Source organism: Ammospiza nelsoni, chromosome 1 (assembly GCF_027579445.1).
Source record: "Ammospiza nelsoni isolate bAmmNel1 chromosome 1, bAmmNel1.pri, whole genome shotgun sequence".
Lineage (NCBI taxonomy): Eukaryota > Metazoa > Chordata > Aves > Passeriformes > Passerellidae > Ammospiza > Ammospiza nelsoni.
The window spans coordinates 47,397,704-47,469,792 of record NC_080633.1 but is presented as its reverse complement, the minus strand read 5'-3'; the positions used below and the strand labels follow the sequence as shown (position 1 = coordinate 47,469,792).

General features: G+C 41.9%; 1 protein-coding gene across 2 annotated transcripts; it reads left to right on the top strand.

The window, feature by feature from the left end:
• The first annotated feature begins 17,275 nt into the window (after nt 1–17,275).
• TBX20 (T-box transcription factor 20) lies at nt 17,276–56,895 on the top strand. 2 transcript variants are annotated; one of them, XM_059485572.1, is made up of 8 exons: nt 17,276–17,485; nt 19,528–19,762; nt 21,058–21,222; nt 26,517–26,625; nt 32,118–32,276; nt 35,756–35,832; nt 46,794–46,903; nt 51,187–56,895. In XM_059485572.1, the coding sequence occupies exons 1-8, from the start codon at nt 17,359–17,361 to the stop codon at nt 51,525–51,527; spliced, it is 1,323 nt and encodes a 440-aa protein (XP_059341555.1). In that variant the 5' UTR covers nt 17,276–17,358; the 3' UTR covers nt 51,528–56,895. The 2 variants fall into 2 exon arrangements, with proteins under 2 accessions (XP_059341555.1, XP_059341564.1); XM_059485581.1 differs by lacking the exon at nt 51,187–56,895 and adding an exon at nt 47,251–47,335.
• The last annotated feature ends 15,194 nt before the right edge of the window (nt 56,896–72,089 follow it).

Here is a 72,089-nt window from a genome sequence, read left to right as displayed (position 1 = left end):
TTGCTTTTAGAAGCTTGTATTTGAATAGACACTTGGTGGCACACTTTCTCTGGGCAGTGCTGTGGGAATACTTAGCTCTTGTGCTAGAGACCCTTTTTGTTATCCTTCCTTGTCCTTGGCATGGTGTGTTCATACAGGCTGCCAGCCTTGTCCTCTGACTTTTGCAGCTTACCTGGAGAGGATGAGCAGGTGCTTTTACAAAACAAACAAACAAACCATTTCCCCCAGGTCCCTTTCCAGTTACCCAGAAAAAGAAGAATATTGACAGACAGAGTTTTCTGCAAGTTTTGATAACCACCTATGTGGTTCCAGCTCAGCTGAATTTCACTGTAGTCTGTGAGTGGTGGAAACACAAAGTCCTGCTCTCATGGATTTCCTGGACATTCCTTCCTGCTCCTGCATTGCTGCTTTCTAGAGGGTACAGTACTCTTCAGTATTTGCATTTACTCAACAAAACAGCAGTGTTTGCTTTAGCTAGTCTTAGAGACACATATTTCTGTCACACTCACACATAAGGAGGAATCTCACTGTATCAAAAAAGAAAAAGTATTTGTACAAGTAGTAGGAAGATAAGTGCTTTTTGATTTTTCCTCATAAATAGTATTTACCCTGCTGCCTATCTTATATGAGTACTTGCCTAATACTGTTGCTCAGCCATAAAGCTGACTTTTGCTTCCAGCAGAGTTCAGTGGTGTGAACTGGCTAATACAGGTGTCATCTCTCTGTGAATAAGCATTACTGGATCACTAAAATAAGAATTGTGTGTACATTGCCCTGAAATTTTAGTTTTACATGATGCACTGTTGCCTTCCTGTGCTTGCTGAAACATTGGTTGAAATGTGGAAAAATATAGGCAATTCAATGTCTGTTGAACTTACAGCTCTGATCATCTTTCCTTCAGGCTGTTTCTGCTTCAGGGATGCAATGGACTGCACAGAGCTGGCTGTGATGAACCAGCAGTAAAGGACTCTGGCAAAATCCACTGCCATTAGAGTACAAATGTGGAGAAATGGCCATATTGTAGTGTTTCATATGTTTACCCATAGACAAGAACAGAAGGAGAAGGGAAAGAACAGAGGGACAGTAGTATGTTATATATCAAAGATGTCTGTCACATGATGAATGGGTAACTAGTTCCCTGGTGTTTTATCTGCAGTTTCCCCAGCCCTGCAAGTAGTATTTTAATTAACAGGGTAGTTGTCCAAAACAGTCTTTGCTTATCTGCTCACTCTCCTTACTCAGCGTATTACAGCATTTACTGCTCTGCAAAGCTCTGAGGACTTCTGTGAGGAGGAAAAGAAACAGCAGGTTTGGTTCCCAAATGCTCTAAAGCTCCATTTAAAACCGGAGAGTGAGTAAAGGCTTCCCATCACTCACATGGGAAGGTTTCAGATGATATAATAGTGTCTTTTTCATCCTGTACAGCTCTGGTTCAGGTCTGTTAGCCATTTCAGCAGTGCCCCTCTGAGGGACCATTAGCAATTCTGCTGCTGCTGACTCACAAAAGGCTCCACTTCCTTGACACATCACAGTGACTGCAAAGAAAGCCCTTCTCCATGTGAGCCATGCAGCAGCCCAGCCTGGTTCTTGTTATGTTCCTCTCCATCCCACTGTACTTCTGCATAGATGCAGTACCCACCCAACTGGGGTCACGTCTGCTGCTAGCAATCTGCCGACATATTAGATAATTTATATGGGTTTCTTCACTGCTGCCAAGGGCAAAATATTCCCACATATACCGGGTTTTGTTATCTTTTTTTTTTTCTTTTAAACCAGATGTGGGTCAAGCTGCAAAAGCAGGGAAAGTTCCTGAAATATTGTGTGTTTAACACTGCCTGGTCTGCTCCCCAGAAGTGTAGGATATGAAACAATGGGGAAGGAACAGTCAGGATTTTCCCCCTTGGCATATCCAATGGGTCTTTCACTTCTTTGCTTCTTCCTATTCTCACCTGATGTAGATGCTGCGCAATTTACTGTCGCTCTCTTTTAATTGAGGGAGGTCTAATCTAATGATTCACCTGCAGGACCTTCACCTTCAAGACTGAACACATGGACAGTTTGCAAGATGTCTTTACGTCTCTCACAGAGCTTTTATCCCCAAAGCACTGTCTTTGTTTATGGAACACAAAACAGATATGGGTCGTTGTTTGATATTACCATGAGGGAGGTATGTTTGTTTCCTATTTCTCAAAACCATTCTCCTTAAGGAAACAAGACTGAAACAATTCTTCCCATCCCACCCTTTCTCCAACAAAACTTCTGAACTACTTGGGTAATTTCAATTCAATTTGGAAACAAGGACAGGATGTCAACAAATTTCAATATCTACTTGTTTTGTGACTATAGACAGACTGATATATGAGGCCAGAATTCTCTTCATACTTCCATTCATGGAAGAATTACAGCACGGCTTGATTCTCATATTAGAAAATTATTGACATAGCAAACTTTATCACAAGACATACATAAATTCATGGGTGACCAGCCTTCATAGGTTCTACTGCTTTCTACTACTAATCAAAACACTTCTTTATGTCCCCTCCAATATATGCAATAGAGAAACTGTACCTAAATTTGCACATACTGCTGCTCCACCACATCCCAGAGGAATTGCCTGGTTCCCTGCAAACAGAGCATGGGGTAGATGTACCAGCAATCTTGCTCCTTGAGCCTCAGCAACTGGTCTGGTTTCCCAACACATGGAGTTTTGCAAGCTCTGATATGTTCTTCCTTGCTTTGATTACACAGGTTTCATTTGTTATAAGCTCCTGTTAATAAAAGCAAACCAACCAACAAAAACCCAAGCCAACCAATCAAAAAAAAAAAAAAGGTAAATTCAAATGACACCAGAGAAGGCAAAATTAACTTTAGTTGTTTTGTGTATGCTACTATCTCATATCTAATAGTTGTACCTTTTCCAGTCCCTAGCATGTGGATGACTAAATGAGCTTGTTAGGAGCTTCACTGTAAGCTGTCAAAAAGGACCTCACCTAGACATGTCTTAAGTTATTTGGTATCAGTGGGGCACATGAATATCAAATCTGCTGAACAGATAGTAAATCTGTTTTCTGTCTTTTGTCTTAAGAAGGGAACCCAGCTTTTGTAAAATCTGGGTTCCATATGCAGAGCCAGCTATGAAGTCTTTCCTTTCACAGGAAAAGCCTGCACCAGTGTCCTCAAAGTCTCATCAGCTCTGTTATGCCTCTCATGTCCCTTCCTTCCCCCCCCCAGGAGATTCAAAGTACCAGTGCTTTGGTCAGGCATGCTTTTTCTTTACTAGAGACAGATTGTGATAAGTAGGTTTCACATCCCCACTACCTGTTAATAAAGAATCACATCGAAGGACCAAGGTGAAGAGCCCAGCAAGGAACTGCAGCTTCTGGTGTCAGTTGTATGAGACAACAAAGATGATGTGAACAGGTTATAAACAGACTATTAATATCATTCACTCGTAGTTTGGCTGCAAAAGTTTGTTACAAGCCTTCCCCCCTGATTTATGGCTTTGAGGGGAGGTTATTTTAAGATATCAAGAACTAAGTTCAGGAATATGGTGAACTGATGAAATTACCCTGTCTTTGCTAGATGGTGCATGGCATGTTTCCTGTGGATAGCTGGGCCAAGTTCACCAGCAACTGTGGGTTAGCAAAGATCCATCTAAATAGTAGCTTAAGAAAGTATAACAGTGACACACCAAAGGAGGAACACTGCAGAATGATCTCTGTTTATTAACTCCTCTGGGTCTGGGGCTGAATGTGACAACGTTTCAGCTGTATGTCAACATTTATGTGCTTTGAAAAAGAGCTGGCATTTCACAGCAGAAACTGCTTTTCTTTAAAATAATAATAAAAAAATCTAAAGTAAAATGAGAACCAAAGTGAGTTACAGATGTCAAGGACTGTAGGCTGCCAGTGATGACATGAGATAGCATTCAGATGACTTAGGCAGCGAGTGAATAAACTGAAAATTCTTTTGTTGAAAAAAAGACAGGAAAAAGAAAAGATGGTTTTCACTTCCTCTCTTTCTCTAATGCACAACCTTCCTTCTCTACCTCTGAGCTCATGCATCTCTCCCTTACATGTTTCTGAGGCACTCAAAAGTTGGTTATTTTGGGTTCTTGATTTTCTATGAAAGCCCTCTCATTTCCATGACAGCTGATTCTCTTGAATTTCAATATGGTGCATCCTGAAGAATGCACATTTGTGTTAACAGAACAAAACCAGGATAAGGGACATGGGTACATTTGAGATCCCACTCTGTGCTAAGTAGCTGCATCTCCAGTCCCACCATTGCTACCATCTACACCACCATTGGTGGGAAAAGTGCATGCTCCTCCTTCCACCATCAACACCATGTAAAGCACAACAGACACAAATTTTAAGGCAAAAGAGCAAGGTTCAGAAATAGATAATAAATAACAAGGTTAAAATGTTATTCAAAACTGTATATCACAATTTTTAGTGGAAAAGACCAGCAAAGTAATGGTGACCATTGTGTTGTGCTTGTGACTGGTCTGCACCCATTCAGTTCTCCAGTGCTCAGGTCACACATTAGAAAAGGATCAGTCACTGTAGATTAGCAGATGTCATCCATTTTAGTGACAGCAGAACTAAGTAATACTCCTTTTTCTGCAGCAGTCAGTAGTATCTCTAAAGACATTTCCAAATTCAATTGCTGATGGGTTAATTCCTCTTCTCTTATATCATGCTGCAGACTGGACAGCTGCCTCAGCTGGTGTCTGAATCCTCAACAAAGAAGAGGTCAGCAAAACTATTTTTCAACATTTAGCAGAAATCTACTGAATCTGTCAATTTTAGAAAGCTGATGGCAAGTTGTTTGACAGATGCCAAGTGGTAAGAGCCCAAATATACTATTGGGAATGTTTATTTGTGGGCATAATCTCCCCTGTCAAACTGAAGAAACGGAAACCATGCAGGTTTCAGATATTAAGTGACAGATTTCATGCAGTCTTTCTTTCACTGGAAACATGAGTGCATGTTAAACATAGAAGTGCTCTTCCCAATCCCTAGGAACGCGTCAGTGCAAAAGGCACACAACCCTTTGAAATTGAACTGAGGAAGTAAAGGGTTTAAATATTGGTTGTTTTGCTAACAAAAATATTTTAAAACCTCTCTGAAAACTGACTTCATTGAATATTATTGTATCATTACCTATTGGTGGGTAGGAAGGTCAGGTTTAAAAATAGACTCTGTTTTCTTTGTGGAAGCTCAGAGAGAGTCTACAAATCAAGGTGCCTTCCCAAGTGCCCAGTTTTATAGGTAATGCTGACACCATCTCTCTAGGTGGTGCTTTTAATCAGCGGACTCTGATGCTTTTTCTGCAGCAGGTTGGTATAACTCCACTTGGGTTTGGGCAAAGCAAAGCAGGAATGCAGAGAGTTGCAGCTCTGGGCTAGAGTCTAAGTAAGACTAGTTAATTCTGACCTTGTGTTCTAGTTACCACATGGTACTGATCAAGGTCACTTGTGGCATTGCCAAGGAAGGGTGGAGGCATCACCTGAGGTACAAAGCTGTCATTACAGCTGTAAAAGTTTAGCTGTGCTTAAGCCACTCTTTCTTCTAAGCATTTCCATCCCTGGAACTTTGCACTACATTTTTTCTCTCTCACTCTTAAATCTTTGGTCTTAGGTTTTTTTCCAGTACCAAATATCCGATATGTCTATACGTCTGTTTATTTTGCCAGAATTAACCTTGGGTTTCCCTTTCTGACATAAAACACCTGTTATAAAGCACTCACTAAATTATGTCCCAACTTTCCCCCTCTTATCCCTCCTATAGCCTTACTGTACACCATTATCTTTCTTTTATGATGCCAGCCTCGGTTTTACGATCTGCTTAGTAAATCCACATAATTTATTCTAGTAGGATAAAGGGAATTTTCTCTTCAATTCTCATTTATTCTAGGCCTTGTTAGGGGATCCATGCTAATCACAGTTAATAGTTTTAGTATTTTGCACACACTATAATGGTGAATATCACTTTCCACATGATCACTTACATCCAAGCGTTTCAAACCTGAGGGACAAGGTTTGTCTTGGCACTGGCACCCAAAGCATTCCTGGTGTTAGAAAGAAAAAAACATTAAAATTCTTGTACTGTTCTTTAGTTGCTGTCTTTGAAGTTAAAAGATGCGGGATTCTGTATTCCATACTTGCTCAAGAGTTTCAGTAACCAAAAGAGGGGTGTGAACTCAGGTGTATGAAAAGGGGTGCTGCCACAGACTTTTAGAGAGAACGCATTCATTTCAGCTTCTGCAAGACCTAAGCTCTTGATCAAATCCTTAATTTTCCAAAAAGTGACGATGTAAAATACATTCCTTAACTGGAGATATACTATTTTAACCTGTTTAAAATAATAATTTCCATTGTTGGAAAAATGTTTCAGTTAATGAAATGGGGTTTTTTATTTGATTTTTTTTTTTCCTTTGAAATCCATGTACAGATGGAATTAAAGCATATGACTTCAGCTGATTTTCATCACAAAAATATCTCTTAAAGAGAAAAAGACAAAATATTTAACCTTAAATTTAGGAGACGACCATGGAGGCAAAATAAGTTGCCGCCAGTCCTCAGCAGTGGTTATGGGGGAACACAAGGAGGCTAATCAACCTCTAGTGTAATACAGGGCTACCTTGGCTACTAATCATCAACTATGTTGTGGCAGGACTTGGGTACACTGGGTAACTATAGACAGAGAGAAAGGCCAAATCCTGGTCCAAAGTCCTTGCAGTATCCTAGCAGGCAGAATCAGGGCAGGGGTGAATGGAGGAGGAGCGAGCTTTTTCCACTGATGGTCACCTTGCACAAGAGGAATCTCTCCTGCCCAGCAGTCACTGGTGGGGTTCCCTAAAGCCCAATATTGGGGACAGTTGTGCTTAATATCTCTGTTGATGATCTGGACAAGGGTTTGAGTGCACCCTCAGTAAATTCAAAGTTGGGCTGGAGAGTTGACCTGCTGGAGGGTAGGAAGGTTCTGCAGAGGGATCTAAACAGACTGGATCAGTGGGATGAGGCTAAATAAATACAGTGCTGGCTCCTGTGCTTGGTTCACAACAAAAACCCATGCAGCACTACAAACCTGGGAAGGAGCAGCTGGAAAGCTGCCCAGCAGAAAAGGAACAGGGGGTGCTGGTCAACAGCCAGCAAAGTGCCCAGTTATCCTGGCTTGTATAAAAAATGGTGTGACCATCAGGACCAGAGAAGTGATTTTCCCTCTGTACTCACCACTGGTGAGGCCACAACTTGAGTATTGTGTCCAGTTCTGGGCGCTTCACTACTACAAGGAAAACGTTGGAATGCTGAAGCATATCCAGAGAAGGGCAACAAAGCTGGTGCAGATTCTACAGAGAGTAAATCACATGAGACAAGCGGAGGCTCAGGGTGACTTTACCACTCTCTCCAACTGCCTGACAGGAGGTTGTAGCAAGGTCCCTCTTCCCCAGGCAGCCGGTGACAGGACAAGAGGACATAGCATCAAGATGCACCAGAAGTTTAGTTTGGGCATTGGGAGGAATTTTTTTCATGGAAGGGGTTGTCAAGCATTGGAATGCACTGCAAGGTAGTGGAGTCACCATTCCTGAAAGTGTTTAAGAAATGACTGGAAATGGGACATAGTGCTATGGTTTAGGTGACAAGGTGGTGATCAGTCAAAGGCTGGACTTGATGATTTTGGAGGTCTTTTCCAACCTAAATGATTGTATTTTTTTTTTTTCTGAAGCTTCCCATTTATGTCCCTAATGCTGGGACAAAAGAGGACTGGAATGCAAATGTAGTTCAGTCCTGATCTAACCAAAGATCACCTAACTAAAAGCCCAGGAAACCTGATTTTTCTGCTATGGAAAAAAAGAAGATGCATGATAGATAATAAATGTTGTCTCATTTTTGTTGGAAAGGAGCTGTTCTCACACTTTTAAAATTCCCCTTGTTTTTATCCCTGAGATATCCAATGTACATGACTTATACCCATTTATGAACTATATCTGTGATTGTATTTCTTCAGCACAAGCAGCAAAGTATTACCTGATTAGTTAAGTTTCATTTGTGTTTCATAGTAACAGCAGAAACAATTCTGTCAAACTTTGTTAACCTTTCTCATATCTTGAAAAATCCAGCCCAACCTGGTACCCTGCAAGAATGCTTGAGGTTAGCACATGACTTACTCTTGTCTAGCTATATTTTACACTGCCAGATTTGAGCACTACAAGACCATAAAGATTCTTCATTAGCAAAAACTACACACTCACTTATATTTAATATAAGCTGTTACAATCTCATGGCTATCATAAAGCAATATTAATTTCTATGTCCCCCAGAAACCTAATTGATTTGTATTTTCATTACTGCACTTATTATTGGTGAAGGTATTAAGATCAACCATGAATACTGTACTATGGTCAACAATAAGTTAAGCTCTAAAACCGGCCAAAAATTCCTGCTCAGGTTGAGCTGAAATATTGGTTCAAGCTCTTCTCTGATCCTCTGATCCATGCTAAATGAACTGTTAACTTTAAAGAGGCCATAATTTCACCTCTGATCACCTGAAAGCTGATGGCAACCTACTTGGCCTGTAGCCACTTTTCATGGTGCAAATTCCAGGTTGATTGGTTTCCTCACTTTGATATGACTAATGGAAGCAAGCTGGCTTCTCCTGCAAACCCGTGCAGGCAGGCCAGGAAGTGCTTACCTCGTAGGGTTGTCTTCATGCTGCCGAAATGAAAACCCCCTCGGTGTCAGCCTTCCAGCAAAGTGTATGCTGGGAGTTACACAAACTTGTGAACTGTTTTCCCCCAGTGTTATTTACGACCACATTATTTCAAATAAGCTTAGTTTTGCTCTGTGAGCTTAGCTGTTGCCAGATAAATCAGTGGTATGTTATGGGTACTGAAATATGTTATTCAAGCCCTAATCCCGAATGCTTTCGAAACTGCAAGCTTTAAAAAAAAATCCTTTTTATGCCAGAACACCCCCAGTTCTGTTCCCCATACTCTTAAAATAAGCAAAAGCAATGCCTTTCACCATGCCACAGTGTGGGAATACTTCTCCCTCCATCCTTACCATGTAGACATAAGCCAGAAATATCTGCTGTTTGTGGTGCCTGGTGGGTCCAGCAGCAGGATCCTCTCTTCACCCGCTGGGTTTCTGTGATCATGGCTGTGGGACTTCAGGGAGCAGAAGGCTGCTGGAGCAGCCCTTCAGTGACAGCAGTGCTGCTCGCAGACCATATCACACGCTCTGTTACAAGCTCTGCATGAGCTGGGAGAGCTGTAAACCACAGCGCTTCTTCTCACTTTGAAAGCTCACCAGGCCAGAAATGAAACCTCCTTTTTCTATGTTCACCTTACTTCTCCTTGTTTTCCATCTCTTTTCTTTTTCTTTTCCTTTATTCTTTTATAACTACCTTTTTTTCTTTACGCCTACCAGGAGAGGTGGACAAAAATTACAGATACATCACTGAGCAACAATGGAAAAAGCACCACTACTGAAGTTTTTGGGAAGTGGCTGATAGCCTTCTTTTAATGCTTTCTACCTCTGGCCTTCAAAGCAAAACCCGTTTTCTTTACTCGTTGTCTTAGGGCGTATACTACTGCTCTATGTTCACAGAGGGAAAATATGCAGAGATCAGCAGTTTCAAAGGCAGTCTCTAATTTTAGGTCCTTAGCTTTGGATATTTTGGGACAGAACTTTGGACACAACAAAAAATTGCAAGGAACTATAAATCTAGATGAAGTAAGTAACACCCAAGATATCTCGAACTGAGGACCCCAAACCAGACTCTTCTATTAAAAAAAAAAAAAAAAAAGAAAAAAAAAAAAAAGAAAAAAGAAAAAGTTTTAACATTTACCAGAAAGTTTTTTTCTTAGTTGTTGAGGTTTCTATTCTTCCCAGCACTTCCCACTATTCCTATTTTCATATTGCCATTACAGGCGACTCTGAAACTCTCCTACCAATCCAAGGGCTGCAAAAGTCAAGAGAAAAATTTGCCCTTTCTCATAAATGTGAACATGATCATTTTTAGGGCTGTGTAAAGTCTGATGATTTTTTTAACCAAAAAATGCTCCTTGAGACTTTTTTTACTTAGCTGAAATTGTTCTAAATACTTCTAAATTGCCAATTTATTGTTTATTAGTATTCCTTAAACAGGCAATTTTCAGCATACAGCAAATAAATCAGCTATTTAAATCTCACTTGCTTAATAAAGCTCAAAAGTTCTGATCCATTACTTTTTAATAAAAATTAAATATGAAATGAGAAAAAAGACAAAAAAGCCTGAAAGAAAATGAAAGGAAAAAAAAGAGATGTTCACTTAAAATATCTTTCACAGATACAAGAAAAAGAGAAGAACTAAATATTGTTTTAGGAGCTTGAGGAACATTTTCCAAGCTGTTCAACTGCACAATCAGGTCACACACTGGCCAGAGATTTACTTTAACCAACAAACAATGTGAGTGACAGCTTTCCTGAAGACTGCAAGCCCAAAATTTTGGGTGGATCACTGTACCTGATCAAAGGAGAGTGAGCCATCACATCCTTGCAGCCTGCCAGGAACCATCAAGGTGAAAGTCAAGAAGAAGCTCCATCCTATCTCAAGGACAGACAAATAGAAAGTCATACATATGCCTGCCAGGATATCTCAAGTCCAGTGAGACTCCAAAAGTCAGGAACTAGAAAAGATTTTTCCAATGCTCCAGCAAACTGCTTCCATATCACTGGCATGAATTTTTTGTCTTTAAAATGAGCACTGAAATAAAGAAGTCTTGTTTTCCACTAAAGTTTTAGTCCAAAGCAGTGGTTTCAGCTTACAGTAAATCTTGTGCTGTGGCAGACCATGGGTTTCTTGTATTGTTTCATGGAAGGCAACTAAGAAAAGCACCACTGGGCAAGTTTAAGTGTATGGTACTGCAGATGTATGTATGTGTATAGAAAAGTGTACACACAAGCACATTTTGTTCATCTTCAATAACATTCCCATGTGCTAAGTAAACAACTCACATTTTATGATTTATAAAATTTTGAAGCGTTCTGAAATGCTTTGTGAGTAAAGAAATTAATAATAGTTTTCGTGTAAAGAAACCAGACAAACACATTCTGTTCCAAGCCATTGAAATGTAGTTCTCTCCAATGAAAAAGTTGGACAGACAATTCTGTGTTCTCTGTTGTCTTTCTTAAGACCTGTGAAGGAGCTTTTCTAAATTTATCTTTCCTCTCTAACATGCCAGCCTTTCTGCTTAATTCTGCCAGTTAATTAATATTTCCTCTAACTCTGCAAAACAGGTGGATGGGCTCCTAAGGACTTTGATCTGAAATTGAGCATAAAATGGTTGTATAAAAATAGAGCATTAAAGATGTGGCTTTTCATCACACTTCTGACTGGATTTAAGCCCCAAAATCCAAAGCTGGTGCTTGGTCCCTTCAAGCCCGGTGTGCATTGCATAGGTCCTGGCAATTCTGGCTGTCTGGGGGGATGACTATTTTGCTTTAGTTTTCTATTAAGTGATGTTGGGAAAGACGAGCAAGACAAACTTGTGTGTTAATTATTTATATGTGTACACCTTTAAAAAACCACAGAGGCTCATGATTTTTGGTAGGTGTGACATGAAAGGAGGGAGAGGTTGATGAATGGATGAATAGAGTCAGGAAGGCCCTGCTGCCTCTGCTTAGCCCATCCCGCCGTGGAGAGCTCAGCCTTGCTCTCCACCGTCCTCTGGTCCAGGACAGCCTCTTTTGGGGCAGGATGTGCTGCTGGCCGGCCGCCGTGGAGCATCGCCTTCCCGGGGCTGCAAGAGCCTGTCCCCGCCGTGGGGAGCGAGGCTCACAGTCCCCACGCCCCCGGGACAGGCACGGCACCGGCGGCTGCGAACCCACTCACCCCATGACAAAGATTTTGCAATACTGGAATTAAATTATCACATAGGAAGTCGTGTATTGCTTGGTGGTTCTTCAAATTATAGCTGCAGAGTTCAAGCCCTTAGTGAAAATTTCGTCAGCTTTCAGTGACAGTTTTAAACCGAAAAAAATAATCTGTTGAGTACCCAAACTCGGATTTTTTTTTTTTTTAGTAAAAATGTCATCGCTGTCATTAAATATAAACTTTAGGTTTATACGGAAAATAGTGTATTTTCTGCACGTGAAGGGACATTAAATTCTTAATGTGTCCAGCTGATGCGGCGATATGTAAGAACTAGACGATCTTCCAAGCTATGCTTTACACACACAGCATGGCACATTGGAATAGGTGCCTCTGGATGCGCTTATCCTGGCGCCTCTGCCGCGGCTGTGCGTGCGCTCGTCAGCTTGTACCACACACAGATTTGCCACTCGGCTCCGGGTCGGGAAGGATGTGTTTAATGATCCTCCTGGCTGCGAGACCTCCTGCGTGTGCATCTGTCCGTGCGTCCGTGTGTCTGTGTTGAGTTGCGCCCGGCTGTTCGCGCTCTCCGCGGACAAAGACGTCTCCCGTTCAGGAGCGCGGCAGCTCGCAAAGTGTGAATAATTTTCAGCGAGGAGTTACACTAAATGGGAAAGCTTTTAGCACATTATCCGCTGGCAATTGGACTATAATCTAATTGTCAGCCCTCGGGTCTTAATAAAGCCTTTCTCTTTCCAGCGTCCGATTTGCATCTGGGAGATCCCTAATAGGTTTAAAATGCCTCGCATTTTGCTCCAATAAGCCACCTTCTCGCTGTAGGTGACATTGAGATGTTTTTGTTGTGAAATTGGATCTCAGGTACCCGGGCTTCTGCCTTGCTGGCGCGGCTCTTTCCGCGGAGGGGAGAGCATGGAGCGGCGGCAGGGGAGCGATGTCCCCGCCGGGAGCGGGGGCTGCTCCGAAATCGGGGAGCGCAAAGAGAGGGGGAATCCGGCGGACACAGCAGTAGAATTACGTGCAGCGGAGGACAAAAATCTCTTGAAAGAAGGCTGATAATCTCGTGAGGTTGCAGGGGAGCAGAGCCAGAGCCGCGTAGCGCTGTAGCCATGGTTTTGTAAAGTAGCGGTGCTCTCGCAAGGCACGAACGGGCGAGCCGGAGACCTTGCCCGAGCGAATAAACACCTTTGTTTGTGCTGGAGAAACTGTTTTTATCTACAGGGGTGAAAAATAAGAAAGAGCAAAATATTTTAACTCTTCCCTCCCGAGGCAGGAGTAAACTCAACGCCAAAGCAGTGCTGTAGGTTACCTTGGAGAGGGGCTGCGGGCTGCAGGGTCAGACACACGCCCGGGCAGCAGCGGGCCAGCAGCGCTCGGGGTGGGACGGCGGCACGGAGGGTCTCGGCAGCGGCACCCCGCACCCGTAGGCTCCCAATTAAAGGGAATCGCGGTCCTTGCCCTCCGCACAGGCTGCGGATCCGGAGGGGAGACGGGGAACTAACGGAGGAGGAGGGATGGAGGCAAATGCCAGGTTATCCCAAGGGACAGCGTGAGAAGAGCAGGTGTCAGCTGGGCTCGGTGCCGGGCCCGTTTTCGGGGCGCAGCCCCGCACAGGTTTGTCTCTGCCGCGTGAAGTGTGCGGCGTGGGCGCTTTTGCGGGAACAGAAAAAGAGTAAAAGGGCAACGGCCCCTCATCACTACGCGAAAGAGTTGCTTTAATCCTGAGCGCGGTTCCCTGCCCGGTGCGCCCCTCTCCGCACACCCCGCCCGCCCGCGGGCCTGCGCGGCCGCGCAGCGCCGGAGCTCTTGTCGCACAGGCGAAGGCGCACCTGAAAGCATCCCTCTGTACCTAGGCTGCTCGGCGGGTTTCTGCGGGTTTTCTGTCCCTCGTGTGTCGTTCCCGTCGTGATTTGTGTAGGTGAGGAAAGGGCCGGGAAGAAGCGGCGCTCATGGTTTTCACGGGATCGAGCTTTCTCCCTGGTTTGTCAGGGATCAGAGAGGGGTTTTGGAAGCGGGTTGCAAGCTCCCTGTTTGAAACCTGACGGCGAAACTGAGACCTAATCCTGATTAAAGCTGGGAACCGAACGAGCGAGATGAGGTGTGTAGCGATTACCGCACTCTGCTTCTTGCTGGTGCGCAAGAGAGTAAGGAGCTTTTTGAGCAAAGTAAAATGGGGGGGGGGGGGGGGGGTGGGGGGAAGTATTTTGAAAGAATTATGAAGCCTAATGAATGTCTCTGCCACAGCAGGCTGACACCAGCGACAAACACATGGATTTGCTAGATTAAAAACAAATCTGCAGTGTAGATTGCATGTCCTTCATATACGGGTAAACAATAACGAAGGATTTAATTGAAACGGGTTCAAGCGAGGCAACCGCCCTGCTGGGGAGCAGCAGCGTTGGTAACTCTGCTCTCGGGAGGGGTCGGTGCAGCGGTGACAGCCGCTCTGTGCCTGGGCGCGGCGGGGACTGGCAGCTCCGGTTCGCATCCCCTGGGAAGAGCGCGCGAACGTTTCTAAACACATCCACTTGGTTGGGAAAGCAGAGAGGCATCAAGAGCTTTGGGGTGGTAATGTATTCCCCTGCCACCCCTTGGTCTCTGGAAGCCGGCCCGTCGCCGGAGAGGGCCGGGGCAGGGACGGCAAAGCAGCCCGGGGAAGCCGCGCTCGGGCTGCCTGATCCCTGTGTCTCCCCAGTTCGGCCCCGGCGGGGGAGGGAGCCGTAGCGAGGATTAGACGGCCGGAGTTGAGACCCATTCCCTGCCCACGGGGAAGGAGGGGGTCCTCTGGGCGTCTAGACAAGGCTCATTTCCTTATCGGAGGCGGAGCGAGGGAAAAAATACCTAAAAAAATACAGATTCTCGTCGGATAGAGCGAAAAATTGCATGGCATAACCAAGTAAAAGAAAAGCCATCCCATGTGGACGGACCCTTTTAAAATAAAATAAAATAAAACGAAGCTCCTGGTTTCTTTCCACCCCGTTTTTTTTTTACCTCCAAGGTACAAGCAGAGAGCTGCAAGTCCCCAAAGCCCGTTCCTCTCCCCGGGGTAACCTCCTGCCCGGAGGTGACCGGCAGCCCCGTCCCAGCTCCACGGCCGCGCCGCGGCCTCGGTTGCCCCTCGCCCTCCGCGCCCGGGCGCGCCGTGCCCCGCTCACCGCGCAGCGCTTCCCCCGCCGCGGCCGCGTCCTCCTCCCCCGGGACTGGAAATCCCGCGGCCAGGGAGAGCAGAAATCGGTCCGAGCTGCCTCAGCTGCCGAGGCGGTGTTTCTCAGACGGATGCACAGAAATATCCACAGGCACCCACCGCCCCTCTCCTCTCAGCCCTGATGCACCGGGGGCAGCCCCTGCTAGGGACAGGTATGTTACGACCTCACTGCCGAGGGACGGAAATAAGCAAAGGAAAAAGAAAGGTTGTTTTGGAGGTTTTGGTTGTTTGGGGTTTTTTCGGTTTTGTTTTGTTGGGTTTTTTTTTTTTTTTTTTTTTTTTTGTTTTTTTTTTTTAATAGGATCTGCCATTACTTTGATAGGTTTTACTATCCTTACTTGCGCGGCGCGCACAGTAGGTAGGAAACCAAAGGAGACTTTAGCATCCCTGTTGCCAGAAGTGAAAAGGCGAAGAGGATAACTTCCCCGGCTGTTTGTACCCTCCTTTGCCTGTCTTTTCAGGCAGGCCGGACCCTGATTTTCAGGTAGGGCCAAGGGAGCGCAGGGCCGAGGGCTCGGCACCCCCGTCCCGCCGCCCCTCGCACGCCCGGAGGGGTCCCAGGAGCGCGCAGGGAAACCGGACCCGTATTTGGCGGGATGTCCCTCGGGATACAGTGGTAAAGTGTTGAGGGGACTTTTTGTTTGTTGTTGGTTTTTTTGGGTATTTTTTTTAAGATTGGTGTCGGCAGAACCTCTCGTCTCTGCTTCCCTGTGTCAAGCAAGAGGCGATGCTTGGTGAGCTGACCCTCCCGGCTCGCCGGCCGCGGGGCTGGCTGGGCTCTCCCCTTTCGCCCTTCTCCTCTCGCTGATGCCTGAGGCGAGACCCCAGACCGCTGTGGGCCACGCCGAAATCCTCTGCCAGACGCTTTAGGCTCTTCTAAATAGGCGCGTCCCATTTGCGATAGATATTCTATCTATTAGCAAATCCAGGTAACAAAAGGGCAAACTGCAGCTGGCTCTCGCTGATCTCAAAGCGATAAAGAACTGTTTCGTCCTCCCCACTCCACTGGCCGGGCAGGGTGACCCAAATAATTCTTTCTCCATAACAATTAATTAAGTGTAGTAGGAGTGGGATTGACACCGGGTATGTATGGCTCTTGGCACGAGTCTGCATAATAAGAGTGCTTGGATTCTGTTCTAGATTTAGAAGGTGGAACTTCATTGATAAAGTTACACGTCCTCTTGTGAGTTCTAGAAAGTAAATATCTTCAGTGATATTTTTATTTAAATTTAAACGCACCGCTTTTCTTTATTTAATTTATTAATGAGAATATGTTTACATGGTATGTGTGAAGGAGCACTGGTGAGAAACTTACTTAAATCACTGCCTTGGAATAAGCTATCGTTGGTACCATCAGCCCGTCCCGACTTTCTCTGTTTTATGTGCCTGATCAATACCATCTATTTCGGCGCAGCCGATGAAACGGATTTGAAGAAAACTGTGCGATCAGCGGCCCACGCACTGGGTGGGCTGGGAAGGGAGTGCTGCAAGGGTCTCACCTGGAGTCGGTGGGGGGAGGACATCTCACCGGGATGACAATATCTGGGATCCGGTGCAGCAAAACCAAGGGTACGATCAGCCTTAAGGGACATTCTGTCCCAACAGAAAGCACACAACGACGAAAACGGCTGCTTTCAAAGCTGCGGTCTTTTAATATTTGAATGCAAAAGAGAAAACTGACACTCACACACACGCGCCAGAAAAATTCCCAATTACATTTCATCCTTTCAAGCGCCTCTCCGCCGTGTCTTGCCTCGGCAAAGCGAATCGCCTAGGGACCTTCTCGGGAGCATCCCTGGCCGCGCGGCCTGCCCCTCCTTCCCGCCCCCGGGGCTCGGAGCAGCGGATGGCGCTCCCCGGACCGCAGCCGGGGCCCGGCGGGGAGCGGCGCTGGGGTGCCCCAAAGGGGAGCGGCTGCGGGGAGCTGTCCCGAGGGCCGGCCGCCCCCTCCCCACCCTGCGGGCGGGCAGAGCCCTCCCCTCCCTCCCTCCGTCCGTGCCGCCTCCTCCTCCTCCTCCTGCTGCTGCTCCTGCTGCCCGCCTCCGCCCCCTCCCCCGCGGCCGGGCCGGGCCGGGCCGGGGCCCTTGACGTGTCCCGGCGCCGATTGGCCGCCGGCCGATAGGATCTCCGCGGCCCCGCGTTAAGGCGGGGGAGCGCTCGGCGCCGGGAGCAGAGCGCTCCCGGTATCCCGGCTCCGCCGTCCCGGCCGGTCCTGCCCTGCCCCCCGCCCCGTCCGGGCAGCGCCGCACCGAGCCGCGTCCCCGCGCAGTGGCCATGGAGTACACGCCGCCCCCCAAGCCGCAGCTCTCCTCCCGGGCCAACGCCTTCTCCATCGCCGCGCTCATGTCGAGCGGCAGCTCCAAGGACAAGGAGTCCCCCGAGAGCACCATCAAGCCTCTGGGTGAGTGGGGACGGGGGTGTCCGTGGGGTCCGTCCGTCTGTCCTGTCCGCTCTGCTTCACCCTTCTCAGCGCTCCGGCAGCCGGGCGCGTCCCCCTGCGCGAAGGCTTCCCGTGCAGAGGGGAAAGCAGCACCACCTAAGCTTGAAGGTTGAGTGCCGTCATCACCCACGGTCGTTTTGAGGCTGTTTATAGCATGAAGAGTTTCCTAAATTCCTCTAGTTTCAGTTATGCCTTTTATTTATCCAGCTTCGCCATTTGCAGAATAATCCCACACCCTAAGGTAGTTAAATTTCTCTTCGCTGACATGAAATGAATTTCTTAAATGGATATTGCAAAACCACCCTGGTTCTGAAGTGAACTTAGAGAACGCTGCGTTGTCGTGCCGAGGCTTACAAGGGGTAGTAAAACTTGTGCGTAGAATTGAAAATCCCTTCACTCCACAGCTCCTCGATGTAGGCTCATATAGGCTGTTTTGCTCTACATTGACCGGGAGGAGATTTTTGTAAGCATTTGTGATTTTCGGGTAAGCGATTTCGCTCTATTCGGTTGCCTCGATTCAGAATCCTGAATGCTTTTAAAAAACACGAACATCTTCTCCTCCTCCCCCCGCTCCAAGTTTCTGCGGTTTGTCATCCTTGCGTGTATCCAGGAGTTCGCAGAAAACTACAAAATATGTGTTAAGCTTTCAGGGCGCCAATGAACAGGATTACATTCAATCTTAAAAGAATTTAGAAAAGGCAGCCCCTCAGCGTCTGCTGCACCTAATCAATTGTCTCAAAAGATTTCACATAGCTTAGGGATTCATTGAGAACTTCAGTTTTAAATCTGGGCGCTAATGTAGGCCGGGAACGTTGTAGCATTCCTGGTCGGCGTATTTACATGGTTTGTGTTAAACTTTGTGTTAGTGGGGTTGGTTTGGTTTTTTGGTTTTGTTTCGTATTTTTCCTGAAAATGCTTATTTAATTTAACTTTTCAAAAATGTTTAACCCCTTCCCTCATGTCGCTCAACCAAAAATCGAAGGGAAAGGACTGCCTGTGACTCGGTTTTTATTTACTGGAGCTTTAGGCAAAACCTTTCCCTGGAGGGGCAGGGCGCGTTCGTGCTCCTCCCGTTCTCTGGCGCCGGGCGGCCGATCCGCCGCCGCATCCCGGTGCCGCACGGCGGGGCCGGGCAGAGCCCTCGCAGCCCTGCTCCCTCCCGGCCTCGCCTCCGGCGGAAACTCCCAAGGGAGCTGCTGAAGCGCCCGAAGCCTCCCGGGGCTTGCGGGGGCGGGCGGCGGAGCCAGGCGCGGCGGGCGGCCCGCGTCGGCAGCAGCTTCTGCACCCGCGTAGGTTGCGCGGCCGCACGCAGCTCCTCCGGGGCCTGTTTCTCCAAAGGAGCGGGCCCAGGGTCAGCTAACTGGCTGGGATAAAGGCAGAGCCAGCTTTCCGGGAGGGTGACCCCGTGCCCGCTGTTTCATTAGTATTTGGGGTTCGCTTCCCCGCGAAGGAAGCGCGGAGCCTGCGCGGCCGCGTTCGGGCTCCTTCTGCTTTGCGCTCTCTGCCAGCGGCGCAATCCAGGAGCAGCGTCCCGTGCTCCCCCAGCGTGACCCTGGCCCTCGGCAGCCCCTCGGCGCCCAACGCTCCCGTTTTAATGAGAATTAGTGACCTTTCCGTGGAAGCCCTCGGCTGGCGGGGGGCAGCGCGCAGGGCTGGCTCTGCTCCGCCGTGCCCCGCGGAGCGGATCGCGGCCGGGCGGCGGCGGGGCCGGGGCCGCGCTGCTCCCGCCGCCCCCCGAGAGTCCCTCCCGGTGCGCCGCCGCGGGCTCTTCCCGGAGCTCATCTCCCAAAATCAACCCCGCCGCCCTCAAATGATGAGCGGACGTCTAAAGAATCGGCCGGGTGTGCGAGGGCAGTTAAACGATACATGCCTTTCATATATATATATATATAATATATATATTTAAGTACCTTGTCTCGGTGATCCTATTGTCCTGGCTGAATCCCCTCTCTCTCTCTTTCTCTTTTTCTGTCTGTCTCTCTCTTTTTCTTCACACTCTGCAGAACAATTCGTTGAGAAATCCTCCTGTGCCCAGCCTTTGAGTGATTTATCCAGCCTGGACCCTCACGGGGATTTTAGCAGCAGCCCTTCTTCCCTGTGCACCGAGCCCCTCATCCCCACCACCCCCATCATCCCCAGCGAGGAGATGGCCAAAATCTCCTGCAGTCTGGAGACCAAGGAGCTCTGGGACAAGTTTCATGAGCTGGGTACCGAGATGATCATCACCAAATCCGGGAGGTAAGGCTGGGCAGCCCCGGGGTTTCCCTCCGCGCATCCTTCGAAAAGCGGCTTTGGACAGGGGAAAAAGGCAAAGTTAGCGAAACCCCGCAGGTTTTTTTGTATCGGGAGAACAGCACGGCGGGGTTAAGGAGGGGAGGAGGAGGAGGGTGAAGCCCCATATTTGCCGCAGCCCCTCGGCGGGCCCCGCTGGGGCAGAGGGAGAAGCGGCCGGGCCGGAGCGAGGTGCGGTGCGCTGCGGCGGGGCCGGCTGAAATCCATGCGGGGCGTCCTGGCGGCGGGGAAGAAGAGTTGTTCCCGTAATAATCAGGTTCGTGACTGAAATCCTGCGGTGATTTTGAGGCGCTGGGTTGGTATAGACCGAGGGAAACGCGGGGTCGTGGGGAAGTGATCCTGTCGGAGCTTGGTTTGGTTTGTTCTTTTCTCTCGGTTGCAAAAATGCGCAAAAGAATTTCAGGCTTTCTTCTTACCTCAAACTATGCCGTTTCTTCAGTAAAGCTTGTGGGGTTTGGGTCAGTCAAACGCAGTCTGCAGGAGCCAAATGTTTTTCGGGGTTTTTAATCCCCAAAGTTACTTTTTATGAACGTAGTTGCCTGAAGATTTTTTTTCCCCCCCTAACTGATAAGATCTATCGGTATGTGTTTTTATTTTTAAAAAATAGATGTAAAACATGCAATATAAAGTTCAATATGTTAAACTGTCAGAAATTATTTAACTTTATTTCTGGTCTACAGGATAGCCTTACATTTTAAAATTGTGTTTTGTCAAAACAGTACAGAAAATAAATTGTTTAGTTTTGAAAATTCCGTTCAAAAATATTGAGAACAGGCTTAAGAAAACACTCACGTAAAATATGTGAGAATAACAACGGAAATAATTTTGGAATATTTCCCTTACAGTAATATGGATCCCGCAAAATATAAATAATGAAAGAAAATCCAAGTTCCTAAGTATCTATGTACCTTAGCTACAACTATTTTCTGAAATCGTTGCGTGCTTTAAACTGTCAGGCAAATAGTGTATTTCTCCTTTCCTTATTCACTTTTAACAATGTTTTTCTTTTTGCTCCCCCAATATAATTTCGATTTCAAGCTGCTTTTTGTCTCCCTATTAGAGAGACACAAGATCTAACTCCCGTCATGTGGAAGCAAAATCAATACATGCTTTAAGATTTTGCAGGGGATTTAAAGATAATTCTTACTTTTAGCAGCTTTTCAGATACTTTGTTATTTCTGTTCTCTGCCCAAATATTTATTTTCTGATTTGCTTTTTTTTTTTTTTTTTTTTTTTTTTAGGAGAATGTTTCCTACGATCAGAGTTTCCTTCTCGGCAGTGGATCCTGAGGCCAAGTATATTGTGTTAATGGATATAGTTCCTGTAGACAATAAAAGATATAGATATGCCTACCACAGGTCTTCCTGGTTAGTGGCTGGAAAAGCTGACCCTCCTCTCCCTGCAAGGTTTGTAGATTTTATTGCTGGTCTTTTATTTCTCTTTACTATTATTTTCCCCTTCACAAAATATCTTGTATTAATCTTTCCGTTCTGTTTGCAGACAGTGCTCTGAGATTTTGAGTCCGTGTTCAACAAAGCTGGTTACAAAACTCTGAATACAATTTTTGTGTTGCAAAATCTAGCTTCAAATCTCTGCTTGAGATTTGATTTATACTGAGTATTCCAAGATTCCAAGATATGCACAATTTGGTTAAGAGTTGTTTTACACATTACCGGGGTTTTATTTTTTTTTTTTAATATTTTAGTTTGTCATGATTCAGATAAGAAAACTTTAAAAAAAAGTGTCCCTTGGATTTCCCCCCCCTCAATATTTGACCTCATAATTTAAAGCCATCCAGGCGCCACCAGCCAAGCCAAAAGAGGAATAAATTGCAGCTCATTGCTGTTTATGCCTGAAATGATATTATTTCTGTAACATACCCAGCATTTGCTAACCAACGATTTTATTCTTGATCTTAATCATCTCTTAGGCAGCAGGCAAAGTACAGATCGGTTCCTCAGTTACTTTTCTTTTTGTTGAAAGATCTTTACATATCCTGAGACATCAGGAAAAAAACCCCTCTGTAAAATAAACCCTCTACAATAAATTCCCTTTTCTCTACAGAAACAAATGTTTTAGAAATTTAATTTCTAAAATCATTCCATTAATGCAATTAATGACTGATTCCTTTAAGCACTGGGCAACCGAGGCTGCAGCGCTGGGCTGTACAGTGGGAGGGCAGGTCAGGGGAGACCCACACTTCATCGTATTCAGCCCAGCACTTCTGTACCTACTTCAGTCCCCAAGGCCAGTGAGCCTGCAGCACATATCGAAGGGCTTTGCTGAGTCAGAGCTGGAGATATGGAAATAATGTGGATGGAGCCTCTCTGGCTTCAAAGAAACTTTTTGCGGAGGGCTCCCCGCAGGAGAACAGATCTGCTCCAGGTGGCTTAGCCTGGGGTTAAGAACTTGCTTATTACAGAGGCAGAAATTATAAGTGAAACACAAGAAATGGAAACCATTTTTTTTTTTTGGTGTGTGAGTATAGGCACCAAATTCTGCGCGATTTCCTTATATAAATAGTTGAACTGAAATCTTGGTGACTGGTGATCTCTGGAAGGCTGTTCAGGGGAGTAAACAAACAAAAAGTGCAAGCAGAGAAGCTGTGATTAAAGACAGCAACCTAGGAGTTATGTCTGCTTTGTTTTCATGGCCAAAAACTCCTTCTTGCAGTGTGGTTAACGTCTGAGGGCTTCATTTGACGTATTGTAATAGGCACTGATCAAAACCCAAAGAAAAAACACAGATCCTGCTCCAAAGGAGTCAGCATCAAAAGAAGAAATAACAGAAGAACAGAAATAATTTTAAGGCAGTGTTTCCCCCTTCTTATTTTTCTGTTCACGCCCCTTTTGGGATACCTTTAAATAGATTTCTAATTCACACTCTCTCTGGCATAGACTTGTTCAACAAGGAAATATTGGAACGTAAGACAAGAGACTGGAATAATTAGCGATTGCCTTACTGAGTATTGGATAAAACCTTCTTGAAGTTTAACAGTTATTTTTATTGTACTGCGGTAACTTTTGGGAGTCCTCAGCAGATTTCCCTATGTGGAAATTTGTGCTGTTCCATTTTCAGGATGCTTTGCCCCAATGTGTGAATGTACACCTTTCCTGCTTCATTTTCAGGATGCTTAGGTAAACAGACTATTGATCAGAGCACAGGCAGAAGCTGCTTTTTTTCTTTGTGTAGACAGCACTTACATATACATTTATGCACTTTGTCCTCCTTATACTTCTCTTTGGTGAGAAAAAGGATGTCAAGAGGTTCAGCGTGCTAGTGTTTGCATTACCAGTGCTTCTTCTAGAGTGTTAATGTATCTTTTCAGGTGGGAGGCCTCAGTCTTGCTTGAAAAGATTAAAAGTAGTTCTCCTCCCATCTTGAAACGAGTTTGGTCCTGCTTCGGTAACAAAACCCTTAACGAAGTTGTGATTTCTTGTCCTCCAAACTCAGGGTTTTAGCTCTCCCTGCTTGAGGAGTGTCAGTGAGAGGTGTGTGTGTGTTTTAGTGTCTGGGAGCTGGTATCAAGGTACTTACTCCCCACACAACATCACTGCCTGCATCTGCCCAGGCACAGTGACATCAGGGGAATAATTCAGGAGTTGCATTGTGCCTGGGTGTAAGGCTTTGCAGGATTGAACCAGTTTGATGGTTTTACTCTTTCCATTATACAAATAACTTTCAACACTGTGAAAGTTTTGTAGGGTTTTTTTTGGTTTTTGGTTTTTTTCAAATTAATAAGTATTCTGTGATTCTGTTTGAAAGATTAGCCCTTCAGGGAACTTTCTATTAAAACCAGTTTTATCCTTGTCTTCCTGCTGTCAATGTTGAAGACAAGTTTATGTTGCAATGAACAAGTTTATGTTGCAATGAGCACTTAAACAAAAATACTTTTCAGAAAGTCTTTTGTAAATCTTCTAAAGTGGTATCTGGGGATAGAGTTCCTATGTGATATTTTGTGTTTGTCATTCACATTGTTAAAACTGTGTGAAACATCAGTTCAATAATTTTCCATATGTACCTTTATTTGATCATCTTCCTTTTTTGCCTCATGTCTTTCACTCAAAAGTTTATCACTATATATATTTTTTAACTGTATTTGTCTACAATAATTTGTTTAATGAACTTAGTGTTTACAGACTTACAGAAAAGTCTAGGCAGGAAACCTTTAAAAGGTATTATATTTTGAGAATTATTTGAGACGTTACGGTAAATAAAAGTAGCATGCACAGGGACCAGACCATCTGTTAAAGTAAATAGAGGGAATGCAGTGTTGCATTCCAAAATACACAAGAAAGAAGCAGTACCCAAACCTTGTATATATTATGAATCATTATATACTGCAGAGCAAATTCACACCCAAATATGGCTCCTAAATCCTTTGTGAATAGAAGCGAGGAGCCCCTCACATCTGGCTGGCCTTAGGCAGCAGATCCCGGACAAACTTCTGGGAGAGCCTCGTGTGCCACCCTGGAATGTGCACATTTATCTCACTGACCTGTTTGCTCGTGAACCGTGGTCTGGCCAACAACTTCTGCTTCCAAAATTGCTAAATTGCTGTGTCAGGGGTTCAGCCCTCTTCCCTGAGGTGTGCAAGCTCTGGCTGTGGGAGAAGTGTGGGAAATAGGTGTAACTCACCAGGTGGAACCCTGTGTTGCAGTGGGATTGTTGGGGTGTAGCAAACGGGCAAAGAAAAGGAAGGTCTATTATTGTATTGTATACCAGTAATTGATATTCTGGTGCCCATCCTTTGGTGACTCTCCTGTTAACACTCTGTTTACAGGCCCTTGGTAATTTTAAAGCAGTGCCAAGCATTAGCCATGATGGTGTAAAACAATTGTGCTCAGCTTTTCAGCACAGGGAGGTCTTTACTCATTCCCTGCACATATTTGAAATACTTTGGCTTCTTGGTCCCAATTAGCCAAACCTTGCTGAGCCTGACACTCTGTGATGGCAGTAAACACTATTAGCTAGTATCCAGACACTCAAAATTAGGAGGCAGGCTCAATTAAAAAAAAAAACAACACAAAAAAACCCAAAAAAACCCCCACCCAAAAACAAAACCCAAAACCAAAACCATCACAACTCTGGCTGAAAATTTGCAGGGCATGTTCGACATTCTTTTTGTTTTGCCTTCCCTAATTCATGGCTCTAAATATTGAAATTTTCACACAGTTTTTTAAAGGAAGGCAAAGTTAGTTTTCATCAGAGCTAAGATTCTTTTGACATAACATGATTCCAGGTCTTGGGATTTCAGATATATCATCATTTTTTATGAGCTTTGCAGTGCAATCAGCAGAGTCGATAGCAGTGAGGACGCCTGCATGCTAGGAATATTTTATTGTGACAGGAACCCTGGCTCAGCATCCCTCCCATGGACATAGCTAGAGCAGCCAAGCTGTGCTTTGGATCAATGTAAGGAAAACATCCTGCACAGCTGAGACGAGCTGTGCTGGTAAAACTTTAGTTTCACTGTGTCTTGGGGATTCTGCTGGCAAAAACAGAACACAGGATCAAATCTCCTTCCTCTTGGAGCAACAGGGCTGCTCTCCCCAGCACTTTGTTATGGGCATCCCTTGATTAGGGATCAGTGCGCTCTATTGGAGAGTTACGCCCCACCGTTTAGTGGTTTTTCCATTCTAAAATCGTAGCTCAACAACAAGAACAAATGTTTATCTTCCTAACCTGGCAGCTCAGTCCTGCCCCACCCACCTAATGGAAGAAAGTCATTTGTGAGGCCAAAGACATCACCCAAAATGAGAGTCAGGCCCTGAGTGAGTGATAACCAATGCAGGCAATAGCAAACCAGGGCTGGTTTGCACTAGCTGAAGGTCTAGTCCAGCTCTTAATTTGCCATCACAAAAGAATGGCTGAGTTAATAATTTTCAGCAATACATTATTCCTATAAAATCATTGCTCTTAAACAGCATGGCACTTGTAATTAGTGTAGTCATAATGTATATATCATAATGTATATATCATTGTATCTGCATGTCTTCTTGCTTCCTTTTCTTCTGCTTAATTTCCCAAGTGTAGGATTGTTAATAGCAGAGCTGCAACTAATTTTTCATGTCAGACCACTGTGCTGGACTGCAGCCTTCAGCCTCCTATAAACAGACGTCACCACAGCAAATGTGTGATCGAGTGCAGGTTAAAATCATTATCACGGCTTAATGTTACATATAAAGAAAAATGCATTTTTATCTGCATTCCCCCATTATCTCTGTAATGACACCATGTTTTTTCTCTTGGAATTGTAGTCATTGTTATTTTAAGTGCTTGTTAGTACAGCTGTGGGGAAAGACATGATCAATTTTTCATTTGGGAAAAGACACAACAGGGAATGTTAATGTCTCCATTTTAGATAGCGGGATAAAATAATAGTTATGGTTAAGGAGTAGTCTAGCACTCAGACACAGGATTCTCGGTTATGTCCCAGTGAATTAAATAAGTCATCTGCTTTACTGTCCTTCATGAATAGCTTTATTTCAGGAATTCATTAATTTGGGGGAGATGGTGTCACATTTTAGCAGCAGATTTGTATTACCCTAAGTTCTCAGGATGTCTATGCCTGGGGAACCACTGCAAATCCCAAAAGCAAAATGACGTGTGCATTTTGACTTCATACAGAGGTAGTGCCCACACACAAGCCCAGAGGTGAGATTTTATTTTGAGCAGGCATTTTCTCTGTGTTTTTTAGGTTGTATGTGCACCCTGACTCCCCGTTCACAGGAGAGCAACTGCTGAAGCAGATGGTGTCCTTCGAAAAAGTCAAACTCACCAACAATGAGCTGGATCAGCATGGTCATGTGAGTAGCTCTATGGGTGGGAAAGGGAAAAGAAATCACCAAAGAATTGCTTGCTTGTGCCACAGGGCTAAATGGGAGAGAGACTGCCATGGAACGAGGCTGCCATGGCCCCCATGTTGCAACTCTTTTAGCCAGCCCTTCATACCACAGGGGTAGAATATGTTGGGTGAAGCTTGAATGTGTTTGGTTTAACATGTTTAAGGGTCCTTTTGGGTTACTTTGTTGTTGAGGAACAGGCAACTTTCAAAGTCAGGATTTTCTGTAATTTCATAAGGTGGATCTTGGTTCGGTGGTTCAAATCATGCTCCTACTTCCATCAGAAAAAAAACATCCATCAGGGACAAGTTCAGGGTGGAGTTGAGCATCAGAGCAAGGGATAGAAGGGAGGCAGAAGAGCCTTTTGTTGTGCTTCTGCTTTCATTTTGCTGTGATTTGGCAATATGCTCTGCCACGTGCCATGGCCAGCCAACCTACGTGCTTTTATATGTGTGCTTGGAAGCTCCCTGCAGGCCACTTCAGTCCACCTCTCAGGGTTGGGTCTGTCAATAAGAGCTCTTTTACTTCCAGACTCATCACAGTATGGGCTCAGAATCAGAAAAAAATACTGACCTGACACCAAAGCTGGGTCTATAGAATTACAAAACATAAGCGTGCCTCAATTGCCCTTGAAATAACTGTGGGCTGCCTGCCAGTCAAGGTGCCACAGGGTGGGCTTGGGCCTCTGAAGGAGACAGGTCCCAGCTCTGATTGGTGCCAGTTTGTTTTCCTAAGCCCTGGAAGGCTGGAAGATGGTGAATAGGATTCAGAGCTGCTTGCCACAGGTTCTTGCCATGCTCCATCAGTGGGGACAACTTCTGTAGTTATCTGAGTGCCTAGTGGTAGGTGGTAGGAATAGGTCTTGTCTGTCCTGTTCTCTCCGTGAAAGTGCCTGTAAAGTGCAGGAACAACTAGATAGTGCTCCCAAATTGCAAAGAAAGAACTAAAATTGTTGCCTCTGGGCTTGGTGATTCTCTCAAGGACGGCAGAAGGAGGAAGGGGACTGATTTGGAAGAATTGTTGACTGAGAACAGAGCAGTTCAGTTTAGAAGAACGAGCATAAATGCAGTGTTAGTAAATGAGGTGTTGGGAAGAGAGAAATTATGTTGAATTCGAAAACATGTTCAGCGATAACTAATTCATTCAGCTGAATAGTTGCTGAATACAATGTATCAGAAATCCCTTCCCTAGTGTGGTATTTATTGCCTGGACTGTGAAAGACAGTGGCCATTTGTCTCAGCTGCGTTCTGTGCAAATGTTTCTCATCCAAAAGAGGATTTTCACTCATTTCAAGAACTGAGAATTGAATCACAGCCATGACCGTTTAAAATACATCCTGGAAATAACAGCATCAAAAACAGCTGAAACCCCCAACAAATAAACAAAAGACGGCCCAGATAGATGCCTCTGTGTTGTTCTTTTGTAGAGATCCATCTGTGGGTATATTGTTCTTGAACCAGTCCCCACCGTTGTTCCCTTCAGGACTAGTGGAGAATGGTTTTGCTTTTTTCCTCTCTTTTATTTCATAATCTGTAGAAGGGCAAAGCTGAAGATTTGTGAGGTCTATCACCGAGTGATGATAGAGCAGTATACGTGAGCACTTAAAAAGAAGCATTTTTCATCATAACAGGGGCCATGTGTGCCTCTAATAAAGGGCTCGCAGCAGTATATTGCAAGCTAGTTAGGAGAGCTGCACTTCCCAGAAGCCCAGAGGAGTAGGAAGAAGAAGTGGGTCTGAGGAGCTGTCGGGAACAGAGACATGTGGCAGAGCAAGAAGATGTAATCGTCTCAAATACAGGCAGCAGGAGAAAATGATCCCCAGTGTTTGAGACACAGCCTTCCCATTCATTTCCGGAGAAGCAGAGCTTGATCCCATTCTTTACACAAAGGCTCTGGACAGCCAACGACAATGGAAAGTTTTGTGTGCTCAGCTAAGGATAAGCCCTGAAGGCTTGATCCTGTGTTGATTTGAGTGTCAGGTGTTACCCCTTCACAGAGCACTGTCTTTTTAATATTTTGTGGGGCTTTATGTTCCAAATTGGGATGTCAGGTTTTATGTGCTGCCTTACGGAAGGTATACAAATGCCACCATTGGATGATCAGTAGAATTAAGGAAGAAATCAGTTCTCTTGAGCCTTTAAGGAGGGTTCACTCTACTATGGCTCAAGGCATTTCCAAACTCTTATGCATGAAGAGGAGAGGAGAATTGAAACCTCCTGAAATCTCTCACTTCTGTTTGCAAGAGCCAGTCTTCACTTTTTAATTATGTTTGATAAGGCTTGTTGGCTCCTGAGGAAGTTTGGATGACCCAAAAGACGCTTTTAAATACTAGTTACAGGTAGGGAAAATGGATCCAGCGTAATTCCAGTTTGTTCTAGTTGTTTGCTTTCTTCACCATCCAGAAGACAGTTTTGGGTGTTAAGGTAATTGTGGTTTATTTGTAGGGTGGTTCGCTTCCTGAAAAGGAAGAAGCAGAGAAGAGAGGCATTTGTTTGTTCTAGCATATGTTTGTTTTGTCTTATTCCCAGACTTTAGGGTTGGCAAGCATTTCTGATTGTCTACCTTCAGCAGCACGTGTAACCCCAGAGTTATGCACATATTCTCCTCAAGCCTCAGGCAGAAGTCTTATCTCTGTGCGCATGGCATACAGCTCACTGCATGGAAACACTTTCAGATTATCCTTACCAGAGGAAGGAAATGGCTCCTATCTCTAGATTTTTACAGCCAAGCAAGAAATTGCCATTTTTCTGACAGTGAAATATATATGAGTGTGACATTTCCCCCCCCATTTTTTTAGTGATACTTTTCACAGAGTGCTTTCTTTAGGACTTTTCATTGCCCTTTATTGGAGTGCTATCATTTCTGGTTTATGGTGAGGTGAGCCATGAGTGTATACATTATTGTAATAATGTACTTGGCATTATTTTTGGCATTTACTCAAACACATGAATCTATGCAAAAGCAAACTCAAAGCTGTGAACATGTTTAATAAATAACAGTGAAAACTGAAAAGGGGTCATGAAATAGCCACAAGGATTTATGCCTAAGTTTTTTTAGTCCACAAGGCACAAGTTAGGAACCTTGGTGCTTTCAGAAAGAAAACTTTACATGGTAATGCTATTGTTTGAAGCAGCACTCACAGCACAGTTCCTGAATTCAAAAACCACCTTGGAATTTTGCAGCTGGCATCCAGATTGCCTCTGGTGGCTGGTCTGTAGCCAGTGGGAGCCAGATGCCTACAAACCTGCCTGACCTTACAGCAGTCAGGATCCTGTAAGGAGGTATCCTGGTCATCTCCCCTGACTCAGGCTGTCAGCACAAAGGTGGATGGGGTGGCTGAGGGCCTGTGGCTGCCAGCAAGTGTGTGCAGGGGGGCAGCCATGAATACATGGGCACCTGAGGTACCTCTTGGGACATGCCAGCAGGATTGTCACTGAGCTGGCATAAGGCAGCTTCTGATAGCTACACCATGCAGGAGGGGACTGCTTGGACTTTGAGGCCACTCTTGGAGCCTGCTCTGTGAGGGACACCCTTTGGATCTCGCTCTTTTGGGCTCTTTTTATATGGTCCTAACACAGATATTAAGGAGTGTCTTTGTGTGTCACCAGCAGCTTGTGTGGGGATGGAGGTGGGGAACTACACATACAGATCCTCACATGAAGGAAATGGTGACATTTTCCTTGGTCATGGGTGTTTTGTGACCTCCTGGCTGCATTCAGTACTTGTTTTGTACATGAATGACCAGACTTGCTTCTGGTGGGAACGAGAAATGTATAGTACCACGGCAAGGGAAGTTATCCATGTGCACTCTGTTTTATGGAAAACTTTCATAAGGGATTACATGGTCTTGTTTGAGAAATGTAGTTCATTCATCACAATTTGCATTCAGAGAGGAGTGAAAGGAAAGGGCATGTGTGGGAGCTGCTCTCAAGTTTTTCCCTCTTCTGCCTGACTGCTGCTCAGATGTAATGCCTTGGTGTGGATATCATGGCCATGAAAGGCAATGGAAAGCACCAAGGTCTGTGGGCCAAGCCCTCAGTAATCTCATCACCATCCACACACGCTGCTTTAAAATGTCTTTTCCATCTGCTTAGAGCACCCCAACTATCTAGGATGGCAAGACAAAATTTTACAAAGAGAGGGAAAAGTGCTAAGGAGGCAAGGTCCGCAGCCACTGTGTGTGTTCCTATACAAAATGGTGAAGTGCTTTGAAAAAGGACCTGAGCTGGTTAAAGCAAACATGCAACACTTTTAGGATGATGGTTCACTGTCATTGCAATGTCTTTCTTGTTGCTCTGTGCCTCCCCCCAAGTCCCAGGGTCTTGGCAATATTTGGCCCCAAAGGAGCAGCAAAGAAAAACACTAATGGACATTGTAGCTGTGATAGAACTGTCTCTAAGCTCTCCACTCCAATGCAATGTGCAACCTTTCTCATTGACTTAGCATGAAATACTGCTATGTTTCAGCTGAAGTTAACGCTTCCTGAGGAATGCACATTAGCTATTCCAGATGTAGGGAGCTGACTGTAATGTCGTTATGGCCCCTGCAAAATAGAACCACCCACACCATTGCCAATTTTGTCTTGTGACTGTGATTATATCCAAAAGAAGGGCTGGTGTGAGCTGAGCTCTGTATTTAATTCTTATATTGTAATACTGTGGTTAGAGACCGCCAAATAGGCCTCCAGCCAGTGGTAACTAAAGCAAGGGGGACTCTTGGTTTGACTCCAGTGAACGTTGAAATTGGTTGGTTGGTACCTTGGGTTTAGAATTGTTTTGGGAGCTCGTAAACAATTATTAATGAGGATAGAATAGCAAAACCCAGTCATTTGGGGGTTCCGTACTGGTTTCCCTCCTCGCTCTCATTTTGGGTAGTCTGCGGCGACGAGCACTCCTGAAGGAGTTTGTTTTAAAGGTTTGCCACAGTGAAAGGCTACATGGAGTTTTACTTTTGGTCAGATGGTTTGTGCTGCTGCTGGTAGGCTTTTGGATGGGTCTAATTTTTTCCATAATTTTTTTTCTGAGGGATTTGTGGCTGTTTTCATTCTGCACATGTGCATTTTTGCAAGTGGCGGCTCTTGGCCATTAGCTTTCAGGAGTTACATAGTCACACCTGCCAACCAGGGCACACTCTGGCAGTGACTAATTCTGTATGTAAAACACCTTACCTGTAGGAACAGGTATTTATGCCTCAAGAAATGCATGCTCGCCAGTGGCGTAGGAGTGAGAGGATATTAGCTTCTGGGATGCCTGCTTTTCCACCTTCATTTCCTGGAATTGCCCAAAGGAGCTGGAGAATTTGCTCTGAAAATCAGCCCCTGGCTGGGTAGATTTCAGGTGCTTCCCCTGTAGTGTTAATTAGATCTTTCTCTCCCCTCCTCCCCCTGTGGTTTTATAGCCTTTAAGGGCCCTGTCAACCTTCCTCTCAGGACAGTGCTCTGTCATTCTTCCTTGCAGATCATTCTGAACTCCATGCACAAGTACCAGCCAAGGGTGCACATCATTAAGAAGAAGGATCACACAGCTTCTTTGCTAAATCTGAAATCAGAAGAGTTCAGAACATTCATCTTTCCAGAGACAGTTTTTACTGCTGTTACTGCCTACCAGAATCAATTGGTGAGTAGAGTTGCTAATTTCCACAGATGTAACTAGATCCCACCCTGCTAAAAACTCCCTTCTGCCCAATCTAAACTAGGAAAATTTTTGCTATAACCTACCTTTCCATGCCAATTTTATTCATATTCATGAGTAATTCCTGAAGATTCAGTAGTAGTACAGACTTCAAAGAGCAGTAAGAATTATTCATGAGAGTAAAAATGGCAAGTAGGAAGTTTTCTTTTGTCTTCCCCTCTGACTATAAAAAGCTTCTTGCATACTAACATTTAGTCATTTTCTAATTATAGCTCATTAAAGAACTGTTCTTATTTACAGTGATCTTTCATGTCACGAACTATGAGCTGAGAGAGATTCTGGTTTGCACATGATGATTTCATGCGCTTAAAAAGTTGACTAATTAAGCTGTAAAGCTCAAACGTAGGGAAAATCACTCAGAGATATGCTTTTCAGAGGCTGCCCAGATTACATCCAGATGTTTGAATTTCAATTTGCATGCCAGTGAATAATATATACAAAATGGAGGAGATCATAACAATGGATTGCTAATGAGTAATTTTAGGAAGTCTATAAACAATCAGAGAACAGAGGCTCTGTTTGATGATGGATTGGACTTTAATATTTAAGTCAGTGGAAATATGTTGTTGCCTTCAGTGTGATTCAGAGTATGCTTTAAGGACTTACTGACTATGGTACTTCAAAAAAGCCACACCTATTTTGCTGTTTAGTTCCCTCAAGTTAAGAAAAATATAGGCACTGCCCAATATGTGGGCAGGCAGCATCAGAGATTTAACGTACCTGCTGGATTATTTAAAGAAGAAGGCATTTCCTAATATGAAGCAAAAGCAATTTTGAAATGCTATGAATAAAATGAAACTAATGCATAGGGTGCCAAGGAAGCTCTGAAGATAATATTAGTAATATTAAGTCAGTCCTCATGACAGACCCCACATCCTGCTTTAAGGCTTTAATAATGTATTGATTTAGACTTAGATTTGTACCTGAATGCTGTAGAAAACATACTCAGCACTTGGCAATCTCAAGAAAATAATGTTTGGACAGGCAGTTAGATTTTTCCATGTAACTTTCTTTAGAAACCAGCAAAATAGTAACAGGCACAAAACCAGCTAAACCCAGAATTTATTTCTGTAGGATGGATTTTTGTCTACCGACGATATTTACACTAGAGATGTTTCTAAACTAAAAGCACATACATTGAGTCCTGGAAAATTTCTCAATGGAACATCTCCGGAGCCCCTAGAGGTTGATGTTGTCATTTTATTTATGACTAATGAAAATGGAGCCTTTTTTCATTTTTGCCATTTCTTTCAGAACTGTTTTAAGGAGGGATTGATTACATTTCTGGAGGTTATTAGATAAAAGCTAAATACATTACACTTTCAACAAACTATCTCATAATTTAAGATTTAAAGGGCATGCATTTATTTAAACAGTCAAACCACTGCCACAGAGTTGAATTGTAGGTCAGATTTCATTTTAAAATGCTTTCTAGCAGATGTTCTCTGATTGTTTGTGAGGCAGTCTCTCAGGAAAAATATGGCCATAAATGATTGTGAGTCTCATCTGGCTTTGGTGGATACAAAAAGTTTCTTCTGTGATGTCATACTAAAACTTTAATATCAGGAAGATGGAAGTTTGATTGGTGAAAATATGCTCAAGAGATGAATAGACATCCTTATTGTTCTGTAGTGCAGTTGGCTTGGTGTGTCAGTGATCTCAGTCAATGGAACTAGTTAGAGCTTGTCTTTTTTCAAGGTGGTTTTCAAAATGCTGCCATAAAAGTCTTCACTGGATGTGAGACACCAACTTGCCACTCTGCAACATCTCCGTGAGCTGAGGGCTTATGGATGTCTTGGAAGTAGAATGAGCCTATAACTAATTTTCTGAGCTGTTACAAGGTCCTTGTGACAAGGCTTCAAGATTGTTTCCACCAGCTGTATATAAGTGATGAGACAACCTCAAACCCTCCACTAGCACTCAGGTCCCCGGTGTTCGACCGCTGACAGACCCTTAATTAAAAATTTAGAATTTCCCTTTGTCAGCATGTTCCTTCCTCTTTGTGTTTTCCTCAGAAGACCTCTTTCTCAGAATTAAAAGTTGTTTCCAGTTGCCCTCTTTATTTTTTAACATTTTATAAAAATATATATTTTTCCTCCTTATTATTTTCTTTTTATTTTGTGGGAGAAGCCACCCCATTTTGAAATATATTTGTTTGATGAGAGTGTTTCATTGTTTGAGGAATGGAAAAGATTGGAAAAGATCCCATTTCTTCTTTTCTGAGTCTTGAGGCCCAGTTATTAAAAATGAGGTTGTAGCCTCTTTGATACAGGTTTTTTTGGATGTTTTTTTTTGAAGGAAGTCAGGCTGACAAAGCCCCTTAATGTGAAATTTTGAGAGCTGTTTGATTTTCTTAAGCTAGAGCTGGTGGCATTCACTGCCCTGCAGGATGGGTCCTGTGTTTTCTCTCATCAAGCTCTAACTCCCACTTACAATTTTACTTTTAGCTCTTGGAAGAAGTATGGCTGGAAAATCCAAATATTACAATGATGTCTGATGTTTTATTCACTAAATCTAAATTGGTTGGCTAGATTGAAAATTTCACAAGAACAATGGTGCATTTTTTTCCTGGTCCTCGAAAAAACATATTGAAAGCCACCACCATATGCCTGAAAAGTTTCACCACAAAGGGGAGCTCAGCTGTTTTGGGGCAGGAGGGATTCCTGGTCAATGGGTTGCTCATTCAAAATGGAAAGGCTGACTGAATGAGTGGGCAGGTTTATAGCTACCTTTGAAGAAGGGAGGAAAGTTTTTATTCATGATCTGTGGTATTTCAAGATAAAATAGTGATAGTTTCAGTGGAGTTACTCCTTCAATCCAAGCTCTGTCACTTTTAATCTGAGCTCTCCCCACATTTTTCCTTCCCTTCCTCACCTTCTTTTCATACAAAACCAGTTAAACTGGCCCTATGTGGTGGCTGGTAGGCCTGCCTAAGAAGATTTCCCTGGAAAATAAATATTTTTTAATACCACCAGTAAAAAAAACAAGGTGGTGGTAAAGTGAAACTGTGGCATCAGGTCACTGGGGCTTGTGTTGGTTATGTTCAGCTCCACCAAGCAGGCTCAGCTCTTAGCAGGGTGATTTGTGCTGCCTGTGAAAAGACAACCTGATTGATGCTGGTGAAGTATTTGGAAGCTGTAATGCTGTCTGTGGGTGGGTTCCTCCGGCTCCAGGCAGCAGGAAGGCTGAGCCTGCCGTGCCCTTTGGTCTTCCCACTGCCACACGTGTAGTGAGCCTGGTTTGCCTCCTCCTCAGCTCTGCAATGTCTCAAGAGCAGCGCGCGCGCACGGGGCACGCGGATGAAATGGGCAGTGAAGTCACAGGGGATGGATTGGCCAACACTTTGTACACTGCAGTACCCTGACACTGTATTCGTGTAACGTTGCTCTTTTTTGTGTTCCCAGATAACCAAGTTGAAAATTGACAGCAACCCTTTTGCTAAAGGATTCCGTGACTCTTCCAGACTCACTGATATCGAGAGGTAATGGGGACTTTCTGTTTACTTTCCATGCAGATAAGATAAAGAGAGAGTTTGTAGGAAAAGCATCCTTTCAACTCTTGAGAACCTGTGCATTTTAATGTTATCTTGCTGCATATAGTAAGACTCCTCCACATCCCTTAAAAATACTTATAAACTTTATGAAGAGCTGTTTTGAGTTTTGACATCTGTTCCAGTTGGGGCCAATATATTCGTCTTCCTCAGGGGGCTTCTTGAAGGGGGAAGAGGGTCAGTTTTACAACTTCAGAATGAAAAGCTTTTTTCTTATCATGCCATTTAATCCTATTGAGAGCTGTGAATTGGGTCAATGGGAAACAAGGGCAGTGGTCCTGTGAAAAACACTTTACAGCTCCCCACTGCTCAACATAGTGGAAAAGAGAGAGGGGAGCTCCCAAAATTGACTTCAGCAGTCCCAGACACCAAATTGGCAATTACTACCATCAGGATGACTCCCATAACTCCCACTCTGACAACAAAGATGCCATTTTTGTTTCACCAAAGTTGTATTACAAGCTGCAGCAAGGGAAAGCTTTATCTGGAAACTGTTCTCTGTGTGTACAGCTCATTACAAGCAACTGCTGCCATAGGGACAGAAGCATTAACCCACAGCTGAGTTAGGAAATAAACTTCAATCTCTTGGTAGCTTTCCAGCACGTCACATTTTTATGGTGTCATGTCAAATAACTTGGCAAATGAAGCAAATTAAGTTGCTTGTGTCCTTTAAGCTGGAAGAGAACTCGATGGAGATGTATATAGCACATCCAATTTTTCCTATAAGCACACAATCATGAAAGAAAGTTTGAAGAGTCCAAAACCCTCCAGGCTCCTATATGGAGATATCCAGATGTATCTGTGAATAATTTTTCACAGGTGCATGCAGGGGACAAACTGCTCAGTGAAGTCATAGCCACAGAGCTAGAGAAAGTCTTTACAGCAGTTCAAAAGTACATCTATCTAAGCAGGCACATGGATGGGAAATAGTGGTATCCTTTACACCTTACTGGATCATAAGTGATCTGTTGAGTAAATGGGTAAAAGAACAGTAATTTGTGGGGAAAAAAAGCTTGTAGGCTGAACTGCACATTTGCAAATTTGTTGAAAATTGTTTCTTAAGTAAAAGCCTTCATTGAAAATGAAAACAAACAAAAAAAGGAGGCAAATTTAATAACATAGCATGGCCTGCTGTATTGAGAGAATACTCAGGTAAACAAGATCCAAAACTCAGGTTAGTATGCAATAAATAGTAAAGGAAGGACCTGTCAGAAGAGGTTTCCTTGTTTTACAGACAAGAGACATCTAACGACACAGCTTTGCAAGGGCGGAAAGAGTCTGAACAGATAAGCTGGGAGAAAAACTTAGTTACCTCTGTGCAGATGAACTGACTATCGTGGTGCTGGATATGAAGGGAATTTTTCCAGAGGACATCTTATTATAACAGCACATGGCATGGAGTCAGAAATGCTGAGCATAAGCTGCAGTGCCCTTTTGTTTATTGATAAGTGTAAGAATAGAGCCTGAGACAGGCAGCCAAGCCCAGGCACAAATGTTGCCACGAAAGATAAGGCAGACAAATGTGAAGCCTACAATAAATACAAGAAATGGAATGCGAAAAGTATTAAACTTACATTACAACTCTGGATTTGAGAGGCCAGGTTTTGGTCAGGTCTGATTTTGATTTAAATTAGAAAACCTAGCCCTGATTACTATTACAATATTATTTAAAAATTTAGAACCTGCTGCAAAACACATCAAGTAATGAGATAATACAAGTGTAACAGGCAAGTGGGCTGGTAAGAGAGTATTTGAGAATTGCCTAAGTCATAAAAATGGTGCAGAAATATCAAGGGTTTTTTGGTTCTGCCACTAAAATACTCAGGCACGTGAAGACATCATTCTCTAAGTACCCACTGGTTCTATATTAGCACCAGAAAAATCACTTAAAGAAATCCAAAACAAAGTAAATAGCAAAATAAATGACAATAGGGAGAATGGCAACAGGAAGAATTTCTTATTTGATGTCCATTGCAACATTAATTGGAAATAGGTGAATCTTGAATAGCACAGCATGACTCTTCCTCAGTCTAATTGGAAATGATAAGATCACTGCTGGAGAAAAATACTTATTTTCCAGAGAAAAGACTGTGAAGGCCAAAATACACTTGCACAGCTCTTGAAAATTGACTAGTTCTCTAGAAGCTGTGAAAATACTTTCCCTGCACTGCTCCCTCAGCAGGCATGCACTCAGCACGTGTGTGTGTGTAATCTACAGTGTGGTGTGGGGATCCTAATGGCCTCCCGTAAAGCATCCCATGATGTTGGGGCCAAGACAGCACTCATTTATCCTGAGTTCTAGCTTTTCCAAATGACCTAAGTAGTGTGAAAGCACACAGTGCTTTGTATTTCATTTCCAAGTATTTAAGCCTGCTTTTTCCTAAACAGCCTTTGGGGAGGGAAACAAATCAGATCAATTGATCTTTAGAGACCTAAAGAAATTAAATTAGTCTGGAGTCAGTTACTGCACTAAACCATCCAGTAATTGGATTGCTTCTTGTAACTGATTGAAAACAGCCTCTATCTGTAACAATATAGGGAGCTTTTCTTTATAGTAGATCTGAGAGAAAAACACATCTTTTTATGACATGATGACAGAAATTGCACTTTTTTAACCTAATTGAATATGATTTTATAAATATGTGACTTTAACGATTTCAGGCTTCCCATTCTAGATTTATGATCCTTATGTAAGAAATTCAAGCTGCAAATGCCTCTAGGATTAAATCTGTTGGCATTGTATGTGTTGGAGCTGAAATAATATATATAAAAGTAGTGAAATTTGCACAGCAGTAGAGGAGATAGGCAAGAGCAATGTTTTTGAAATGCCCTGTGTTTTCTTTTGTTCCTATCATAGAATGGTTTCCTTGTACTCAGAGCTATATGCAAGTCTTTTAACTATCAAAAGAAATCTTTGGTGAGTTTGGTATATACTGAACTTTTTGTAGGATGCAAGGTTCCCATGACTATCAACTCTTTCCCTATATTACTTGTGATCTATTTATAGCAATGTGGCAGACTTTATCTGGGGCTACTGGGATTTAGATAAGTTTCTGACTCACCTTTTGATCTTTTTACGCGGTATTTACATCTCCTCTACTATAAAACGGCTTCCACTGTGGTTGTGAAAAAAATTGAACACTTAGCAGCAATTACCAGAATGTGGAGCTTAGCATACTGTGGGATGTGGGACTATGGGATGCCAAATCGAGTAATGAGGCATTTCTGCTGAAGAAAAAACTGTCACAGGCATAAAGGATGCAGAGGCAGAACCCAATAGATTAATTTTTTTTTCATTTGAGTCTGAATTAGCTTTTGAGTTGTTGTGAAGAATAATTTTAGCCCATTAAAAATAAATAGATAAATAAAACCATCATACCATTTAAAAAATCCAGTGAAAAAGGTGATAATTTTAAGAGCAGGAGCCAAGTATGTGATTGACAAGTTCAGGGTGTGAATTTTTAATATTTAAGGAGAGAGTTAAATGAGTATACCCATCTGCACAAGTCCAATAATGCTTCTGGGATACTTCAAGAGAAAATATAGAAAAGTATAGTTGCACACCCAAGTAATTTTAGGCAGAGAAGGAGAAGGGAAGGATGGGGGGATGGGGAAGTTAGAGAGCAGCATCCCAATTGGATTTGCATGGTAATAAAATTCCAGATTTTCCCCTGAGGAGCTTCATCTCTGAGATGTGGAAATACATCACACTGGCTTCCAAGGCAGTAAGCAAAGTTCATGCTAATGCCTGGATAGGGGCACTTCCCTGCTGCAGGATCAGTCAAAGCCACGTGCTCAGTGCTGGGCTGAGCGCATCTGTCCTCTCTCCCAGCCCTTCCCTGCTCACCCCACTGAGCTGCCCTCTTCCCCATTCCTGTTGCTGGTCTGGAAGATCTTCCCAGACTCTTTGAAGCCTCCTACCAACAGCCAGAAACACACAGAGGCTGTATGGCCTACCCCCACACCCATGGTTAAGTAGGGCTTTGTCACAGTTCTCCAATAAGTCAAACTGCCAGCTGATCCTTTATTCTCAGCCAGCTGTCAGTCTGTGAATGTCAGCAACCAGCCATGAGATATCATCTCTGATGTTTAGGTTCAGACAAGAAAAGAAGTCCTGAATTTAGGGAGAAATGCCAAGGACTCTGGCATAAACACCTGGTATCTAGTGCCAGTATTCCAGATGTCGCTGAGGTTACTCCAGCCTTCAGCTGCTGCTCAGATGCAGGGGTGGATTGTCTCTATTTTCTGCATCATCCCTTCCAGAACACTGCAGGTGGCTTGGATGCCTTAGCAAATCTTGAAAACACTACCTGCCTATGTTTAAACACCTGAATTATTCCTTTCAAATCTAGTTCATCTGACTCTGCTTGTTGTTAGCCAGGCAACAGCAGAAAGCCCCCCTGTGCCACTTAAATCCTCTTTAGTTGCCAAGTTTTTAAGCACTCACACTCTGGCTCATTTTCCACTTAGGTTTTCTGTTATCTATCTTCTTACTTGTGCAAAATGGTATAAAAATATTATTCTAGTTATTTCCCCTCACCTCTTGCAGATGTAGTGTGGGCATGACAGGTGGGGATGATGTCAAATCAGATCTATGGTTTCCACCCCAGAGAAATTTTTCCAGGGACTTCCCCCTACAATTTCATAGGACTTCTCTGTACTCACCTCTCATAATTTTCTGGTTACAGTCAGAAAGAAATGGTTGCTCCACTGGGTGAAGTGGAGCTCCACGGGGCTGGCTATGTAAGATAGTTTTGTCATTTTTATTTGCTATTGACAGAAGTGGTGTGAGTGTATTGATAACTTCATGCCCCTTCTTCATAAATGTCATTACTTTTCCCATGCCATGGCATCAGCTAGGCTTTGTCACACCCATGCAAAATTACAGCTCATCTACAAGTGCTGGATTTTTACTGAGAGGGTGACAGTAAACATCATTGTGGAGGTACACTTGTTCTCCTACAGTCATCAAACCCTAGATTTTTCCTAATTTAAGACTCATTTCCCTTCTTTCTTGTATGAATTCTTGCAGTAATGCATTCATCCAACACTTGCCCAGCAGTTTTGACTCTGTGTGAAAGTATTTTGCAGCTCTGGATGAGTTTTTGGGCCAGGTCACATGAGCTACTGTAGCCTGTAGGCTTTGTTTTGTCCCGGGTTGGCTCAGTTCTGACCAAAGCACTGGAACAGAACTACTTTGTTCTGCTCAAGCATTTGGTCCATACCATGGACCATCCACACCTGAACTATGTTCCTGTGGTCAGCCTCCATCTACCAGTAGGAGCAAGTATATGTAGAAACTTATATGTCTGTATGTTCATGTATATGTAAAGTTGCAAATAAAAGCCAGAGGGACATAAAGGCTGAGTGATATCTGAACAGTGGTTCTGACAGCATAAATTGTTCACTTGTAGCTGCTGTTACAGAAATCTATTTGCTCTTCCTGCTATGTTGTTTTGGTTTTTTGGGAGGTAAGTGGTTTTTGTTGGTTTTTTGGGGGGAGTTCTATTCATTGGTTGGGTTATTTTGTTAGTTTCTTTTTTTTTTTTTTAGAGACTTGTTTTTAGCACTTGTGTCTTGGACAAATTAGTCATCTTTTCCCTTAAAAAAAGTCCTATTACAGTGTGACTTCCGACAAGTTTATTTTTGTGCCTTCTCAGCCCATTTATTCCATCTGTCTTCACCTCACCTCACTTCTGACATCTTCTGTTATCTGGGCTTTCTTCCAAACATACTAACTGGCAGCTACAAAAAAAAGGAAACCTTTGAAATGCAGAACTAAAGAAGTCATTCAGGCTGCAAACTGATAATTCATACACTTTATATCCTGTTCTGTTCTGTATTTTTCTTTTTGTTGGAATGGTCAAGCAAAACATGATTGTCAGTGTTACTACTTTATTATTTTCCTTATTTTTAAATTTTTTTTTAAATTTACATTGCCTTTCTTTTCAAAGAACAAGAAAAAAAAAGTAGAAAAAAGCAAACCCCATGACACCAGGAACAGGGAGCAGATTCTGGGAATATCCTTACCCTTCTGCATACCTAGCCCTTGGATAGCAAGGGGTAAAAAAAAAGAAGTTAATAATAAGAGGCTTCTCAGCTCTGCTCTGGATTTTTTACCTCTTGTAGCCATTCCTGAAACAGCAGGGTGTGCAGAAGACATAAATTCAGAGTGCCTGACTCAGCCACTTGCTCTTTCTCACCACAGTTTGACTTTAGCATGTTGTCTTCAAAGAAGCTTGATCCTGGCTCCCACTGGAAGGGATGGCTGCCCCTTATGTCAAACTTCACCCTTTTTGTAGCCATGGTATAGATCTGAGATAGATACTGCATGTCCTGGTTCCAGCAAGCTACTTCTGAATCAGCTTTCTTGACACCTAATATATTGTCTTAAATATTTTTGTCCCAAAGGGAGAAGGTAGGCTTCCCACCTCCATCTCCTTTCTGCCAAATTCAGAATCAGGGTCGTGGTGATCACCAGGCTGCTGTGCATGCACAGCTGAAGTAGAGTAACAGCAAAAGGAGCAGAAAAAAATTACATCAGAGATGCCTGCTCCCACCTCCAACAAAGCCCTGTTCTTTCATCTTGATTAAAGATCCTGCTCAGGGTAATCTGAGACTTTATCATCTCCTGAGAGAATTTCTATAATCTGGGTTGACAGCAAAAGAAAGTGAGCACCCTCACACAGAGCCTCAGCTCCTTACCAAGCCAACTCTGTTCTCTGCCCTCTCCTAGCTCAAATCCATGGCAAATCTTGGGTTTGGTCTGTAAAGTGTTAGTGAATCATTTGTGAGTAGCATCCAGATTTTCCCATCTTTTGGTCCTTTGAGGCTACTCTGTACATAGAGGGCACTGTTAGCTGAACAAGGCCAAAGACTCAGCTTGGAACTTTATGACATAAAGCTTCCCTAACCAGAAGTTTCGTTTCAGAATCAGTTGCCAGCAGAGGCAAGAGTGAAAAGTTTATTCAAGAGGTTAGAACCTGCAGATTAGCAAAATGTTCCCTGTGCACCCTAAACCCTTTCCAACTGACGAATTCTTTCAGACTTCCATGTGCTTTGATTTCAGGTTCAAATTTTGCTGTTTTATTTCTTGGACAAAGGAGACAAGTGCTTCATTCATAATAAGGTTTATTGACAGGGCTGGGCTCAAAGTGTGCTTCTGTTGGAATGCAGATTATTTGGATCAGTCTGAGCTCCTTTTCCTATTGTCCCTCTTCACATTTATCCTTCCTTGCATCATCTCTGTGGGCATGCTTGCCAATATGAGCTTAGTTTTCTGCTTTCCATTTGGCACATGGATCCTTTTCCTCAAGCAGCTCCAGTCCCTAACTTGCTCTTCTCCAGCCTGTCATCTCCTACTACTATCCAGTTGCACACATTTCACAACTTAATCATAGTAATATATTGTGTGCATGTGCATGCTTTTCCCTCCTCTGGGTATTTCCAAGATATCTGTGAGTTGAAGAACAGCATGAAGACTGAATTTGCTGGTAGACCACACAAAAACATTTGACAGAAAGAAGACATCTTTATTCAATTGGCAGGTTGTGATCTCTCTCAAAACAAGGTTTAATGCTAATTTCTTGCTCATAGAAGAAACTGTGGAGTTCTTAGACACATTAAAAGGTAAAAATTGTTAGGTCCCACTATTAGATAACAAGTCTCTGATCTCAAACAAAGAAACAGGACAGAAGTTGAGTATTGAGTTACTGGAAGTCACTTTGTTCTTCAGACAACATGTTTACTGTGGAACAATGCTGAAAAATTAGCAAAGACAGCTTTAAAAAACCCTCCACCATATTCTTCACTTGCTATTTTTTGAAATTAAGCATAGAATCATAAAGTAGCAAATATTAATTTATGATTCAGTAATTTATAAAATTATTTCCATAAATCCTTGGAACCACATTGAAATATCTGATGTTGCATACAAAACTAAAAAGCCAGAGGTAATAATGTATTTCCCTTTTAGTAGTGTTAGTGTAATATTTTGTGATTTGAAAAAAATGTATTTTATTAATCCACTCTCCAGAGCACCATATTTGGGATAACCTAAAGGGTTCATACTTCCATAAGGACAATTTTCAGAAAGATTTTGAGATTTAAGTCCCTTTTGTACCTAGTGGAAACAAGGATATAAGAAGGAATCTGTGTTCCAGATTGCCAGCTTTGCTCCTGCATTTTGAACTGGATTTCACAGGCACTTAAGTCTTGTTGTTAAAGTTTTGCTTCCTCCTACGTATCTGTGCTGGAGTAAAGTCCTGAGGCACCTCTGCCTTTAAAGGGTGGAGTAGGTTAGTCTCCTCTTTCCAACCTATGTGGGAAAATCCAAATATTTTTATAGGTGAAATGAATTGCAACTGCTGCTTTCTCCATCCAGACTCCAAGTGGTGCTCTCTGAGGATGGAATATTGCAGCATGGTGCAGAGGGCACCACACCCTTTTCCTTTGAAACATAAGGGGAAGGAAAGACTTCTGCTCTTGTTTTCCTAAGCAGAAGAAACAGTGCTTGGAGTATAACTCAGAGATATGCCTTTTGAGTGGAGAAAATACACCACTTCTTTTTTTTCTCCTGTTTCCTTTTGCACACTTAGGTGGCACTCAGCCTTTTGCATTTTGTAAGTCTGTTTGGAGGTTTATATGCAGTATGTGTTGTATGTGGAAAGAAGAGGAGCCACCTGGAGACTGTGGGGGCAGGTGCTTAAATTCTGGTATGAATCTCAATGCTTTGCACTCACGATGAGAGTCACAGCCTCAACCTCTAAAATGAAAATTCAGTAGGTGTTTTGTGCTTATAGCATAAACAACACACATGGTTCGTCAAGATAAGCTCATACAGTTTTGAATATTGAATCTCAGCTGCACAAGAGGAACTGTTTCTGTGAGATTATTTGCTTTCCCTGATCCAAGTTTCCACATTCCCTCTGCCATAAAAACCTTTGCCTCTTGTGCCGATGAATGAGATTAATCTTCCAAAACCTTTTGCATACTATCTGCAATGCTACATCATAAAATAAATAAATAAACCTACCACACAGTTCCCTGGTTTCAAACTTTGCAGATTCAGGGTTCACTAAGAAGTCATCTCTCTTTTTCCTTTAAAAGAAGACAACCATATAGAATAATAGAGTTCTCTGTCTAGCATACAAACCCATCTGGAAAGAATTTAGTCTGCAATAATTGTGGGCATTTGATTTAGCTTTAAATCCCTGTAGGTAATTCAAATGTAAATTTATTGGGGTGAGTTTATCCCCAAGCTGCCATTAGATCCAATGTTTTAGAGGTGAAATTGGCCCACTGTGCTAAAACTACAGCCTGCATTGTTTCTGTTGCATCAGGATATTATTACGTGCTGTAATATCTGCTGTTATAAGCAGACCCTTACTAGAAATAAAGCCAATAGAGACAATACAGACAATCACCTGTATTAAATTTATTTTTCAAACCTTGATAGACTAGTAATTCCTAGATTATGATATGTTTATATACCAGTATCTAAATCACTCGGACAACACCAGTCTAATTTGTTATTCTGTTCTGCTGTACTCATATGAAATAGCTCTTTTGGTCAAGTAAAATTCTATGCATTTCACATTCTGCTTCAGAAGAAAGTCCAATGTTTCAAGAGGCATTCAGCACATAATGTAAACAATGCCATCTGTCTTTTTCTTTGGAAAATCTTCTTCAAGATAGCCCTGATATGCCTACTGTTTTCAATCACTTAAAAGGCAGTAATCCAATTATATCATCCTCTATGTAGGAACTGCCATTGCTTTCAGTCCACTTCCAATCCTGACACAAGTAAATCACTTTGATAAGATCCTCTTTTTATTTATTTTTTTCTGAGGAGACTAGCATAAGTAATGATGGCAGCGATAGACCAAGGACAAAATGACCATAATGGACTTTCTGTAGGAAAGGAAAACATGTGCCACTGTGATTTATCATGTTACTTGAAAAATATTTTTCCTTGGAATTTCTGGAACAGGAGCACTCTCTAAGCAAAGGGCATTAGCAAGTATGAATGGACGAATGGTAAATTCAGACAAAACATTCATCAAGTAGCAGATTTAAACAACTATTGCTACTTAGATTTCTTAAACAGGAACAGAAGGTCAAAGCCATTTAGGAAATGTGCCTAGGCCATTTTCATCTTTGGTATAATGCCACCTACTTACATGGAAATGCGCTTGGAATGTGTAAGGTTGGTTCTTCCTTACAAACTACTAAGGCTTATCGTGCAGATATGCCTTCCTTCTATTTAAAAATGGTTTGGGTGACTTCAGTGATTTGTGCTACCAGCAAGGCAGGGGCCTGGCAGACACGTCTAACCTCCCAGAATAGACGTGGCACGAGATCAGTAGTATCTGCAGACTTCCTGCTACAAACTGCCCTCCACTGTGATGCTGAGAGAGCATAGTCAGAGCTGAGTTCTCTCTGGACACACCTATCTTTGCCCCTACTTTCAGAAAAAGGGGAAAGCAGCAATTGAGGTGGTTACGTGCAACGCAAAAGCTTGTTTGAAAGGAGCTGGACCACAGGTGTCTCTTTGAACCCAGGCTCATCACTCAGCACAAATAACTGCAGAGTTTGCATTTTCAAATTTATGAAGAGCGCTGGTCTGATATTCACTGTCTGAGACCACATCCAGGAAGCACAGTAGGAAGTTCACTCTGCTGAAGAAGCTGGCAAGCTGTGATCCACAATATTAAAAAATGCAGGCCAAATCTGGCATTTCCAATGTCATGCTATGAGATAAATCTTTTGTTAAGTAACTTTGGAGAGCCAAAAAAGCTGTGATCTGGACAGGAAAAGACACTGTATTTACCTGAACAAAATAGGATGCTGTTTAGGATGGTATTGATACATTCGATTGTTTCCTTTTACAGGGAAAGTGTGGAGAGCCTTATCCAAAAGCATTCCTATGCTCGATCCCCCATTCGGACCTATGGAGGAGAGGATGATCTTGGAGATGACAGCCAGGCAACACAAAGCAGAGGTAGGAAAACATGCTCATGATGCAAACTGTGGTGACTCAGTTATGCTGGAGAAAAGCAGGACCACGGGCAGTACTGTGGCATTTCTCTGGTGTGTCTCTCTGCCATGAAGTCGTATAATGAAGAAGAATACTTGCTACCTTTTGGCTCTTTGGGACATCTGATATGCCCACAGCAGTGGTGTGGGTGGTTCAGTTCAGGAGGCAATTCTAGACATGACCATATAATCTTTGCCGTCAGGAGAAAATTAGTTCTGCTTCCTCTTCAAGATATCTGCAAACCAGAAAACTTCATTACTGAGAACAACTTCATTGCTGAGAACAAGTTAACACTCTCCATCTCTTGGCAGGACTTACTAGCTGGGCTCCACACCACTTTTAAAGCACCATGTAGATGTGGCACTTGCTGCCCCTCCAGCCTACTGTGAACAGAGGACTTAGTTCTGACAATCTTCAACCCACTTGCGGTTAACCTGCTTTGCTTCCTCAGGAAGAAAATTTGGTAGCTCCCAAAAAAATTGATGTTTAATTGTTATCTGTTAGTCTCTTAAAGGTGCTGTTCCTGCTGAAGCAATTAGCCCCAAATGCTTTATCAAACAATTTGTCTGCATTAGCAGTAGCAAAAGTAGTAACAAGACAGACTTGATCTTTGCAGGGATGCTTACTGGAGAAATTGCATCTGTCACAATTAACCACTGGAAATAGATCTCAAACCCTTCCTGTAGGATTGCTGACTGGCAAAAACTTGTCTTGCATTATAGTTTGCACGTTGACTTTGTGACCTGCCTGATATGCCACAGCCACTTGAGGTAAAGCAGTTCTATCTGTCTTCCGACTGGCAGTGCCCTTGTCTTGTCCTCTAACTTCATACAGTGCTGCTAAGATAACAGCATTCTTTCTGGTCATGAGCTCTTTGGACTTGTGCAGGGAAAACACACTTATTTTTAACCATGAGTTGCTCTTCAGCAAAATGTGATTAGGTGGGCTTGTTTTTACACATCCATTCCAAGTACAGGTCCTTAGATTATGAAGTTTCTCAAGCAAGTTCACCTGCTATGATGCCATCCTTTCACACAGTTCTGGGGAATTACCTTGCTTCTTGTCAGCCTAGATCCCAGGCCAGCTATTGTTGAAGACAGTATTAAATTTTGCTGAAAGTGCTCAGAGCAAAGCACCTTCTCTTCAAGAATTAAATTTCTCCCTACTATGATGTCCTCCCTTGGGAGTGACAAAATGAACCAGGTGAACCTCAGTATGAGAGCTGGCTGTTAAACCTCTTCAGAAGAGGGTCCTTAGAAAGGTGTCATGGGGGATATACTACTTTATGACAATTAATTTTCTGTGTAATAAAAGGGTACAGTTCTGCATTTGCTTGCAATATGGCAAATGAGTAAGTGAGGAAAATTGTGAATCATGGCAAAGAACTTTTTTCTAATCTGGGAGCCATATGCTACATGGGAAGTGAGTGTTCTGGGCAACCAGAGACATGCACAGAAGGTAAATCATACTTCTCTTACACATGACTAACTGGTACTGCCTTTGCTCTCTCTTTAGGTCTAGTGTCCTTAAATAGGAAAACTCCTCCAAGATACAAGGAGAGAAACAATGTTCTCACTGAAATTCCATAGATATTTTAATTTCTGCCAATGAATTTTAAAATTACCTTGCATGAAAAACTGATGAGTGTTTCCCCACAAAAATGAGAGTTGAGAGCCAAATACATATGCATTGCTGGGTGGTGTGTGTTATAAGCTCTTTGAGACCTTGATTGTCTCAGAAGTACTAATTCCCTTGGTGGTGGAAAAAGTGGTATGTGGAGTACTAAGCTGAAATTAGAGACCAAATCAGCTGGAACAGGAAAGGATACTTGAGGAAGTTCCTCATGAAAATCATTGGATAGTTACTGTTGGAAGGGACTGATAAAGGTCATGTAGTGCAAACTCCCTTCAGTGAGTAGGGACTTCAACTAGATCAGGGTGCTTCGAGCCCCATCCAACTTGACCTCTCATATTTACTGGGGTGGGACATCCGGCCCCTCTCTGGGCAGCCTGTGTTTCACCAACCGATGTTTCACCACCCTCACAGTAAAAAATTTAATTCCTATATCTAGTCTAAATCTATCCACCTTTAGTTTAAAGCCCTTTCTTGTGACAGATGATGGTAAAAAATTTGTTCCCAGCTTTCTCATAGGCCTGCTTTAAGCACTGACAGGCTGCAAGTAGGTGTCCCAAAAGTCTGCTCTTCTCAAGACTCCACAAGCCCAATTCTATAAGCCTTTCCTTATAGAAGAAATGTTCCAGCCCTACAATCATTTCACAGTCATTCATAAGAAAGAATCACATACCTTATTCTGCATAAAACAAAGAAATAAATATCAGTGATAGCCTTGGTAATTACCTAGGCACCCTCCCAGAGCATTTTCTGCTCAGCAAATTTCAGCCATCCAAAGATGGAAGCAGCTAACCTACAGTACAAGATGTCTAATTCCAAAGGAAGTAACAAATAGGAAATATATAAATTCAATGGAAACTCTTTAATGCATAATTTCTCTGTGCCTACATGCACAGACATCCACAGGATTCATAGTAGCCACCTGGAAAGAGAGCCAAATGAAAACCTTCTGGGCAAATCCAGATTTGCACCCTGCTTTCCCTGTAGTGCAGCAATGCTCAGATACCCTCTTATTTGACAAGGGTTTTGCTGTGGTCCGTGAGTAATGTGTCATACTTAGAGTTTGGCTCTGGATCCTAATTTCCCGGCAGCTGGGATTTGGTTCAGCGGTAGGACCAGGATTTGGTTCAAGTTTATCTCCACTGCTAAATTGGCACAATTTATTTTTCCTGTTACTGGGCTGTTTTACTTGTTTCATTAAGCAGAGGAAAAATAATTCATGGCTTGACAATATATCCCACAAGAGATTTATGAGTTTTTTTAAAAGCCCCAAGAATATACACTTTTTATTTCTGGGGTGGTTTTTTTTTGCTTATAGTTTGGTTTGAGTATGTGGCTATGATTGGTTACTTTACTTAATTCCAGTAAGTTTTCCTTGATGGATAGACATCTTCATATGTTTTCATTCTACAGTCCGGATGAACCTCCCTTCTTGAATTAGATTTATGAAATTAGCACCTGTTACAAAATTTGTTGTCTCTGAATATTTTGCAATACTGAATTGAAATTATATTTCATCAAACAGTCTTTCCAAGAAATTTATTTTCTAAAGTAAGAAAGCTGGTCAAGTAAGAAAATACATAAGAGACAAGAGGTAAGTTATAGTTTAAAGAGGAATACAATGAGTTTATTTGTAGCATTTTGTTGTAGTTCCCATTTCTAGAAATCAGACATATGATGATGACCAGATGCATATAGGAACTACAGATATGAAGGACAATACAGTTATCAGATTATTTGAAAATGACCATGTGTAATTATCCAAACGGGTTATTGTTTCCCCAAAATTTTACTGTCAACACAAGTAATTAATTCTAATTTTAAGAAATAACTTTTCTTTTTTTTTAATGATTCTTCAATCTTCAGGAAACAGAAAGTATTTTAAAGAGTTGGAAGATTTGTGGAAATAGGTTTTGAAACTTTTCAAATTAAACAAACCCAAAACAAAATGACAAACAGAACACTTTCATTTGATCTAAAGTAGATAATCACCTTCAGAGCAAGTTCTGCACCTCTTACTATGAATTAGCACTGGTGTTGTTTATTAGAGATGGAAAAACAACAAATACTTTGACATTTATGTTTTTTGGATTTTTTTCTCTATATTATGGAAAGAATCATGTTGTATGGAAAGATGTAATGTTGACAAGATTAAAAAAAAGGGAAAACTTGTAGAGCAAATTGCATTTTTCTGCATTTTCCCCACACTGAAATTTTGGGAAAAAACAAAACAACAGTTCTACTAAGGATCTGATGTAAAAATCTACAAGTATGTCTTCCAAACAGGGATGTAATACAGTGAACTTCCCTGTGAGAGGAGATATTTCAGTGTTTAGAGGCCGTATTACAAGGTGCTTCAGTGTTTAATATCTAAAATGTCCAATGCGCAAAGCTGATTTTACTGTTGAAACCACTGCAACCAGCTTCTGAAAATGGAAATTTGTCTAAGACAGCAACCAGCAAATAATATTTTAAAGACTGAAGTATGTAGGAAGTATTTCCAATGATAACTGGTCATTGAAACCAGTCTTGCTGTGAAGGACTAATTTTCTCCCTTTTCCCTACTTTACCAGCTTCGTGTGCCAATGTTAGGTATTCTTTCTCTTTGCTTGCAGGGTCAGCCTTTACAACATCTGATAACCTGTCCCTCAGTTCCTGGGTTTCCTCTTCAACCAGTTTCCCAGGATTTCAGCATCCACAGTCTTTGAGTGCCCTGGGTACCAGCACTGCCTCCATAGCTACACCCATTCCTCACCCGATCCAAGGATCTCTGCCTCCGTACAGCCGCCTGGGAATGCCTCTTACACCCTCTGCTATAGCCAGCTCCATGCAAGGCAGCGGCCCCACTTTCCCATCCTTCCACATGCCAAGGTACCACCATTATTTTCAGCAGGGTCCTTATGCAGCTATCCAAGGACTGCGTCACTCCTCCGCAGTGATGACGCCGTTTGTATGAGTGACATGCGGCAAGAGGAACACGAGATTTTAAATGTGCAAGTTTGCTATGACAAAATACAAGGGACCTTCCTGAAAGGCCTGTGGCAGGAGCGCTGAACTCATGACAAACCAGCTAAGAAAATGCATCGTGGATACAGATTCCTCTCTTGAGGGATCACAAGAAGAGAGCACGCAGCTTGGAGCTGCTGACAGATCTATGTGTAACACAGCCAAAATGGATCCCAAAGTCCCCAGGATCTTTGGTTGCGTGCAGCTTGTTACAAAGGTGCATTATACCTAGTGGAAAGAGATTATCTTTAAGCAGCAGTGTACAAACTAATTGTCTATAGGTCTTTTTCCATATGCTAGGTGAATTCTAAAAAAGGCAATACTCTTACTCATCTTCATCTCTTCTTGTGACTGACGAGCATCTAAACAGAAAAATGTATTGCTATAACTTTGAGCATGTTTTAGGCTATCTCAGCATACATTTGCTGAAAACAGGATAAAGTGGAGAAGACCACTGTCCTTTTTAAGACTGGCATATATTCACCAAAACCAGTATTTCTTATTGCTAATATAATCACAAAGAGAATGTTATTAACAAGTCTTTCTTTCTTTCTGTGTTTCTTTCACAAAACACTTATTGGTTCCAAAACAAGAACTGTGTTACAGGACTGTAGTAGTAACAAGGTATTCTGTCATTCAGTCTAAAAGGAAGTTTGTCCAATATCTGAGGAGGAACAATTTAACTGTCAGTTAAGATACAATGAAGAAAAATTTTGATTTGGAAAAATCTGTTACTTAAACTTAGAAACCCAAGATTTCCTATTTTAAAGCAGTGCTTGTTTACTGCTGTGTGTGCCACTGAAGACCTGTTTCCAGCTGCACATGTGTACCAAGTTAACCCACTTTCATGCTAGATCAGTCTATAGACTCTGTGGATCAAACTATAATTAATGGACTGGTATGAGTGGCATTGGAGTATCTTTCCACTTGTTCTGATTTTGTTGGGTTTGGTCATGGCTTTTATTATACAAGGCATCACCTTGGCCAGGAAAATGAGGGTTGAACTACCAGTTTTTTCATGTCCCACTAGAATGGTGGAGTTACCTTGGGAAAATATCAGTACAGAGCTTCACATGAAAGTGTTTTTAAATTCATGCCTGACTTTTTTTCAGTTAGTATTTGGGGCTCTCGTTCAAAGTACTGTCCCCTTTTTCTAGTATGTTGTGTCTGATGCCATGGAGGAGCTATAGAGGCATAAGAAAATAATGACCTTGTCTGCAGAGAGCTAGCAGGAATCTTTTGCACTACTGGAAAGAATAATAGTGTGATGTTGGTTTTCTATGTGGCATGAGCTGGGATTCCAACTGTAAATAATAAGTTGACACAGAGTTTCTGTGTGAGTTGCATCCAAGCTGTAGATGATAATGCATCTACTGACAAATGAGAACTAGCATATATAATTTCATATATTACAGATCTCTGTAGAGCTGGAACGCAAAAGAGATTTATTGTCCTCTGCTTTTCACCATTCTGCATTGGTGTTACATGGTAAAAAGCGGAGTGCAGTACACTGAGTCACCTACTCTCATCTCTGAAAAGTGCAAGGCAAGGCATATGCATCCCACAGAAAAAGACCACCATTATGTATTTTCTAGTAGCTGAATTAAAAATCTTCTCAAGCTGGCCATTTCAACCACCTTTTCAACCAAGTTATCTGCAATATCACCCTAATTCCCCATTAATCACCGTTGGACCTGCTGATGAAAACTAACCTGGGCCAATTTGCAACTCCTGTGCTCTGTATGTAAATAAAAATGAAAATTTATTTACAATTCAGACCTGCTACAAGGAGTTCCATAAATTAATGTAACAGGCCAAGCTCTGCAGTATTTAAATGGCTCAGAATCAGACACTGAATTTGTCTTGGTGTACCCAAATATTAGATTTGCTGTAGGTTACCAGATTTACAGGAAAAGTGCATGTTGCAAGATTGTGCCTAGTTATAACTGGTTTTGAGATAAACCCCCTATTTTTCAGGAAATTAGGTGGTTCTGACCCTACAAGAATGTAATTCTTCAAGTAAACATGACCCTACAGAAACAATAATTACAGAAGAGGTTTGGAAGAAAGTTTTCTGGTAGAGTTGTACAAACACACTAGGATGATGTGCACTAAAGCCTGTGGGGAAATTCTGTTTCTTTTCTCTGGTTCCTTCTGCAGCTTCATTAACTTATCTGGAGTTCAGGGGATACGATTAGGTTCAGAACTCAAGCCAGGAGTTTTACTGCTGATACTTCCATTGGAAAGGGTCAAGTGAGTGGGCAACTTTTATTTGACCCCAGAAACAAGTTTGAAACAGGTGGGCTGATTTAGGCATGGTCGACATGTGACATAAAGTCTGCTCATACATCACCTTCCTTCATGAACCAAATTCACAGAAACAAACTGCACAATCTTTTCAGCCCTGTCCCAGTCCCTGCTCTGAGAACACCAATATTTGGATGCAGAAATCCCCCTTATATTGTCTCAGAGAAAATTCTCCAGGCTCTTTCTGGAGAATGAAACTGGATTTTGAAAACTTCATTTACAAAAAAAAAAATTAAATGAAAGGGCTTTCTACTACAAATGAAGTGTGATTCATATCTGAAATAACATGGCAGTAGGCTGTCTTGATATAAAAACAGGATAAAGTCAACACCTCTTCCAAATTCTCTCTGATGAATTTTGTATTACAGATGATGCAGAATTATCTGTCAAAATCCACAGCTTGATTTTTCCAGTCAAACCAAGTCTCTCTCAGTGGGCTCATCCCTCCTTGCGCTTCTCTCAGATGGTTTAATTCCTTTGCAGCAGAAACCCATTGGGTTGTCCACTAATGCAGAATCATAGGCAGGTCCCAAGCAAGGGAATGAAGGTAGCTTGTGACCAATTTCCCTAGGAATGAGAATGTGTCCATAGGTATGTCCATAGTGAGGAATGTCCATTCCTCACTTCCTCTTCTTTGCCCTCACAGTCTTACCTACAAAACCTGTTGCAGAGATTTGAGGCTAAAGGGATTAAGTTCACAGAGGCCACAGGACATCCAGTGAAGAGGTCTTGCCACCTCACAAAGTTGCTGCTCCATGTCCCCCTCACCTTCCTGTAGGCCTGGGGAAGCATGGGAGTGATTCCAGGAATAAAATTTCCAGGCAACTGAAGTCAAATGGAAATTTATTGACTCTAATGGGGACAGGATTTCATTCCTCATTGTCGTCTAAAAATAAGGTCTGGCAGTAGGAACAGTGACTTAAATGACAGGAACAATATAGAAACAATACAGGAAAGATTAAAACTCAAGTACAAACCAACTTTAGCACTGACCTCACAACTGGAAGAAAATGAATGCGAATTTATAATTGATTGGTTAAAGAGTGAAATCACTTTTGCTAAAAAAAAAAAAACAAAAAAAAAACTCCACCACTTTGACAATAGCCCAGTAATTTATTTAAGGACTTGCTATATGGCTGTCAAAATTGCATCACTTTCAGGACAGAACATCTGTTGTTAGTAGATGGGCTAGGAATGCCAAATATAATCTAAAATTATTCTCCAAATGCAATTCACGTTTTATATCCCATGAGAAGTGCTCTTCACCTTTATGAGCTTTTGTCTTGGCTCAGAAAAACTGAGCTGGTTTATGTTGTTTGATTTTGTTTGGGTTTTTTTTCAGGGCGGGGGGAAGAGCTGTTTTCCTTTTTTTAAGAAGAGTGGAGAGAACATGCCTGAATATGCTTTTCAAAGAGAATGATAAGATTTTACTTGGAAGTGTTCCAAGTATTTTTGTGTTTTTCCTGTATTACCATTTTATCCATAGATTGTCAACACCCTCCAGTCTTTAATCCAACAAAAGCATCTCATATATTAACAAAACTGATTTGGATGTATTTATCTGAATATTTTTTTCTTCTACTTTTGGAGCCCTGAGAATCCAAACATAAACCCTCCCATTTTTAACTTACCTCTTTGGTTTGCAGCATTGCTTTGTACAGCACTGTCTAAAGACAGCAAATCAATGCCACTGGGTTTCAGTTGTACTCTTCTGGGTGTAAATTGAATAACAAGCATAGACCAAGTAGCTAAAGGTAGAGTTCCCAATGGAAATGCTTCTTCATGAGTCCAGGGATGGTAAGTTGTATGGTAGCTGATGTGCTTGGTACCACAACCTTCAGAATGCAATTGCAGAATTTCTCACAGACAGTTTTACCCATAGAGGCCGGGACACTGCATCAACATGTACACATGTAAGGTGTTGCCATTTCCAACATCCAGCAAACACTAATTGGCACTTGAAAAGGAATGTTTTTTAACTGAAAAGTATTTGGGCTGGCAACTTGATTATGTAGTACACCCTCTTCATATGTGTGTACTATACAGAAAGAGAAATACCAATGAAAATTTTTGCAAAAACCTGGGATAATTTCCAAAAGTGTAAGTCAATATAAATTGTGGTAATTTACTCCTAGATAAGGGTAAAAGCAACAGTGAGATCAGTGTAACACTTACAGCTTTTTGTCTTGAGGAAGTTGTGGCCACAGTGCATATACTCATCATCTGCAGGGGGATGACACTCACTGCAAAATTAATTTTGTTTTTAGTGAAATTTTATTCACACAATTCTTTACAGAGCATTTCTGCTGCAGGAGATGTGGTTTCTTTACTAACCACCTACTTACTGGCCAGAGGATTTATGTATTACTCTATAATCAAATGTCCTTGCATATAATCTCTAGATTATCAGATCAGACAACTTCTTTTTCTTTATTTTATCTTTTTAAGAGAAAACTAAGCAGTGAATTAAATAAGCTCTGAAGTAACTTTTTATGATAGTTTAAGGACAAAAAATACAGTTTGCTGTATTTTACCTTTAGCAACATTTAAACACTCTTTTTCTTTTTAATTGTACCTTCAGAAACATGAGGAAAGATTTGGTTTAAAAATAAGGAAGGTAAAAAAACTGGATGTAGCCTCTTTAACAGAATGTACCACAGTTCTTCTGTTTGCTGTGTTGACTTTGTTGTTTATATTGCATTGCGTGAGCACATTCACCATGTACCGAAGTGTGTGTTTGTGTGTATGGGGTGGGGGTAGAGGGAAATCTTTTTATGGAAAAAAAGTTGTGAACATAAACTATGAAGCAACATCTAATGAAAAGTTTCTTTTTAAGTGCAATATATTTATTTCTGCTAGAAATATAATATCAACATTATGTAATATTTGAAGCATTAAATGTTATTTGTAAACAGCTTAAAATTATATATATATCACAAAAACTGTACAGAAGTGCAAATGTGTGGATATTCAGTTTCTTTCATTAAAATATTGGGTGTTTTGATATATCATTCTTATTTAGCCAAATCTTTCTGTTTTATTTTTCCTCTAACCAAATTGCTGAGGGCAGTGGAACCAGTCACAGATGTTTCTGAGATTACACACAATTTGTTAGGGCTGCTCATCTACAAAAGGTAGTCTAAGTCTTGGATTCATATGGAGTGATAGTTGTACTGTAGTTAAATACAATTGTAGCTTGAATGGAGTTGCACAAATGATTTCTTTTTCAAAATGCTTTGCAATCATATTCATAAAAACTCCTGGGTCTGCCAGCAGAACTCAAATAAATGGCTGAAATATGGGGTTCTCAGGGTCCCCAAGATAGTAAATACAGACCTAGGAAAGGCAGTATAAGAGGAGAGTGGAATTAGCTCTGTTAAGTCAGGACAAGTAAAGAACATAAAGAAGTGAGGAGCAAATTCCTCTCCATAAATGCAGCAGGCCTTTTATTTAAAAGGATTTAATTTCAATTATAATAGCATATATTAAAGCAAGACAGAGTTACCTGAGACTCTATCTAAGGTATTCAAAGAAGAAAGATAGTGACACAGAGTACAGGATTACCTAGAGAGTATAAGGAGCAATACCTATCATTCAAGGTCTTTTAGAACAGGTTGAACATGCACTACTCAAGAAGGATGTGATTAAAACTAATCTTGCCTTAGGACAATCAAATGATCTCTTGAGGTTCTTCCAAGCTTCCTACAAGAGCCTTCCCTTAAAGCAGCTTCTGACAAAATCCTTGTGTTGCTCGAAAAGTTTTTTGTTATGCACCCACAGTTTATCTTGTTCCCCAATTGAGATCAGCTGCTGGGAGTTTTGCAGCTAGGTCACAAGATCCCTGGTTTGCAAAGAGGCTCAGTGGGATGGAGGAGCTGTGAGGTTCCAAGGAACAGTAGCAGCAGCAGCAGCATCGTCTTGGTTTGCGAGTGTAAGCAAGGAGGTAACAGCCTCAGGTAATTCCAATCTACCTTGAACTATGCTAAATTGAAACCAGGCATTAATGTATCTCATTAACATTTGGAATGTATGAAAATTAGGATGGATTGCTGAGTTGGTAACTCTGTATGATGCCTTTTGTCTCTGCATTATATTTTTATGGCATCTTGGTAGCAAAACAGCTGCATTCTCTCATGGATATTCAATGCTGTGAAAGTCTTTTGCTTAACCTCAGGCTAAGGGGGCTTTCTGGATTACAAGTAACACCAGGCACATGCACTGGCACTCTCCTGAATCTGAACTATTGGCTGCACACCGGTTCAAGACATGGTTATGCCAATGAAATCAGCAGCCTTGCTTGTGTAAAATTAAATCAGTGCTCAAGCTCTGCAACAGCAAAACTCCTCATGCTTTGCAGAATCAAGACCTTTGGGAATAAGCTGTCTGTGCAACAAACACCTTTATAATTGGAGCCTTTATTTGCTATTTTCCAAAGAGAAACTGGGGGATTAAACAAAAATGAAGGTTCTGAACTGTCTCCCATAGGGTTACTTTGAAGAGACTGATGAGTAGTCATGATGACTGTAGGCTGCCTTGTATCACATTAGAAAACAGATTTATATCCAAATTATCTATCTTGGAGATAGGCAGTGCAGAAAACAAGTTATTTGGAGAATGCTATTTTCTAAACTTCCTGTGCAGAAGAACAATGAATCCATGATTTAATGGTATACTTGAACTACAGAGCAATAAACAATATTTTGAATCATGATCATTTCAAATACACATAAAATATTTAGATTATGTGCCAACAGTTCAATATATAAAAGCTAACAATAATCACTAATAATAACTCTAAAAATTAAACTGACAGTGGTCTAATGTTCAAGATCTTTATTAAAGTTAGCCACTGATGTCCTGGTTGGTCAGTGAGGCTCTAGGGACCTTTGCAGGCAGTATAGAATCTGGTCCTTGTTCTCCAGAGTAATAACCAGAGGAACCAAGAAAAATCTATGGGGATGCCTATCAGAAAAGTTGGACAGAGAGGTTTTTTTGAAGAGTAGGTAATGATTTCTCCCAATGCAGAGAGTATTAGATATATCACCACTGTAGCATTTTTAACTGTTAATATAAAATATAATATAACAGTCAGACACATCAATATCCAGTATTTTTAAGGCTTTTTAGGATGGGAAATAGGTCTATTCTAATAGGTCTATTCAATGCAGGAACTGCATTGAATAACTAATTTGATAAATTAAAATAAAGCAACCATTCTCAAGCAACAATTTTTGCCTCTTGCTTGACTGAATTGTTTTTATTTCCATTGTGAAGCCTACCAGGAATATATGCAGTAATTCTAAGTGGTTTTAAGATGTTGTGTCCTAGAGAATCTCCTGGGTTTGAATCATGTTTTCACAAAGTCCATGAGCACCTCTTTCAAAGGTTTGTGTTCTCCTGTGTTTGAGGAAGGATAGTTGCAGAAATGGTTGTGAACTGAATGGCTGCCCTCGGATATGCAGGGGGCTCTTTGCCTGTTTAAATTACCAACAACTGCAGCATAGCTCAAAGAGTAAGGTGAATTAAAAAAGGGGAAAATGCTTGCAGCTGAATCTGTAATTGATGACATTTGGAACAAATAATCCCCCAAAAGGTGGAGTTGATAACAGTTCTTGAACAGCTGTGGCTCTTGTCTATTTAGATGTTTAACTTTGGTTAGCTCTTCTGAGACAGCCAGAGAAGGAACAAAGTATATACAAAAAACCCATTTCAGAAGTCAGCAATTCCATTTAATTCCTTTCACATCATTTAAGACACCTTAAGACATGTGTAAAAAGCACAAAAATCATTCTAGACTTTGTCACCTCAAACTAGAATGATTTCTGTGCTTTTTACCTGTGTCCATGTCTTAAGGCATCTTAAATGATGTGAAAGGAATTATATGGAATTGGTGAAGTTCATGCTGTCGTTACTTCTAGTGTGCACTGTCTTCCAGTCAGCTTCTAGAGACAATGCATACATAATTTTAGTATAGATATTAAATCATTTAGGTATTTGGTGTCATCAGAAACAACCCTCTCTTTGAGTTCTTGCAGAGGTGGAGTAAATTGTGATGCTTAAACTGGCAGTCTGTGCTTCACAGGGGTTACTGAAATTGAACTGCTTTTAATCTGAGGTTTTCCATGAAAATTCCCCCTGTTTTCCTGAAACAAGAACTCTATGATCTTCACTGGTCTTCGCTCTGGTGTAAAAGTTGAGTGTGGGAGAGCAGTTTCTGTTTCTCTTAAAGACATGGTGATTCATTATCACAAATCAATTATTATTTCTTCCTGTGCTCTCTCATGGATTGATCCCAAGGCAGCCAAAGGAGGAATTACTTTTTATCTTGATGCAAATTGTTGGCTGTAAGATTTGCATTGATAATATCTGAACATGTACCGAGGGCTTTGGAGTGGCAGGCTTCAATTACCTTCCCTCTGAATGCCATAGCTTTCTGCCTTGAGACACCAGTCACACAACTCATCTCCAATGACGTTACAAATAAGTTAGTAGCACTCAGGGGATTTATCAGCCTGACTTTATTTAATCTCTCCATTTTCAGTTAACATAGTCACCTCAAACAGTGCATTTCCAGAGGATGATTAGATTGTTTCAGATGGTTAAAGCCTTCCTTGCTGCTTCATTTTACAATGCACTAGGAATTTTGTACATTTTTCACTGAACAAAGTCTAACACTTGTGCCCCCATAATTTCCTTTACAAGGCTTTAAATACCTCTGAGTTGTTCTTAAATGAATTAGTATGTGTTGTAGAGCCTATCTAGCACTTAAGACAACTTGGCATGGTTTCCAGTAGTTCTGGACAGACAACTACTTGTGTTTTCAGTCACAGAAAATGTTTTCTTTCCTATATAGCTGATGAGGACAAAGACTAACAAGGAATATTATAGGCTGAGATTTCAAAGCCATTACAAAGGTGGATGCACAGCTCACACTCATTTTAGCAAGACTCGGGTTTCTGAGTCCTGTACAGAAAATCTTTGCTATAGTGTTTGTTATTTTAAAAGGTTTATGGGTTTTTTTCAGAGACCAGCCTAAACATTTTAACATTTGTTCCTGAATTATTTTAAAGCCTCTTTTGCTCTATGCCATAATATCATGCCTTTGTTCTTCTGTTCTTTCAACCTTGGCCAAACTGTTAGAGAACACATGGATACTTCCTTTCCATTTGCTAATTCAATAATAAGAGAACTCATGTGAGCTGAAGAGGTTAATTTACTTTTTTCTTTGTGGAGTTATGGATGTGTTTGGGTTTTTTTAGTTTTTGTTTGTTTGTTTGTTTTTTGGGATTTTTTTGTTTGTTTTTTGTTGTTGGGTTTTTGGTTTTTTTTTGTGGGTCCTCTTCTTCAGAGCTTAGTTCTACTTTGCTTTGCTTATAGAAGAATAGCCTATATATTTATCTCAAAGGCAGAGTTGCTGTCATTACAATATACCCAAAACTGGATTTTGCTGTCAAAAATTTGAGGGATGAGCTTGAGCTGTCTTGACATAAAAGAAATCAGAAGGTAAAATGACACGGAGAGGCATCAGATCAGCCCGCTTTTACCACTGCCAGGAACTCCCACCCTGCTGCCATTCTGCATGCAAAATTTCCCCAAGAGCAAAAGCAAAATGTTTTCCTCCTCAGGGCTTTGGTATAGGCAGCAAAGCAGGCATCAGGTTTGGGCATGGTTTGTCCCCACCTAACACATAAACACATAAACACACAGAGTATTTGATGCTGAGGAAGCGTCAGTTTGTGCCGGGAGCTGCTCAAGGCTGTGGATTCCCCGAGTGATCTAAGCCCAGAACCCAAGATCTGAAATGTACAAGTCTCTCTTTCACACACACAAAAATGTATGGCTTAGAATATTTTTAACACTTGTATTGTTCTGGAAATGTGAATCCGCAGTGCAGCTGCAATGAAATGGACATTTTCACCAGAAGGGACGCACTGGAAAATCCAGAAAGACATAAATAGCAACGGTCCGGATGCAACAGCAGAAATAAATTGGAAGCTGATCATAAGATCCAAGTGGGTATTTAGAGTTAGTGTAAATAGAAATACCAAATTAAGCAAATAACATGTAATTTTGAGATGAATTGCCCTATGTGCCAAGCACAAAACTTTGCACTGACTATGCAGAGCATGATAACATGAGACTAGGGCAGACATTTTAAAACCTAAAATCACATGAGAAATTGCAAACCACAAAAAAGAATACTAAAAGTCACACGTGCAATGTGACCATAAACAAAACTGCAGTATGGTTAAAGCCAACTGTAGCTCAGAAAGAAGTTTTCCATGACATGGAACCTGAAGGAAAACCAGACCATACATCCAAATTTCAGCTATACCAGATTTTAACTGCAAAAAATTTTAAAAAGCACCAGTGTGAGCATGCCTAAACACAACAAATATGAATGCTTATTCTAATTTTTGTGTTAGACTACACTGGTAATTCCCTGTTTACTGCTTTGGTTCTGGAGTATGTCCACATAAAATAAGTTGCTCAACTGTGGCTTAAACCATTTTTCCAAACACACAAAGACAACAAATGGGACGGCAATAATGGATTTCTGCTTTATCTGGGATTCATGGCAAGTGCTGAACATGCATCCAGATGGAGAAATTATTTAGAGAAGACGAAAAAGATCCCAGAAAAGGAAACAGAGAACTGTGTATCATCTTCACTTAACTAATGAAAGCCATAAGAATTAATAAGTGCACCAATCGGTTGGAATAAAATTGAGAAAGGAAAGAGAGGTCTGCAAAATTTCCCCCACCATTGAATATGACATATATAATTTCACAATGAACAATGACTTCATTTTTGTTTCTCTCCACACTTCAGTGATGTTGAATTAACCAATGCCTTAAAATAGATTTCTCCATGTGAAGTCACTTTGAAAAGTAGCTTTTGAATGAAATGTTTCAAGCTAGTGAGGAAATCACAAGTTAAAAAAAAAGGCAAGCCTTTGAAAAAATGTTACGTGATGGTCTGCACTTTTGCTAATAAAGAGAACCATGATTCCTGAACATGAGAAAGTTCAGGCATAAACCTGATTCTGTAGGTACCGTGCATCTCTGTGGTGGAAAGCACCACAGCAAGGAGCTTGTTTATTTAACACGAGTGTGGTTTCACCTGTTTTAACTGGATTTCCTTATTTGTATATACAAGGCATCATAAACCAGTTGTTCTTCTTGCTCCACCCACATGTATTGGATATCCACATGTAGAGCTATCAGGTATAAGAGTACTTTTAAATTTTAATATGGGATGGCTATTCCCCATAATATAATTTTAAGACTAAAACATTTCAATTCAGCATTAGGGAAACCAACCTTTTCCACTTCAAGGCATCCTCTGGTTTTTCTTTGGTAATTTTACTGTGAATTTTGTGTTGTTTCACCTTGTGTTGCTACTAAAAGTATGGACATGAGAAACAAAATTTCATGAGAATCCCACCTTCCATTAAAAAGAAAAAAGGTGGGAGGAAACTAAGGTGGAATAAATGTTTGAAAATTCAGGATATCAATAAATAAACCACCTTATAATTCTTGTTTGGACACGTTTTTTAATATTTGGGACTGGAAACAATATTTTTTGTTGTTGTTGCTCTGTCAGAAAATACATTTATTTCTGATATAATTTATTCCAGTTACATAACCAAAATAAACAGTAATGGCAAAGTGACTTTTCACTGTCACTCTTTACGCACCCTTTAGGACTCTAAAAAAAGAAGGGCTTGTGGATGATTTTTGGTTGGCTGATAAACTGAAAAAATAGGGAAAAATTAATTCAGAATCAAATGAAAACACAAAAATCAATTTTGGAGGAGTATGAAGGGCTGATTTAAATGAAGAACAAGAAGACCAACACATTTTGAGTAAATGTACAATGTTGTATTCACTGAAAATATTTGACTGTGTCCTCAAGCTATTCACGACTCCTTGTAAACTTACTGGTTTACATCAGTTTCAACTGAAATACTAAAACACTTTATCACCTATCAAATACTTTTTATTTTCAACTTCTGATATAGTTTCCTCTTTTCATTTCCAGCTGAAAATCATTTGGTCTGAATTAGAAACTCATTTCCGCTTCCAGGAACCAGACCTTTCTTTTGACAAACGCGCTTATCACCGAACTTCTTGGCCATGTGGGGTCCTAAGACACAGGACTGTTTAATCTACTGTATTATTCACTGCCACTCCATCATAGCTTTTATTATTAGATGAAAAAATAACAATAATAAAAAAAATTAAAAAGGAGGGCAGTTAGCTTTACTATTTCTTGACAAGCATCATTGAGTTTCAGTGAGTTTCTCACCCGTGCCCTAACACTTAGGGTTAACAATTATTTTCCTCTGTATCTTAACAAAGAAGTAATCTTTAAATACTGCTCTGAAGGTAGATAGACACAGGGACTTTTCTGCCTGTTGGTCCCTAATTGGAAGCGTTGGGTTGCACACCTGCGATGCAGGGAAGGGAGCGCAGCCGCGTCCCTGGGCGCCCTGTGCCCTCTGCCGGCGGCACCTCCGGGAAGGCGGGCGGGAGCGCCAACAGCCAGGGGGGAAAACAGGGAGGTAGGAAATAAAGGGCACGGGTGAGAAACTCACTGAAACTCAATGATGCTTGTCAAGAAATAGTAAAGCTAACTGCCCTCCTTTTTAATTTTTTTAAATTATTGTTATTTTTTCATCTAGGGATTTGTGTAGGCAGTGTTTTCCATGCGCCCCGCGTGCCACCTCTGGTATTGCCTAGATTCCCGCTGCCCACCCCTCCCCTGACCTCCATCCCTCTGGAGAACTCAGTTTTCTGCCCAGGAACCTCTTCTGCCACTGCGGCACAATCGCACTGGAAAGCTTCGGACGTTCTTCAGGCAGCAATATCCCCTTGGTTTTTTTCCCCACCATACACAATAAGTAAAACAGTCTGCCTCGGGTATGTTTTCCCAGATTTTCCACCAGGTGCAAAATCGACGTGGTGAGTGAAAGCACGCTGGCCTGCAGCACCTATCTATTTGTGTTTCTTAAGTTGATTAGGTTTGTTTTTATCTCAGTAGTTTTGTTTGTTTGTTTGTTTTCTACTTACTGGTTGGCTGGCATCCAGGCAAGACATAAATGTCTTTTTGGATTATGAATGGTAAGATATAAATTTTTTTACTCTCCTATTTTGAGTAAATATTACTGTTGTCTGCAATAATTGAACCTGAACAAGAGGAAAGAATTAGCTTGTATCCACATGTACTACTTCTAATTTCTTCCAAGTAGACAAAACAATTATTTCGCTCTATATCTTAACAAAGAAGTAATCTTTAAATACTTCTGGAACATGCACTCAACACCATGCCAGGCAGAAAATACACAGCCTGATTTTCATTTACACAAAAGGCAGTTTACAAAGCTCAGGAAGCCTTGCAAGGATTAAAGCAGATGTCTGCACCCACTTAGAGCTTTCTTTCCGCACCAGAGTTGTGTAACTGAATAGCTGCTCAGGACTTGCTGCTGCTGAACCGGGTAATCGTGCCACACCTAACACCTTACTCAGGGCAAAACTATGCAGATTCCATGTTTGCATAAAGAAGCATATATTTTCTTTTGTGGCAATCATTTTCATACATTTGCAGCCCTTCACTTCAGTCTCAGAAAACCATGCTGACGGTCTCAGAATTTTGTCCCCTTTTGCCTCCATTGATCATGTTTATCTGAACTGTCATTAATATAGAAGTCACCAAATTACAAAGCCACACCCCACCATTTTAAAGTGTAGCGTTGAATTAAGTTGAAACTGGCTATATACTAAAAAAATAATTTCATATAATTAGAAGAATTCATATATCCAAGCATCTTTTTCTGTAGGAATCAGAGTAAAAATCAGGAGCATAAGGACTTATTTTCCTCCTTAATCTTCATGATTTTGGATTTTGAATTCAAGTGGGCACAATGAAAGAAATGCAATCACACACTGGAAAGGATGAATACAGTCTCTGCAAAAGGATCAGATTGTCTCAGCTAAACTCCCTAGTGAAATGGGAATAATTCTCTTTTAATGGAAATGCTGAAGTCCAAAGCACATGTCTGCCATAGCCCTGGCATCTCTGAGGAGTAAAGACATATGACTGGTCTTGAGTTTGAACTCCTTCTTCTTCCAAGCTGTATTTGGAGAGCTTTTTTAGAAACTGGAGAGTTAAACCCTGGAAAAAAAAAAAATACAATTCCATTAGTGCTAAAATTACAGGGACTTTAAGACACAGATAGGGCAACTCCGAAGAGTAGAACAGGCATAGGACAGTAACCTGACAGTGTTTATTAAGGACCTTACAACGAGAGAAGTGTAAGAAAAACTTGAAGGTGCAGTGGTGACCTTTCTTTTTGCAAGGTGGGTGTGAAATCTTTGCCTTCTTTGGCTTTCCTTTCCTTTGTGCACAAGGGCTGCAGCTGTTCTTCTCTGAACTTTAGCAAGGGCAAGTGTCAAATTCTGTGGCTGAGACAGGGCAACTGTAGTTGTGGCCACAGGGAATGGGAAGCTGGAGAGCAGTGCTGTGGAATGGGACCTGTGAGTCCTGGCTGACAGCAAGCTGAACGTGAGTCAGCAGTGCCCTGGCAGCCAGGAGGGCCAACCCTGGCCTGGGGGCATCAGGGACAGCATCTCCAGCCAGGCAAGGGACTCACTCGAGTTCTGGGTGCAGTTTTTGGCACCGTAATATTAAAAATACATGAAGCTGTTAGAGAGCATCCAAAGCAGAGCAATGAAGATGGTGAAAGGCCTTGAGGGGAAGCCATGTGGGAAGTGGCTGAGGTCATTGGTCTGTTCATCCTGGAGAAGACTGAGGGGAGACCTCACTGCAGTCTGCAGCTTCCTTCTGAGGGAAAGAGGAGTGACAGACTCTCAAAACCATGGACAGTACTTGAGGAAACATCATGAAGTTGAGTCAGGTGAGATTTAGATTGGATATCAGGAAAAGGCTGTTCCCCCAGAGGGGAGTTGGGTACTGGAACAGGCTCCTCAGGGAAGTGGTCACAGCACCAAGCTTTGTCTGATTTCAAGAAGTGTTTGGACAATGCTCTCAGGCACATGGGGTGATTCTCAGGGTGTCCTGTGCAGGGCTAGAAGTTGGACTCGATGATCCTGATGGGGCCCTTCCAACACAGCACTTTCTATCATTCTATGATTCTATTTCAGGTAGTAGTGACAATGAGGAGCAAGGACCAAAACCAGGCTCTTCACAAGACCTTTGGGAAGAAGGTTACTTGTGGAAATCCTGAGTAGGAAGAAACCTCAAGTCAGTTCAAAATAAGACAGCAGCAAAAATCCATCACAGAAGAGACAGACCCACTCTTGAATGAGGGCATGAGACTGGATGGGATGCCAAGAAAGCAACATTTATTGTCTCCTAGGGTAGAGAAGGTACATACAAGGATGCCTTCTCAATCTCTTGAATTACATGAGAAATTTACCCATGGCTGACTGGTTTTTACCTGTCCTTGGGAGTATGATGTTTCAGGGTGTCTGACCTACCATAAGCAGCAGTTCAGGGGATGCAGGTTCCAGAGCCAAGGTTCACTTCAGTACTTAGATTTTTTTTCTACCTGTAGAACTCCTTTAAAAGCATATGAAACACTGAAAAGCACAGAATCTTTGTTGGAGTTAGGCCTTTGTTGCACTTGCACATTTAAGGTTATTTTCTAATATGACTTTTCTTTCCTTCTTCATCCTCTGACTTCTCATTTTCTTCCTCATTTATTACCTACTCCTCTTCATTCTCATTCTGCTCACACATCCCCTATTCTCAATGCTACAAATCAATTATTGTCACAGCTCTCTTCTTTCCTCGTTATCGCCTCATTTTAGACCATCCACTGTACTTACAAAGTACATCTGTGGCAGACCTAGTAGTGAAACCTGTGTGCCTCTTTAAGACCTGGGCTAGTTTTCCACTGCAAACTCAATGTTACTTCTTCCTTCTTTTCTTCTGCTCTCCCACCTCAAAAGAAAGGCCCAAGCAAATATTACAGGTTTGTCCCTGCTCTTCTCCTTTCAGAATTCTTTCTCTTTTCTTGTTTGGTTTTTTTCCTCGTTTTTCAGATAGTGGCAAAGTTTGAAGGTGTTGCCCATGTAGTTTATTGATGAAGACTGATATTCTCCAAGTTACACTGAGCCTTTGTGATAAACAGCATGGCATCTCACGGTGAAAGTAGCATTGCATTTTCTTCAGTATATTAGGAGCTGGGTGGTCTCCAGCTCAAAGCTGGGTCAGGGGATACTTGGGATGAATGTTTTTAAAAAATACTCACTGAGGGATTAGCCAGTATATAATAATAATAATAATAATAATAATAATAATAATAATAATAATAATAATAATAATAATAATAATAATAATAGGTAGGGCAGGAAGGGGTCTTCAGAGATCATCTCCTTGACTCAAGCCAAAATCAGTTTATAATTAAACCACCTCTGGAAGATGTTTATCTTTTTTGTTTTTGAAGGACCCCAACAATGGCAACTCCACAGGTCCTTAAAAGATTCTGCTGCTTAACTATTCTTTCTTTAGAAATTGGCCCTAATATCTAACCTGACCCAGACTGAAATTTTAGCCCTTTATTCCTTATCCAGTGCTTCTGCCACTTCTTGTAGCAACCTTTTGCCTATTTGAAAACTGATATTACATTCCCTCTGATTACTCTTCTCCAGGCTACTTTTTACATCTTTCTTGTGTAGAATTCAAGGGTGTTTTCTGCTGTGTATATATGCTTGGTGGAGGGGGAAATCTGCTTTGCAACTACCATGGCTGATGTAAAATAAGGATGACAGCAAGGGATAAAGGAGATTAGGAAAAGTCCCTGTCTTTCAGTGGGTCTGCACTACTGAAGTGCAGTGTTCACTATCAGACATTCCTTTAGCTGAGATCTCCCCAGTATGAACTAAAGTTAATAGATGACTGCAAAGTAAGATTGTCACAACCCATTTTGTATTCTTTCTTCTGCATTTTTTCTAACAATGCTGGCAATAAGGCTTATAATGACAGCTGAAATGTGGAGGTTCCATGCTGCCTGTAAAATGGAGTTCCACATATGGTGTGCTAACATGAAATTACTTTAAACCTGGCTCAGGCAGTTTGTGAGTTGTTAGTGGGCATTGAAGCTTTTTCTGTTTGAAAGGCAGATAGAATTTTTCCAAGTACTACTCCACAGATCACAAAGTCTTCTCTGAAGAGAAAATACCTTGTAAAACTTTATCATCTTTTTCTGACAGTTATTCTGCATTCTGCTCTTTGACATCCTTTTCTCCTTCCATTAAGTGGCAATTTTAAAAGTATGTGAAGTATCTCTTCAGCAAAATCCAGGATTACTAGTGGGCCATAGTTTCCTTGCAGTGCAATCCTGGGACTCGTTCTGAAACCACAGCTCTACTCACTCAAATTCTCTGTGACTTTTTGACATGACAGCTGCATGAGAGAAATGGCTAAAGACAGGTCTGTCTTGTGAAATATGCCTTCCATGCCCAGCAGTGCAGCATGTTTAGTATTCTATAGATGCTTTTTATATATACATGCATGCAAACACAAACACTTGTATGCGCACATTTGAAAGTGCATTGTTTAGTGAATTCTCCTCATTTTACTGTGGGGCTATCAGGAGAAAATGAATGCCATCCTATATTCAGGCTTCAGTCCGTCATCAACATATACCTTGATATATATCACGAATGGAATCTCTCAGGAAGAGAAATCCTCTGAACTCCCACGTGTCATGCCACGGGGAGCCATGCTACGAGATCCCTTACTGGGAAACAAGTTGTAGCCCAGTGAGGAACTGGAGTGGTTGCACCTGCCTTGTGAAACAGTAAGTCAGCTGCTGCTGTCTGAGCATCATGAGTTATTCTGAGTTATTCAAACTAAAAAGAAATTGAGATTTTGAAGCAAACAGTGTATTTTAGGAGTTTTTCCCCTCCATTCACATAATCTCTTCAGTGCTGACAGCTATATGCTTCTTGAGAAATGGATGAGGCTAGAGATTTTTCTTGCCTATAGATACTTCTTTTGAATTGTTTTTGGTAACATCAAAAGTTCTAATGGTAGGGATGGAATGGGCAGAGCAGTCCATGCCTTGTGTAAATGTAAATGGTGCTTATGGGGAGAGAGGGAGTGCCACCAAGGGTCTGTGGTTACTTGTGAGCAATGGTCCCAGGCATTCTCACAGGACAGTCTGTGGTGCTCCAGGCAGCACTCACAGGGAAGTGAAACTACTTACATTGCCACACAGCACTCATGGAGAGAGTGAAGGCAAGCACAAATTGAAGAGGAGCTTGTAAAGAGCACCTCTGTGTGAAACACATAATTTGTATCTGCAGAGCTGGAATGATCACCTGGAGCAATACAAATCTGTGGCAGAGGTATTTACAATTTGTACCTGAAACACAGGCCTGATTCTTCTTACTTTGCATGCATCTCCAAGTGCTTCCTTATGTAGACTTTCTCAACATTTACAAGTCAGGTGTGATTCAAGATCTGCATAGATCAGTTGTTTAATTTAAATTACCAGCAACTCTGACAAAGCAGCATTAGTCAGCAAGAAATGACAATGGCCCGGCCAATCTGTTTTCTTTTCAATTAATGAAACAACCCCAGACTTGGCCTACTAGCCTAGATGAAAAAGTATATTGAAACATAAATGAATGTGTTATTTCACCTGCTGCTCTTTGTAATTGTGATGATGCAGCAGCGGAGAGGATGCATTGGACAGTAGAGGGCACTGTGACCTCAAAAATAAGCTTCAGACTGGGCTGTAACTGAGCCTTTTTGTGAACACAGCTGATCAGGCACAGACAAATGTCCTATTCCAACAGAAAAAAAAAAAAAAAAAGCTCTGTTTGTTTCTTAGTAGATCTAGAGACTAGAGAAATAATGTCAAAAACAAGGAGGGGCTGGACTTAGACTTAGACTTAGGGGCTGCCTTAGTAAGGGCATGATCACTATAAATTTCCACAGGAACAAATTGAAAAAAAGGGGATGAATTCCATCAAGATGCTTGACACTGTGGCACATCTTAATGTTTTGTGAACACAGACTTAAAAGGCTGAGTTGGGTGCTACTCTTAACGAAGTTTAAGAATGTATAATGAAGTATTTAGGATCATGCTCTGAGACAGATTGTCAAAAAGTTGAAAAGGTGAGGAAGGAGATGAGAAGATGCAACTACTATTTTTAGTCACCAACAGGGACTCCAAGTACCATTTTCCAAATTTTTCAGTGTAAAATTTGTATCACATTTTTAGTCTTGTATGGGTATAGATTAAAGAGTTTGTAGCCTCAGTATCCTTTTTTCCCCCTCCTCTTTATAAGATATCTAGCAAAAAGACCACATTTACCAAGAAAGGATGCCCTGCAGTGCTCAAAGTGACTGTGTTAGTCACCTCAGTTTCTCATAAAGAATTCACCTTTTCTCAGTCATATACAGGAAGCAAACAGCATTCCCAAACCATGACTTTGTTTGTCATTTAAGGAGTGTTAGATGTGTAGGATTATCTTGCCTTCAGTCTTGTCTGCCATGTTGCTCAGTTTGCCAGAGGTACTTTTTATCACTGTCCTAACGTGCCTCTTCTCGACCTGCAGTAGCCAGGGCAGCAAAGCACATTCTGGAATCCTGACCGAAATGAAAATCAGGTCAAGCAAAGAGTGAAACAGAAATAAACTTGCTAACATCTGAACAGGCGAGCTTAGACCCTGCTGCTGTTCCTGATACAGCTGTTTGTATTTCACACTGGTCCACAAGCTTCTCTTGCCAAAACAGATTTGCCAGTAAATCTCCAGTGATGCAGATATACTGACTTCAGTATGGCAACATATTTCAAGAGCCCCACTGTCTCTCACATCTGGCTGCTCTGCCAGTTGTTCACTGAAAAGCTATTCTGTGAGCACTTCCAGATCATTGCTTTCCTCCTGTTGCTAAGTCCACTGCTGACCTTCCTGTATTTCCATCCTAAGTGGTGTCTATACTCTCAATCTTCCACAGCGAGAATCTGCCATGAGATACAGGAGTAGCTCAGCCCATGTTCATATGGTCCTGTTCTGCTGTTACCACTTAGCTTCTGCTTGTCGCTGCAAGCTGTTTCCTCCGTGTTCTCTGATGCATCTTTTGGCAGCTGCTACTTAGAGACACAGTAGATAAACACCGACTCCATAAAAAATTAAGTAAAACCACCATGGCTAGTAAATCAGGT

Bases quoted from the DNA above. Each gene is read 5' to 3' on its own strand.
- TBX20 (XM_059485572.1), top strand. From the start codon at position 17,359: ATGGAGTACACGCCGCCCCCCAAGCCGCAGCTCTCCTCCCGGGCCAAC. The intron at 21,223-26,516 runs GTTTGTAGATTT...TGTGTTTTTTAG, and splicing joins GACCCTCCTCTCCCTGCAAG to GTTGTATGTGCACCCTGACT. The intron at 26,626-32,117 runs GTGAGTAGCTCT...TCTTCCTTGCAG, and splicing joins AGCTGGATCAGCATGGTCAT to ATCATTCTGAACTCCATGCA.